The following is a 69846-nucleotide window of genomic DNA, read 5'->3' as shown; positions in this document are numbered from 1 at the left end:
CAAAAGTCTCGGGGGTGCTTCACTCCACACTCGATTGACACACCTCTGCCTTCTTGTCCCAGTCACCTCCTTCAGCTAGTGAAACGGTTTGGTGTTAGAATTCCAGACAGTGTTATAGGCTGAATCGTGTCCCCAGATTCATAGGTTGAAGCTCTAACCCCAGGACCTGAGAATGAGACTGTACTTGGAGACTTTACGGAGGGGATTAAGGGTAAATGAGGCTGTCAGCGTGGGTCCTGATCCAATCTGACTGGTGCCCTTACAAGAAGAGGAAATTTGGACACACAGAGAGACCAGAGGCCATGTGAGGACACAGCAAGAAGGCCATCTCCAAGCCAAGGAGGGAGGCCTCAGAAGGAACAAAACTGCGGACACGTTGATCTTGGACTTTGAGCCTCCAGAACTGGGAGAGAACACATTTCTGTTGTTTAAGCCCCTGTCTGTGGCATCCCTTATGGCAGTGCCAGCAAGCTCGTACAGAGCGAGAAGCTGAGATCCCAGGAGCAAGTGTCTCCTACCACAGATTCAGCGGCCCAGCTTCTGGAAATGCCCTGTGGGTGTCGTGTGCCCACCGGTGCAGTTCCCTGAGGGGCTGTAGTCCAGCTGTGTCTTGGGTTTACTCCTCATGCTCCCTGCAGACAAAAAAAGGGTGTGTGTCTCAATCAGAAGTCCCCCCAACCCCGTCCGGGCCTCCCACGCCCCTCCCACTCCATCATGCCCTGCCCCCAGATCACACTAAAGTGCCACCGAGTGTTACCTCACATCGTGCGGAGGTGCAGGCCCACTCTGCACTGTGGCTGAGGGGGCTCCTAGGAACGCCCTCCCAGCGGCCAGGTCTCCGGACAGGTGGGCGGCACCAGGCAGCCACCCACGCCGTCTAGCTAAGCTGTCACCACCCTCAGCCGGGCCAGCTGCTGGACACCAGCCAGGAAGCTGTGCCACGGAGACGGGAGTCTGAACAATTCCTGGGGAAGGACAGGGAGACACAACCAGGAGAGACCAAAAGGCAACTAACAGCAGAGGCCTGGGCCGCGGACCCTGGGTGCGCAGGCTCCCCGATTTAACCTCAGAGCGCTGTCCCGTGTGTCTGTGACTGTTCTTCGTTTTCCTCCTCCAGGCACCTGGGAAGGCCGTTTGCACACGCGAGTTCCTACTTCCCAGGGTCAGCTGTGAGTCACACTTGCCCAACTTTGCCCACCCCCATAGGATCTGGACGGAGCACAAAAGTCTGCCCCCATGCCCCGTCCTTCGCACCCAATCCCATGCCATCCTGTCGCTAATCACAGCCACCAGCTTCGCTGGCATGCTCTCAGGGGTGCTTTTTGTAAACGGTATATACTGTTTTTTCTTCTTCCTTTCTTATACTGGGGTGGCCCAGTACCTACCTCTGCACCCTGTTTTTTCTTTTAACTTGAATGAAGTTTACACAGAGAAAGGTCTTCCTGTCTCGGTAAAGCACAGCCTACCATTCACCTGTCTCTGTTGATGACCTGCTGGTCTTTTCCAATATTCGGCCGCGTGACCATGGCCATCAGTGACCAGCTTCACATGGTGTCACTTCCTGCCTGTGGCCACTGCGTCCTTTCCAGGTGTAACGTCCCTAAGGCTATTGACCAGCGGGCTCAGTGACAGTCTCTTCCAGGAACGGAGGCTTCAGCTGGAATTTGTGAAGCTGAGTCATGGCTGGACCGGGACACGGTCTCAACACCCCCGAAAGCGTTCTTGGCTTTTCTACAGGACCTCGACCTCCTGCCCAGCCCCTGGCCCGCCAGGCTGCGCACCCTGTGGTGGTGTGCGCTGCCGCCTGGTCCCCAGCCCCAGAAGGAAACCCCAGCTCAGCCGCAGTCCCAACTGTCCCCTGACCCGGGGATGTCCCTGCTCTCACCCTAAGGGTCACTTCCTCACACTGCTTCTGCCCAGTGCCCCCTCTTCTCGCGCTCCCCTCCGGGTTTTCTTCAGCTGTCCGGAGCGGGCGCACACGCGATTCCTCGGCACCTAAAGTGGCCCACTCAGCCCCCAGCAGGGAGCCCACATTGGCCTCTGGTCTAAGGCCCTTCCTGCTCACCCCACCCGGCCCTCGGGCATCGGCCTCACTACACAGAAAAGACCCAAGTCCCTTGCAGGCTCCAGGCTCTGCCCCTTCCTCCAGACCCTCTGGTGACACAACTCTACTGTTACCACTGGGGACGCCCAGGGTCGGGGGGCACCGCGCTTCATGCAGGTGTCCTCGGGGAGGCTGAGGGCTGCTCCCAGCCGGTGCGGGGCAGGGACGACGACAGGGCCGGGCCCCCGGGACGAGCAATCCCATCTCAGCTCCACGGACTGAGCGCCCGGGCAGGGCCACGTCCAGTCTCGGGCCAGGCTCCCTCTATTCCACCTCCATCCTTCCCTCCCTTCCTCACTCTCCGTCCAGGCCCTCCGCGCGCATCCCCACCTTGGTGGGTGCTTCTCCTCCCTCTGCCACGTCTGCCCACCCCCCCAGGTCTCATTTAAAATGTCACTTCCGGGGGCTTCCCTGCTGGCGCAGTGGTGGAGAGTCCGCCTGCCGATGCAGGGGACGCGGGTTCGTGCCCCGGTCCGGGAGGATCCCACGTGCCGCGGAGCGGCTGGGCCCGTGAGCCGTGGCCGCTGGGCCTGCGCGTCCAGAGCCTGTGCTCCGCAACGGGAGAGGCCACGACAGTGAGAGGCCCGCGTACCGCAAAAAAAAAAAAAAAAGTCACTTCCGGTAGACACTGCCTTGCTCCCCCGCCCTGGGTTGGGTCTCCCCCGGCCCCCCGACACTGTTCCATCCCTCCAGACCATAAATGCGTCCACACCTGTGTCTCCCTACAGATGGCAAACTTCCTGAGGGCAGGACCGCCCCCAGCACAGAGCTGGGCACCGAGCAGATCTTGGTAAGAGTTTGGTGAGTGAACGGATGGGCAGAAGGAAATCAGAGGCGAAGGATCGGTCGTCGCTTTGTCAGCGAGCGCTCAGGCGGCCGGACGCTGGGAACCTCAAAACAAATCCCACACATCGAGCACATCCGTGTACCGAGGAGGGGGTGTGGGCAGGAGTCTGTGGCGGGGAGGGCGCCTGCGGTGCCCCCACTTGATTTCAGTTCCTGTACTCGGTCGAGCTAGCAATTCTGGGCCCATTTCTGTCCCAGAAGACCCCGGCTTTTCTGGTGGAATAAATGTCCTCCTTGTCACCCTGAGTCACTGACCCCAGGAATCCGGACCTCGGTCAACACCCTGGCATCCCCCGGGAAATTTTTATCACCTCTCCTGGGCTCTTGCGTCCCCTTTCGGTCTTTTACTTGTTGTTGTTGTTGTTTTAATAAAACGCTGGCCCACCCAGTCAGTCCCTTCCCTCCAGCCCTCAGCTCATCACCGTGACAATAACTGCGCTTAAAGATTCATTATTTTCATTTGCATTTAAAAGCTAATCCTTGTGGCCCCAGGACAATCTGTTTCTGGTATTCCAACCTTAAAAATATTTAAGACCCCTGCATTTGCATTTTAACACAGACCTCGCCAGGTTCCGTGTTAGGGGGGTAGAGTCACCCCAAATCTCTCCATTTGCGTTGGGGGAAAAGAAGCGTTGCCCGGGCGCTGGGTCTGGCATACCTATGGAGCAATTCCAGGTGCTAATGCAGCTGCTCGGCCGGGCGGGGCACGCGGGGCCGCAGAAGCCCCACGCCCTGATCCCGAGCCCACCAAGTCCCCAGGCTGACCGAGGCTGGCCGACATTCCAGGCTCTTTGGTAGGTCTGGGAAGTAAGGCATCCTTGTGGATTTGTCCTAAGCCCTGTCTGCGTTTTGTTTTGAGGCAGAGACAGCCATGTTCCCCTTCTCTGCCCTCCTGCACTTGAACCGGCCTCGAGCAATCTCGTCTCAGCTGGGAACTTCCCCTGTGCCACTGCCCAACAGATGGTTTTCCTGCTGCGGACCTCAGGTTCTGTCTTTGAAGCTTTGGGGCGGAGTCAGGAGCAGGTGTGTGTGTCAGGACAGAGGCCCCACACACAGCGTGGGCCAGCCAGGCCTGGCCGATGCCTCCGCTTAGGGGGAGCTGCAGAGGAGCTCCTCTGGGAGCAAAGGAGCCGGCACTGCTCTCTGAGTGCAGGTCCCCTCGGCAGCACCGTGTCCCCAAGGCTGGGGGTGAAAGCGCCGGGTCTGGAGATGGGGGGGGAGGATGGAGCGATGGGGGCGGAGGAGGGGGACTCCCATCCTCTCCCCACTGCTGTCACTTCTTTCTGCTTCAACAACCACCAGGCGCCTTTTAAATAAGCCCTGAAGTCAACGTTTCTGCTGGATGGCCTGACTCCCCACTGACCTCCAGCCCGGGACCACCGCCTGGACATGAAGTCTGGGACCCAGGGCCCCAGGGCTGCGCAGGCCCCTCCTCTGACGCCCAATCTCACCTCCTTTACGAGGCAGCCGCCAGCTCCCCTCCCTGAGTCCCCAAGAATTTGAGCCTTTTTAATCTGTGCCCATAATGCCACGAGCTACTATTTAACTTTTCCGCGTGGACCCATCTTCCGAAATGCAGTGGTTCTCAGCCTTGGCTGTGCTAGAGAACCCCCAGTGAAGCTTAAAAAAAAATACCTGCACCCAAGTCCCAAGGCCGGGGGAGCAGATTTAAGTGGTCTGGGGTGGGGCTTAGAGGATCCCACGTGCTGTCAAGGCTCTGAACCGGAAGGCAGGGCTGGCCCCAGCAGGGCTGTCTGAGGTCTGTATGGACGGGAGGGCTGGACACGTCCAGGAAGGAGGAGGTGAGGCCCGTCCACTCCGTGGAATACTGAGGGAGCCTAAGAGGTGTGCGATGCGCTCGTGGCCTCCTGGTGAGTAGGTAGTCCTTGCCCAGAGCCTCAGCCCCGCTGGTCATCCTTCCGGTGCTTTGCTGTGTCCACACACCTGCGGGCTCCCCAAGGGGCTTCAGCGAAGGGCAGGAAGACGGTACCTCCAGGTTCAGCCGCTTGCTGAGTGACCTGTACAGAGTTTATGAATGTCTCTGAATTCCAGGTTTCTCATCTGTCGAACGGGGTGAAAGGCGGCTCGCCCACCTCCTAAAGCCACCGTGCGGATTACAGAGCGAGGGCTACAGGACACGGTTCGCCTCGCAAGCCAAGCTCACGGTAAAGGCCACCGCAGCTGTTTCCACCTGGTCTCGCCTCTTGGATGCTGCAGAACGGACCACCTGGGCTGGGTATGGAGCCCTGAGGCCTCTGTCACAGCATCTTAGACAATAGGGGCAACAACAGGTCTCACGCGTGTTGGCAGCCTTTGTGGGTAAAGGGCAGCGTGCAGAGGGCTCCCCTGCCCCCTCCTCCCGCTCTAGGTCTCCTCTCTCCGGGCTCAGACTCTCTCCTGACCCTCCTGAAGAGGCAGAGACTGGGAGGCTGTGGATGGAGCTTGGGCATCAAAGAGGAGGTAGAGACAGAGGACGGGGTGAGGAGAGGCACTTCGGGGATAGAAGACCTGGTGAAGTCAGCGAAACACAGCCCCGTCATCGCAGGGTCTGAGTCTCCCGGAAGAGCTGAGGAAACCCCACGCTTCCTTCACCCACTCACCGCTGGACAAGTGTCGATGGGGGTTCAGTGCGAGGGGCACAGGGCTCTGCAGACGGTCTCTGCCCACAAAGGAGATGCATCCTTCTTGCAGACAAAGCCCCGGGACGTTTCAATGTAGTGAGCGAGCCCTAAAACAGCACAGGAGGGGCCCCTGACCTGGTCTCTGTCCTGGGGCGGGAGTCATGACCTCTGAGAGTAAAAGGAGCCCTCGCTGAGATAAGAAAGTGGGAGTTGGCCTGAAGGGGAGGGAAACCTCTCAGGCCCAGGGAATGGGCGCCAAGGTCTGAGGTCGGGGCGAGCCTGGCTCGACGGGGGCACAGCCTGGAATTCAGGAAGTCACCATGGGTGACTGGTAAGGCTGGTGAGGCCCCACGAGGACTTCGGAGGGTTTTTAGAAGAAAAGTGACGGGATCTGCTTTGTTTCATGAAAGTCTCTCCCCCAGAGAGGAGAAAATGCTGGAAGAGCTTCACGGGCCAAAGTGGAATCCTCGGTGAGAGGTGCTCAGCCAGGGAGGCCTCGGCGTCCAGGGAGCAGCCCTTTCCCTCTCCCGCTGCTGGGGGACAGCCAGGGGAGCGGTGGATCCCCGACGCCCTGTGGGCAGACGGTGATGGGTCCTCCACCCCCGGGAGGCTCAGGTCCCCACGTCTGCAGAGACCACGCCACCCAAAATGTGCACAGTCTCACCAGAGGCCACTTCTTGTCTTTGGACTCGGAACCCACACTGAAGGTGGCATGATTGGTGATGAACCCCTGTACCAGCCAGAGCGAGGGACCACAGAGCAGCCTTGCAGGTAGGACAGGTGTAATAAGGGAAAAGCTCCCCCCAGCAAAAAAAAATAGGAAAAGAAAAATAAGACTGGAACAAAAACATTACAGAGAGTGTAAAGGTCAAACGTGGGGCTTGCCAAGAGTGAGCCGGCACCTGCAGGCAGGAGGACAGGCCGAGGGACACTCAGTGTTCACGGAAGGTGGACGGGAGCGGGATCCAGCCCCGGTCCTCAGGCTGGTGCCCACAGGGGCAGGTTGCTGTTCACACCCGCTTCTGTGCAGCTGTCTGGCAAACCGCTGTCGGGATCTTGGGGCTTTGATTTTCTAGGCTGAGGGCATGAGCTGGTTACTGATGTCTGGGAGACAAACAGGGGAAAAGCTCGGAAGACTCAGAGCTCAACATGCAAAATTCCAACAATGCCCTCACTTGTAGTGGGGAACCCCCATCCTCAACGGGGCCAGAATCCGCTGCCTTCTCCGAAAGCAAACCTGTAGTGCTCTGCGGAACGGAGAGCGAGCGGGAAGGATGTCCGTGGCTCTCGATTCTTTGGTTTGTTTCTGTTTTTAAACGGTCCAGCCTGCCCGGCTGCGTTTCTCTGAAAAGCTTGGGATCCTTCCCGCGTTCCTCCTGTCTGGGACCCTCCTGCACTCCCGCTCTCAGCAGCGAGGTCGTTAGCCCTCCTCACTGCTGGTTGAAGATTCCGCCTTTTTGAGACTTCCAAATTATTAGCACTTGTTCCAAAAATATTTTGCTCTTTTCTCCACTCCTGTTTTCTTCATCCTTGTGGATCTATGCTTTCAAAAACAAAACACCTCTTCCACTGTCATTTAGTGGGGTTTTGGAGGGGAGCTGAGGTTAATTCCTGGGCTCGGTCTGCCTTCGTTACTGGGAATCAGTCTGTGCAGTCAGGAAGGTGCCCAGCTTGGAGGACTCTCCAGGCTCTCGCTGGGGACCCACCTGCCTTGTAGTTTTGGTCATCTGGTCCCTCAGTCCACAGCCAACAAGAAGGGACACTTCAGAGGGGAGAGTTTAGAGAAAAGACCCTCCAGAAGGAGCAGGTGGGAGAGTTACCTGGTGGTGGTAAGATTCAGCGCTTTCACTGCCCTGGCCTGGGTTCAGTCCTTGGTCAAGGAACTAAGATTCTGCAAGCCGTGTGACACGGTCAAAAAGAAAAAGAGAAAAGGAGCAGGTTGACTGCATGGGGAGGGACAGAGAGTCATATTGATATAAAGCGTGTGTAGGGGCAGAGCCACTGAGAACAGAGCTAAGCGTGGACACACCGCGGTGTGATGGCCCAGCAGCCACACGAGGATAAAATAAAGGCTCCTGAGCGTGACCCTGACACGGCGTAAAAGGTCAAATTACGTTCGGTACATTCTACAAAGCCAGAAAAAAACATACTTTAGAAAGACTTGTGCAAGGAACATTACTTCCCCTGCATAACTGCATAGGTACTTGACAGTTTAAAAAATATTCCCACCTGTGTCGTTTCACAAACACGCAAACTGATTTGGTAAAAACCTTAGTGGGAGGCACCTGTTACTCCCCCCTCTTTGCAGATAAAGTCGTTAAGGCTGAGGAATGTTCAGATTTTCTTCAATGCCACACGGCAGTTCTGTGGAAGCACTGACTTTTCTGCTTCCTAAGAATACTTTAGTTGTTAAAAACACAAGCTCCTGTATCTGGAAAATTCGTCTTATGCCTGGTCTTTTCTGTCTGATGTCCCCCCTGTGCTGGGGAAGCTGCCCTGACGCCTGCAGACCTGCGGCCTTGCTGCCAGGGATGCGACAGGTGACCCTGCCTGGGCCATGTCCGTGTGACTGGGCAGGTTACCCAGTCTGCAGGTGCTCTGTGTGCTCACCCACCTGTCAAGGGGGCTGCAAGGATTCAGTGAGTGAATATATATAATTCTCAATAAGTTTTAACTATTATTATATCCATTTTCTTAACTCTGGTGGTCAGAGACCTTATTATCATCTATAAAAATGGTATATCCGGGCTTCCCTGGTGGCGCAGTGGTTGAGAGTCCGCCTGCCGATGCAGGGGACGTGGGTTCGTGCCCCAGTCCGGGAAGATCCCACATGACGCAGAGCGGCTGGGCCCCTGAGCCATGGCCGCTGAGCCTGCGCGTCCGGAGCCTGTGCTCCGCAACGGGAGAGGCCACAACAGTGAGAGGCCTGCGTACCACCAAAAAAAAAAAAAAAAAAAAAAAAATGGTATATCCATCACATTAAAACCTCAACCTATATACTGCTATGGGTTGAATATAGCAACAGCATATAACTCACTGTACAGGGAAAAAGAAGTTTTTTTTTTTAGAGGCATCTTTTTTTTTTTAATTAATTAATTTATTTTTGGCTGTGTTGGGTCTTCGTTTCTGTGTGAGGGCTTTCTCTAGTTGCAGCGAGCAGGGGCCACTCTTGATCACAGTGTGCGGTCCTCTCCCTGTCGCGGCCTCTCTTTTAGCGGAGCACAGGCTCCAGACGCGCAGGCTCAGTAGTTGTGGCGCACGGGCCAAGTTGCTCCACGGCATGTGGGATCCTCCCGGACCAGGGCTCGAACCCGTGCCCCCTGCATTGGCAGGCAGACTCACAACCACTGCGCCACCAGGGAAGCCCCCAGACGCCACCTCTTGCTCTCTTCCACCTCCTGCTGCCCCCTCTTCTCCAGTAAAGGAAAAAAAATCCAAAGTGACTATAGCTCCCTTTAAGGAGAAACCTATTACAGGGAGAAATGAACCATCCTTGGTGCTTACGTGCACACCCTGGACCCGAGCAGAACTCAGAGCCTTGGTTAAGGAATTTCCTGATCCGAGTCAGGATTCATTGGGATTTGCTAGGGAATCTGATTTAACCATCTGGACCTATGAGCCCGGGTTTTCAGATCTATATCAATAAATACAGCTGTTAGTTTCTGAAAGCAAAGCAAGGGAATGGATAAAGAAAGCAGAATGGAAACACCCCTTAATGGATTTTGAACCACAGGCTCTCACTGAGTGCAAGGAATTAGCTCAGAAATTACTCGAAATGATCCCATAGCTTTTCCCCCAAAACTGTAGACGTGACAGAGATTCGACAGTGCAAGCAAAGATCGGATGAATCCTTCTGGACTATCATGAAAGGGTTAGAAAAAATTGTAAGCCCTATTCCAGCTTGACACCGGGATCATTCTCTAACCAGGAAAATGATGCTTTGCTTAACTCTGCCTTTTTAGAAGGCTTAGATGAGGATTTGGCTACCCTAGTCAAAAGATGCAATCTAGGTTGGTCCACGTTATATACAAACACCCTTGTTATGTTGACTGGCCAACTTTTCAAGACCATAAAAAAGAAAGAGAAGAAAGAGAAGGGGATATTTACAAAAACTATGAACCTTCAGTTGCGCCAGTTAAGTACACGATGCTTGTCGAAGTTTAACCAACCTCCATTTCATTCTCTATCAGTAGAGAAAGCTAGCTTGAAGAAGAAAAAAATACCTCTCTTCAGAATTCTGACCCTAAGGGAGTAAGTCCTACGAGGTGAGCCTCATTTTCTTTCCCTGTGCCTCCCAGAGCTCTCGGGATCACTTATCTAGATCATCTCTAATTCCTGAGACTGAGGGGGAAAAAAGGACGGGGGAAAAATTCTTTTTAAATTTAACTTATTCCAACAGTTATTTACAACTAGTGAGTTTTATATTGTGGTATCTGATTCATGACTAAATTTAGAAAATGAAGCTATGAGATCTCTTGCTGTGTCTGTCTCTACGTTCATGTGTGCATTATCTTTGTTTTTACCTTTGGGTAAGTGAGCTCTACCTAACTGGATTAAAGGAAATTAAGCACTTATGTAAGTTCTCAAAAAATACAGAAGGTAACTGGCCAGAATTAATCTCAGGTTCCCATGAACAGGGAAGTATTCAGTACTAAATTAATACCCGGTATGAATGTTTGTTGATCTAATTAATATAGACATGTCTTTAGACTCATCAAGTATAATACTTTTACTGTGCCTAGGTTAAATATAAGTTAGGTAAAATTTTGTTATATCTGTTGCAAATTTGTCAGCAAGGAAAGTAACTTGATGTGAAGAAACTTTTAAGGAAAGAAAATGTAAATGAGATAAGAGCTTTTAGATAAACTCTATTAAGAATAATTGTGCTTTAGGAATGTTTATCTAAAATAGCGTCTCCAGATTCTGGTAACTTGAAATTCTAGAGTCGCTGCTAAATTAAGTGATGGAAGTTTATTGAATAGCTAGGTCATTCCCAAATAAAATAAGATCCTGAAACAGTAATTACTGAACATTGGCTTCCTCTTTCAGAGAAACTAAAGATACTTAGGACCGGTAATGCATATGTTCGGTGCCATCCTGAGATGTTCTCTATAAGAAAGCAAATGTTTTTTGAAATTATCACTGGTATTTATGCTCACCGGTCTACAGAATGCTAATGTAAAGGACGGTTCATAATTCATTACTTCTTAGTTTTCACAAGAAATTAAGGTTTTAAGAGCCGAGGGTTCTAATTTAAACATGTAATTAAAGCTACTGGAAATAATAAAGGAAACATTTCAGTCTACAGCAGGAAAGTAGGATGTGTGTTGTCAGTAAAGAAGGTATAAGGAATGGAATTGCATTTTATTAGGAAAAGGAAGGAGGTCTGCTTAAAGAGCTGGTTACTTCTGCACGGAAAAAAATACAGTGATGGATACAGAAAATGATGAAACTTTTGTGGAAAGTAGACCCCGAGAAAAGAATTTTGTGCAAGGCCAGGACCGACTAAGTTTAGAGTAAATTTAATTCAGTAAATGAATTTTAAAAGTAAGCTGGTGCAAAACCTGAATTTGGCTTTTCTCTGTTAAAAAGACAGGTTTTCTTAAAATGTTGAACTGCCTTTGATAACAGGTTTTAAGTTCTTTACCTTTTAAGTGATCTGTTCTTTATTTGTCTTTGAAATCTTTTATTGTCACTTTGGCGAAGTGAATACCTATTGTTTCACAGTGACCTATGATCCTATCTGACTGAGTGTTCTAAACCCTTTTGATATTTTTTTTGACAAAACTTCCTAAATCAAATTCTAATGAAGTCCTTTTGACTCTAGCTAACTTTGGGATGCTTCAAAGGGCCCCTGAAGCATCCCAAAGAGATACTAAACTAAGTAGGTTCACTTGGTATGTTAAATTGCATGGGAAGTATTGTCAAATGAGTAATAAATCTTCTTAGGTTATACTGTATGGTAAATGAATTAATATGGATATTCTAGAGATTATATGGAATTCCTCAAATTCTGATATGTCCTGGTAAAACATTATCAGTCATAATTCCTGTTAGTATCTTAAAGTGTTGTATGTCACAGCAGTAACCAAGTTACTTTGCTAATTGTTAATTGCATTGCATCGTAATCAGATTTTAAGCATGCTTTCTTTTTTTTTTTTTTTTTTTTTTTTTTGCGGTACGCGGGCCTCTCACTGTTGCGGCCTCTCCCACTGCAGAGCACAGGCTCCAGACGCGCAGGCTCAGCGGCCATGGCTCACGGGCCCAGCCGCTCCGCGGCACGTGGGATCTTCCCGGACTGGGGCATGAACCCGTGTCCCCTGCATCGGCAGGCGGACTCTCAACCACTGCACCACCAGGGCAGCCCCAAGCATGCTTTCTTTTTTAATTTTTTTGTTCTTGTAGTTGTGGCTCACAGGCTTAGTTGCTCTGCGGCAGGTGGGATCTTCCCGGACCAGGGCTCAAACCCTTGGCCCCTGCATTGGCAGGTGGATTCTTAACCACTGTGCCACCAGGGGAGTCCCTTAAACATGCCTTCTTAAGTCTTTTGTCATTATACACAGTTATGGTTTTATTCTGATGCCTTTGCAAAAATGCTTCCTCTTCAAGGAGATTTATAGAAAGGACTTTTGGATAAATACAAGTTTCTGACTTTCAGTTCCTAATGCTGAACTGGGTAAGAAATTAAAGAATTCTAATGAGAAACATGATGGCTTCACAAACTGTTAACAAAAAAGATTAGTTATACAGGACTGAGTGAAGTGGTGAACATGGTCATCATTTTTATGGTTTCCAACTGAAAAATTACTGGTTTAAATCTGTGTTTTCCAGGTATAAGGAAAACCTTCCCCTCAAACTCATTATGACTTACAGTAACTTGGTAAATTATACCTTTGTAAGCAGGATTGACACATTTATCTTTTCTCTCTATCTTATCCCTCCAGAGATTGGAAATTCGTAGGTTCCCAGCAGCTTTATCAGATAAATTAGGAATGCTACCTCACTAGCAGGTACAGAAATCTCAAGGTATTTCGGTGACCTTGAAAAGGGAGGAATTCACCCAGATCTGTTAGGCAAAATCTGTGATAAGCCCATGGTGTGATTTTCCTAGCCCTGAGAGGTCTTTTAAACGTTCAGTCTGAGACTCCTTACAAAAGTTTCAGCAAAGCAAAAAACGTCTATGTGATCAATTATAGTTATATAAATCATCAGGCCAAGTTTATTGAGACCAGACTTATTTTGCAACAAATTAGTCTTAATTTGGTTATATTTGGTAGAAGGTAATTTTAGAGGAAAAAATATTATGTTTCAATGAATATTAAATCCTAGTTTTGTTAGTGGAGGTCTGTATTTACTAAGACTCACTTCCGGATAGTTCCTTGCTGTTACGTTATATTAATGTAAAGTTTAACTGAATTATTAAAAAGACTCTCTAGGGCTTCCCTGGTGGCGCAGTGGTTGAGAGTCTGCCTACGGATGCAGGGGACACAGGTTCGTGCCCCGATGCAGGGGACACGGGTTCGTGCCCCGGTCCGGGAAGATCCCACATGCCGCCGAGTGAGTGGCTGGGCCCGTGAGCCATGGCCGCTGAGCCTGCGCATCCAGAGCCTGTGCTCCGCAGCGGGAGAGGCCACTGCAGTGAGCGGTATGCGTACCGCAAACAAACAAACAAACAAAACTCTCTAAGTTTGTTCCTGAAGCTTATCCCAGTAATCTATCTTTTGATGAAGATCAGATGCCCCACGACCTGCAACCAGGAGATTATGCATACCGGAAAAGACATAATTTAAAGGAATATCTCCAACCTAGATGGAAGGACCCTTATCAGGTACTCTTAACTAGCTCATGCACGCTGAAACTGAAAGGAATTGACTCGGATTAATTCCCGCTTACAAAGGGCGCCTACGCTGGACTGGCCTATAGAGAGGACGGCTAACCTCAAAATCAATGCTCAGAGGAGAAGCTGCACTCACACCAGGACGAGAAGAAGATGACTTCAGAAGTAGACAGTTTACCCAAGGCACTGGACCTGATCCGTATTGTGTTTTCCCGACTTCTTGGACCTTTGCATATGAATCAAATGTTTTCCTATACGATGCTAGTTTTAAAAATCAATCCAGCTGTTGGGTTTGTGGCCAGTTACCTGTGTCTAGAGCTTCTGGATTACCTTGGTGGATTTTTCCACTCCAAGGCTCTGATTGGATGGCCCTTAGGAAACTTATTCTAGAAGAAAGAAATTATAGTCCCGTTCAGGCCACTATTGGTATACTAGGTGGGATCCCCTCACCTAGCCAATTAATAATACCTGCTCCGACCCTGGCCATAGATAGGAATTTTCTTTTAGGGTCACTCAAGCTCAATCAGAACAATAAGCTAAGTCTCAACCAAAACCTTAACCTGCCGTCTACTAGAAGGAAACCTTCCGCAATTATGGGATGGATTTATGTGGTTAACAACAGGTTATACTCATTTAAGTTTAAAAGCTCCTTTATGCTGGGAACAATTAAATCATACTAAGCGTGACCAGCCTAGGAACATTAGGAAATTGGGCCGGGTGCCTTATGAACAATGCCTACATATTATTACCCTTAGAGACTGTGACTGGTATGGAACCGACTGGGTCAGACGACCAGAGATTCACTGGGTTGCACCTAATGGAACTCAGTGGATTTGTGGTACTAAGTTATGGCCTTGGCTTCCACCAGGACGGATAGGAAGATGCACCCTGGGATTCCCTTGGATTCAAGGTCATATACGTAACAATTTAGAGATGACCCCAGCTAATCTACCATTGGTACGAGCCCTACGGGTCAAGAGATCTGTATTCCACTGGTATGACCATTTTGCAGCTATTTTTTTTTTTTAGGATTGGAGAATGCAATCGGCCATATTGAAGCCTTAGCAAAATTCACTCAATGGGCTTTAAATGATTGTAACGAGGCTATTAGCCTACTGAATTCTGAGGTCTCTATGATGAGAAAAGCGGTGCTACAAAACCGCCTGGCCCTTGACATCCTTACAGCATCTCAGGGAGGCACCTGTGCCATAATTCAAACTGAGTGCTGTGTTCTCATACCTGAGGCATCCTCTAATATAACACGTTTAATGAACCATACGAAAAATCAGATTTCTGCCTTAAGTGACCCACTCCCTAGTCTCAACGACCTCTTCAAAAACTGGTTTGGCATGGAAGCTCTTGGCTTAAATATTTACTTATAACTCTATTAATGTTATTAGCTATATTATTTGTATTTTACCTGTTTTACAAGATTATTGTTTCTTGCTTTACCAAATGTGTGACTGAGCCTCCAACAAAAATAATGATGACTAGGCGATTTGAATCAGTTGATCAAATACATAGTTCTGTGTGCGATCAATGATTGTAACGGTGTAACTCTAGACATGGGAAGATGCAATCAGAGGGAATTTTCTTCCCTGGACCGTAACAGACTAGTAAGACAGGTGGTCCAGGGACCTTTGGTTACTGTTAATAAGGCCTACTCCAGTAATAGCACACTGAGTGGCTTATCCGCGAAAGCTTCGCCAGACCTGGGAATGAGCCCTCCTAGCACCATGGGACGAAATGGTCATGAAATGCCTCCCAAACCATGGTCGAATTTATGACCATGAGGGGGCCCTGTCAACTGCAAATCGGTACTTGCCATGGGCACTTGCCATCTACCTCTGCAGGGATTAAATCACGAGCCACTGCAGCTTCTGACCTTCAACACCCCCCGATAGGAGCTCAGGGTGGAGAGCTGAAGTGAGGCCCTCTGTGCTCTGGGAAAAACTGGCAGAGCAGGTCTTCAGAGAGTTAGATATTTTCAGGAGAAGATTTTATGAGCCCAATTCTTGCATCTCCTCATATCTAGAAGAGCACTAAGATCCTTCGTGGTGACGTCTGCTCCTCGAGACGAGCAGAAACCTTCTGCAAAAATATGTGCTGCATTGTACGTACTCCCCCTTCACCAAAATCACATCTATACTGACCTTCCCGCTGCCTCTTAGGAGCAGTTCCTCAGAGCTCTCCGAGATGCTGTCTCCCGGGCCACAGTCCTCATTTTGCCCCGAATAAAACTTCATTCACAGCTCTCACGTTGTGCTTTTTTTTTTTTGAAGTTGGCAGGGGTCATGACCGACCTGTCCCTTCCGGCTTCATTCCGTGCAGGTGTAATTTTGTGGTGCCAGAGGCTGCTTTGGTTCCCTTTCCTGGAGATCCTGATTTGAACAGAAGCCCAATTCGGCTTCTGACGGTGGTCTTCAGGAATGTGTGGGGCCAGCATTCTACTCTACGTTTTACGGTCCCTGCACTGGCACAGCTGTGGTTGGCATGGCCTCCCCGCGCTGCCCCGCTGGAGCTGTCATCACAGGCCACGGCTTCTCTGCTGGACCGGGCCGCACCTGGAGGCTGAGCGACCTCAGATGTGACCGTAGCTACAAAAGCCCGAGAGGTTGGCCTGGACAGCCGTCCTGGACCTGCTGCTCTGCACGCCTCTGCTCAGTCTCTGGGCTCTGACCCTGCTGGGCCTCCTTGTTTCTGACTCTGTGTCAGGTATGTGCGCCTGGCCGGCCCCTCTGTTTCTGCCTAGCCCACCTGGGTCCCCTGCTCCCCCCGCCCAGGTAGATTCCGCAGCACAGCACCTGGACCCCACCCCGGCCAGTGCAGGCCCCAGAGCAAGATTTTGAGATGTGAAAACTAGCTCCTACTTTTAACCACAGCTTTTGAAAAGACAAGGTTTCTCTTTAACTCTGATCTGGTATTTTTAAAATCTTCAGATGATTTCTGTTCAAGGTCGGTGGTCTGCCCTCTTACCTTCTGCTTTAATCAATGTTGTTATTGTTTATTTATTTATGTATTTATTTATTTTTGGCTGCATTTGTCTTTGTTGCTGCGCGCGGGCTTCTCACTGGTGGCTTCTCTTGTGGCAGAGCACGGGCTCCAGGCGTGGGGGCTTCAGTAGTTGTGGCTCGCAGGCTCTAGAGCACAGGCTCAGTAGTTGTGGCACACAAGCTTAGTTGCTCTGTGGCATGTGGGATCTTCCCGGACCAGGGATCAAACCCGTGTCCCCTGAATTGGCAGGTGGATTCTTAACCACTGCACCACCAGGGAAACCCAATGTTGTTTTTCTTTACTACTTGCTTTTTCCTTTTGATTCCTCTTACTTTTTTTTTTTTTGGCCATGCCATGCTGCATGTAGGATCTTAGTTCCCTGACCAGGGATCGAACCTGTGCCCCCTGCAGTGGAAGACTGGAGTCCTAACCACTGGACCGCCAGGGAAGTCCCTGATTCCTCTGATTTTTAAAAACTAATCTTGAGGACTTCCCTGCTGGCGCAGTGGTTAAGAATCTGCCTGCCAATGCAGGGGACACAGGTTCGAGCCCTGGTCCGGGAAGATTCCCACATGCTGTGGAGCAACTAAGCCCATGCGCCACAGCTACTGAGCCTGCGCTCTAGAGCCCACGAGCCACAACTACTGAAGACCGCACACCTAGAGCCTGTGCTCCGCAACAAGAGAAGCCACTGCAATGAGAAGCCCGCACACCGCAATGAAGAGTAGCCCCCCCTCGCTGCAACTAGAGAAAGCCCGCACGCAGCAACGAAGACCCAACACAGCCAAAAATAAATAAATAAAAATTTAAAAAATATATATTAATCTTGAACTCTTGAAGCGGGAGTTCTTAATTCTTATTTATTTTATCTTTAGAATTTCTTCCTGCTTAGTGAGCGATGGCCTTTTTACTTCCTGGAGTGATGACAAGGGGCCCGGAGGTTCCAGCAGGTTAAGAGCTGCTAAGTGGCTTGGTGGGTGATTTGGGGCAGAAGGCATTGTAGGAGTGGGGCACGGCTGGGATGGGAGGGGTGCAGGGCAAGCATGTGGACCGTGTGTGTGACACAGGTCACTGGGGCAGCCTACCATGGTGTCGCCACTAGGTTGGCCTGGGGCTGAGTCACAAGAGTTACTCCAATGGCAGTGATGTTCGTATTGCTGGGAACTGCCGGGCACTGGGCCCTTTGCGGGCCTTCCCCACTGACCCGTGCAGCACCGCGCGCAGCCCCGCTTCTGCGAGCTCCACTTTCAGCCCAGGAGACTGAAGTACAGAGCGTTTAAATGACACGGCTGAGGTCCCACCGCTGTGCACGGCCAGGCTGGTATGAAAGCGCGGCCTGATCAAAGCCTCTGGGCATCAGTGCTGTGTCCACCCTGCCTTCCCTCCCGGAGGGGCTACCCTTCCCACCTCCCTCGGCCTCCCACCCCCGCATCCTCCACTGTCCTTCCCCGACATCCCTGATTCTCCATAAAACATCTACCTTTTTGTTTCTTTTTAGCCACGCCGTGTGGCTTGCAGGATCTTTGCTCCCTGACCAGGGATTGAACCCAGGCCCTCGGCAGTGCAAGGGCTGAGTCCTAGCCACTGGCCCTCCGCGGAAGTCCCAAACATCTACCTTTTATTATACCTGCCTACTTGTTTACCTGCTGCCCAGTGGGCTGGCCCACACTTCACCCTGCGCTTTGAGGAGGGGAGCACATCCCAAAGTTCATGAGCGGGTCTGAGTACCTCACAGTGGTCCGTGTGGTCCAGAACTACGTTCCGGGTCACACAGGCACGGCGCACCGCGACTCACACCCTAGACAAATGAGCATAACCCACCTGCACACAGACTCACGCACACACACAGACACACGTGTGCGTATAACCCCCAGAAACGCACAAGCACACACGTGGATACTCACACACACGTAGAAACATGCGCACGCGGGCGGCCCTCCCTCCCTGGGCTGCAGGGAAGTGAAACCCCTTGGGGAAGTGAAACGGTCGGGAGCCTGGGCTTCCAACGGGCCACTGCGGGGACAGAGTCCACGGTCACGGTCGCTGAAGCTGCCCCGAGGTAACTGGGGTCTCCTGGGTGGGGTCTGGGGACCAAGGCGTGTAGGTGGCTGGTGGCACTGTTGACTCACCTGGGCGGGGGCCCTGCCCGCGGGGTGAGTCCCGGGGGTGGGGTGGGGGCAGGGCAGCCTGGCTGCACCGCCTGCAGCAGCCCAGGGACGTGACTCAGGCTCACGGACGCACCTATCCTTTCTTCCGAGCCTGCAAACAAGCTATTTTTGTAGAGCTTTTATGCGCCTCCTTTTTTTGTTTTTAGAAATTTATTTAGTTTTTATTTTATTTATTTTTGGCTGTGTTGGGTCTTCGTTTTTGCACACGGGCTTTTCTCTGGTTGCGGCGAGCGGGGGCTACTCTGTTGTGGTGCACGGGCTTCTCATTGCGGTGGCTTCTCTTGTTGCGGAGCACAGGCTCTAGGCACACGGGTTTCAGTAGTTGTGGTGCGCGGGCTCAGTAGTTGTGGCTCACGGGCTCTAGAGCGCGGGCTCAGTAGTTGTGGTGCACGGGCTTAGTTGCTCCGCGGCATGTGGGATCTTCAGGGACCAGGGCTCGAACCCATGTCCCCTGTGCTGGCAGGCGGACCCTTAACTCCTGTGCCACCAGGGAAGCCCCTACGCGCCTTCTTCTAAAAGGGAGGGAGGACATGAAGTGGCCGTGTGGACGGGATGACCCCTTCTCCTGCGCGGCCAGCTGCTCCTGACCTGCGCTGGACACACTTCGGTCTGGCCGGCGGGGAGGAGCTCCCAGGTGCTGGGCACACAGATGCTCTGGGGTCCTTGGAGAGGACCGAGTGGGAGGTTTGGGGGTGGTGGCCCTTGGTAAATGTCATGGGGAGAGGGGACAAGGGGCGGGGCCCTTGGTGGAGGATGTTAGGGGGGCTGGATGGCTCCGTGATGGGGATGGCACACACGTCACTGTCCTTTTGCCTGGAGATTTCAGCTTTGGCAAACACTGTCAACCGAGGAGAGATTTTAGGACCTGATGAAGTGGCAGGGATTCTCCGAAAGCCCAGCTCTCGGATTCGGGGTCCAGCCCTGCCACGCTGCCATCCCAGTGGATGACCATCTGGTTCCTTCTGAAAATCTCCCCCTGCGTTTCCCCCTGCGTCTCCCCCTGTGGTCTGGTATAATCATTGAATAAATACCTAGAATAATTGAGAGCCATCCCTGGAAAGAACTTTGGACGATGTGTCCTGATGACGGCCAGTCTCTCCATTTTTGTTGTATTGCTGTACCTCTATTTACTTAACATTTTTCTTTAAATTAACTGCTTTAAGTTTTTTATTCCACCTGAACAGGGATGACACATGTATCACGCTTTGAGAACCACTGATGTCATCCAATTCACCCTTTTTTGCAGGTGAGGAAACAGACCCACAGTCATGAAGTGATTTGCCCAAAGTCTCACCAAGACGTGCTAATTTGGGGCTGGGCCTGGGGTCTCCCCATTTACAGTTTTGATTCTTTCTGGTAGAAAGCATCAGACTCTCATGTGTGCAGAAACAATTCCTAAATGTGGTTCCAGTCGTCAGCCCAGGTCAGGGTCTGCCCACAGACCCAACCGGGGCAGTTCCTTCCTTCTTCCCTCAAATCCCCGCTCACTGGAGACCTGGGTCAGCTGCTCTCTGGAAGCTCCTGGAATCTCTGATGCTAATATTCTGAAATGTCAGGAATACACGTCGCTGTTGAGTGACTGTGCTGGGTGCCTGCTGGGTGTCTTGCCAACCCAGTCGGGGGGCAGGTCTTCAGTTCTGGGACAATTTCTTATAGTATTTATTTCCTTTTTTTCTCCCATCTATTTTTTCTTTTTCCTTCTGAAATGTCTGTTATTTGGGTGTTGGATTTCCCGAACCAATATTCTTCTCTCCTATTTTTGTCCTACTTTCTAAAAGCTTCCCTTCAGTTCCATCTTTTAATATTGCTCGTCAATGTTTTAAATTTCAGCATTCATGTTTTTAATTTCTGAAAGCTCGTTTTGTTTTTTACACCGCCCTGTTCCTGTTTTGGGGACACATAACTTTTCTCATCTCTGTAAAGATATTAACTATGGTTCTTCTGGGCTTTCTTTCGTTTCCTGTGCTAGTTCCTTCTCTGTGTTATTTTTTAAGTTCCTTTGTTATGCTGGAGCCGTTCTTCATAAGCCTCGTGATCCTCTGCTCTCCGGTTGTATTTAAAAATGAAACACTAAAAATCCGATTTCAGTGTTTTCCTGTGCATGTCAGCAGGGCTCGCGGGGGACAAGCCCTGGCCTGGGAGGCCTCGTGATGAACTTTTATGTGGGGAACCCCCCCTTGTCTGTACCCAGAGGTCTCTTCTCTGGGATCTCAGAGAAGGAGAAGTGTCATGTACACGCTGCCTCCTGGTCATCTGAGTGTAGGATGGGAGGAGGGCAATCCAGCTTCAACACTAAAATCTTCAGCCTCCCCCCTTCCCAAGGCTCCAGCAGAGCGATTTCCTCCTCCAGGCTTCCCAATGTCCGTGTCAGGGCGGCCAGCCCTGCCCACCCTGCTGCTGGCCGTGGCCACGTCTTCTTTCTGCTCGGCCACATCCGGAGACGAAGCGCGAAACCGGCTGTTGATGAGAGAAAAGATGATGCGTATCGGGGGGCAGCTGGTGCTGGAGCAGGAGGAGGAGCTGGCCAACCAGAGGCTCGGGGCCCTCAAGGAGGCTGAGATGCAGGAGGCCCTGAGGGCGGGGAGCATCCCAGCCAGCATGCACTTCTTCCAAGCCAAGAGCCTCATTGAGAAAAGTGCAGTGTTCAACATTCTGAAGAAGATGCCAAAAGGTAGGGGTCTAGAGGGGACGGTTCTGGGGTCCTGGGGACATCGGAGGGACTAAATTAGAGCCGGTGGTTCTTGTTTTGAGTGGAGCCCAGACTCCACTGGGGCCCTGAGTCCTAGTCCTTGCTGGTGGACTCGGGGCGGGGGTTCCACGTGGCTGCCGTCCACCCTGAAACCAAAACCCTGGCTCCGAGGGGACTCGGCCTCAGACAGATGGCAGGGAGGGGGCTTGGACATCACCGGGCATCCCTGGCAGGGCTGGACGTTGTCTCCTGTAAGAACCCTATCCCTCCCTGCATACGTTCTTCTAGCCTTTCCGGGGGCTAAGTTACGAAGAGGATGCGTCCCGGATAAACAACACATTTCTAGTACTTCATGGCTACTGTCCACTGGAAAAAAAATGCACAACGTGAGAGCTGGGAGTTCAGTTTTATTTGGGGCAAAATGAGGACTATAGCCCGGGAGACAGCATTTCGGATAGCTCTGAGAAACTGCTCCAGAGAGGTAGGGGGGAGGTCGGTACCTACACGATTCTGGTGAAGGGGGAGGACGTGCAATGAAGCACATGTTGTTTTTGTTTTTTGTTTTTTTTTTGCGGTGCGCGGGCCTCTCACTGTTGTGTCCTCTCCCGTTGCGGAGCACAGGCTCAGCGGCCATGGCTCATGGGCCCAGCCGCTCCGCGGCATGTGGGATCTTCCCAGACCGGGGCACGAACCCGCGTCCCCCGCGTCAGCAGGCAGACTCTCAACCACTGCGCCACCAGGGGAGCCCGAAGCACATGTTTTTTGCAGGCGGTTTCTGCTAGTCACCAAGAGCAGACGTCCCCGTGAAGGATCTTAGTGTTTTTGTAAATAAGAGGAGTTAGTTTTTCCCAGAGCACAGAGGGCCTCGTTCCTGATCTCCACCCTGAGCTCCTTTCAGGGGTGTCGAAGGTCAGCAGCTGCAGCGGCTCGTGATTTAATCCTCGTAGAGGTAGATGGCAAGTGCCCATCTGCAGGTGACGCTGCTGTATAGATGCGTCGCCGTGAACAGTGGAACAATCGTGGTCCTGAGCACGTAGCTTGCAGCTGCAAGCTTTCTATACTTTTTTTTTAGTATCACAGAGATTAAAAAATGTAAAAACTGTGAGGTTGGTAAAGCAGCCTCCCTGTTTAGAGAGGGGACACGCCAGAGCTCGCACAGCGGGACACCGGCCAAGGGGCCAGTGTCCAGGCCAGGTGCTCAGACGCAGCCGGAGGGCAGAGGGGGTGAACCCTGAGCCTCGAGTCGGTGTAAGGTCTGAAGGAGGCCAGAAGCTGCAGGGCTCGGCGGGAAGCAGGAGGTGGGCAGGCCGCGTGTGGGGTGACGCGGAACAGGATGGGGGACTCAGGGACCCTGGGCGAACAGGCTGGCGTGGGCCCGGAGGACTCATCTGGGGGTCAGGCTCCCCATGGGAGCTGGAAGCCAATAGATGGAGGCCAGTCTTCTGATTGCAAACCCGCCTGCGGCCTCTTGGATGAGACCACCCAGGGCTCCTGCTGGTGAGGGACGGGGTCAAGGAGCCAGGAGGCCGGGCCACCCCGGGACAAGGCCGCCACAGACGGAAAGGGCCCCGTGTCCCCAGGAACGTGGCCCCATAGAAAGCTGCGCCCCTCTCATCCACCTCTGCTGGGCTCTCGGCCCCGAGCCCCGGGGTCCGGCCCCCCCCTGCCCTCGCCTCACCCCACCCGCCCCTCTCCCTGCAGGGGCTGCCTTACACGTCCACGACTTCAGCATCGTCAGCGTGGACTGGCTGGTGAGAAACGTCACCTACAGGCCCCACTGCTATTTCTGCCTCACCCCGAGGGGGACCCCGCAGTTCAGATTTGCTCGCTCGACTCCCCCCACCCTGAACACAACAGAATGTCCCGCGTGGGTTTTGCTGGAGAAGTTTCGAAAGGGGCTGCCGAACATCACCGAGTTTGACCACAGGTGGGTGGTGGTTCAGGAAGAACCCGTCTCGCACCTGCGCAGGTGGGCTTGGCGTGTGCGCTGTCCCCGTGGGACAGACCCTTCTAGAAACACCTGGCGTTAAAGAAGTCAGGAGGCTTTTTCTCTTAACTTTATGGGATCCTTTGCTTCACCAAGGCATTCAACACCTTCCGCTCCCGCAGCGAGTTCCTGGTACGTTTAAAACCCGATTTGACCAGTGACACTGCTGCCGCGCTGAACGGGATTTGTCTGGACCCTCAGGAAGGCCGGAGACAAGGGGATTCCCAGCTCCTGGAGCCAAGAGGGCCCAGGATGGATGAAACAGCCTGAAAACACGATGGCCAGCTTCCTAACAGACTTGTATACAAATATTATAATAACTATTCTAATCGTAGAACGATCTACAGAGGGCTTTCTTGAGGTATTTCCTTGATAAGTAAGAAAATGCAGCCCAGCCTGCATTTTAAGGAGGCTGCCCAAGGCCACACAGCTGGTAAACGGCTAATCAGGGAAGTAACCTGGGTCCTGTACTGCCAAGTCCACAACTATTTCCATCGGACCTTGGGCTTGAGTTTGCTGGGGCTGCCACAATGGAATACCGCAGACGGGGTGGCTTAAAGAATACCAATGTATTTTCTCACAGTTCTGGAAGCTGGAAGTCCAAGATCAAGATGTGGGCAGGTTTCTCCAAGGCCTCTCTCCTGGGCTGCCAGATGGCCGCCTTCTCACTGTGCGTGCACCCCTGGGGTCTCGGACACCAGCCCTACTGGGTCAGGGCTCCACCCTTACGACCTCATTCAACCTTAATGACCTTCTGAAAGTCCTCATCTCACATTAAGAATTAGGGTTTCAGCGTCTGAATTTTGGGGACACGATTCAGTGCATAGCACCCTCCAAGGACAGCTTGGTCTGAGATGTCCGTTCAGTGGGGTCAGCCTGGCTAAGAGGCCAAGGGGGACAGCAGAGCCTGGCTGGTGGGAGCACCCTGCCAGGTGTCTCCTGGGGAGCACTTGGAGGTCCCGGGGGGGGGCCTCCATCAGGGAGCCCGGGCAGGAGTCCTACAGGCCGGGGTTGACGGCCTGCCGCAAGCCCCTGCCTACCCTTTGTATCCTGACAGCCTGCTGAGGAATTTCACTCTGGTGACCGAGAGCCCCCAGGCGACTTATGCAAACCAAGACGCGGTCTGGGCCAAGTTCGAGACCATCTTCTTCGCGATCTCGGGCCTCGTGAGCTACGCCCCGGTATTCCGAGACTACATCTCCCAGGGCCTGGAGGAGTTCTACCAGGACAATGTGCTGTACCTGGAGCTCAGAGCCATGCTGTACCCGGTGAGTCCGTCTCTGCTCAGGCTGGACTCTCTGCTCTCACCCTGTAGGGCTTCACGGGCTCCCCCCCCCGGTGCTGCATAGGACCGAGGGCCGGCTTCACCCCCAAGGGGCCTGGTGCCTTTCCGGGGGCCATGTGAGCAAGAAGCCCTGGGAGGGCCCTGCAAAACTGGGCATGTGCCCCTCACTGCCCGTCACCTCCCTTCCCTCGTGATCCCCCTGGCCCAGCTCCCCCGAGATGCACGGGGCGTGCTGATGCCTGGGCACCTGCCCTGGACTCTGGGCAGTGCCTCGTGCCCAGACCATCCTTGACCGTCTCCTTTCCTATCCAAATGCGCTACTGTGAGTCCCACAGGATGGTGCCCTTGGTGCAAGGCCCGCTGAGCCTTTCGTCTGGTAAATGGGTCTAGTTGCAGGTAGAGTGAGGTCTGGTGAGTTCCTGGGGGCCCTCTCTGTGGAGCACGGGGTCTTCTATGGGCAACGGAGACATTTGATTTGACTTTGAGGAAGAAAGGTCAAAGAGAAAAAAAAGGAAAAGCTTGAGAAGAGTCCAAAAGTATCCCAAAGTGTCAAAATATTAACAGATCGCTCATAGGACCTTGCATGTTGGCCAGAAGCAAAGGGTGATGGGGTCTCAGGTACCTGAGACGGACCGACCTCAGCTTTGCAGACCTGAGCTGGGGGAGGCAGCGGGGTGGCTGGGGCTCCAGGCTGGGGAGGCGTCCCACAAGGAGCCCGGACGGGTCAAGCTGCGAGGGAGGACCCTTCTGGTGGGTATGGAAGAGGACTTTCCTGAGGACTTTTGCGGGGAGGTGGGGATTGGGGGTTGAGGGAGTAGCTGAGGTACTGGAAGGTTCTTCCAGTACCTTTAGGGGGCTCACAAGAGTGTGTGCATTGAGTTGTAAGGGAACACACTCGCCCCCAAAAGTGTCACTTTGGCATGTGGATTATTTCGAGCTGAAACAATCAAGGCCCAAAAGACTCAAGAAGAGCCTTTGACCTTCCCCCTAAGTGACTAAAAGCACCTAAATGGCCTGTTCTCAGCATACAGCCGCACCAGAGTCTCTGCAGAGAATACGACCGGGTGTGGTCGGGGGACCCCCCAGGGCCTGGACACCAGAGTCCACTCTTGTCCCACTGTCCCTGCTGGCCCAGCAAACATGTGTTTACCAAACACTTGCTTTTTATCACCCTGTGAATTGCCTTCCTCCCCTTTGAAGTCCCAAACCCCTACCCCCAACATCCTCTTTTGTCTTGAGCTGAAGATGGTATTTAAGGTGAGGGCTTCAGCCATTTGGGTGAGCGGCTCAGTCTTCCTGGGTCTCTCCCACGTAGAGCTGTTATTAAACTTTTGCTAGATTTTCTCCTGTTAATCTGTCTCATGTCAGTTTAATTCTCAGACCAGCCAGAACCTCGAAGGGTAGATGGAAATGTCTCCCCCTACACCCCGACAGTTGGCCAGCTGGCCTAGGCAGCTGGATTCAACTTTACTGGCTGGACACCCCTGGCCCCAGGCTCCTGCATCTCAGAGATCCTGGCAGAAGGTGAGAATCTTTATCCTGTCAGTTTGCTGGATCTCCGCCTGCAGGGGCTTTTGGAAACAGGAGTGGAAAGAGTCCTTTTTCTCTTTTCTAAAATCAGATTAGCAGGAGAAAAGATTTGTGGAGCTAGTTCTCGTTAGGGCCTCTGGGTCAGTGAATTTGGAAGACAGCTCTGGGCTTGTGAATCCTTTTCCTCCCAGAGATGGTCGCTGTTTTTCTGTTTCTGTCTTTTGTGTCACAAGGAGGAAAACCATTGGTCTGATTGGTTTTACTTTTTTCTTGTTCTATGTCTTGAGAGTTTGGCCTCAGCACCAGTGAGAAAACTTGGCTGGTCCTGCTGTCTGGAAGGCGCAGGCACCAGGGCATTTGGTGGCCAGTCGGATAGACTGGGATTCCTAGCTGTCACCTCTGGTCGGAAGCACAGGCCACACCTGGGCTTGCAACCAGCGTCCTTGTCCAACTGTGCCGGCTCCCGGGGGTTTGTCACAAGGGGTCTCTGTCCACAAGGGGCCTCTGTCATCTCAACCTTCACGGCCGCCTTTGCTTCCTTAGACCATCCTTGGGGGCGACCATCTGGAGCTTGTGAGGCTGTGTCCTTTGCACTCTCCTGGGACACCTCTTTTGTTCATGGTTAAGCCACGGAAAGCCTTATGGTGTGAGTTGGTATTACGATCTTACTGTCAATGGCCAGAGGATGGATACTTTGAACTGGAAAAACTTCTAAATTGGTAAATTTTTTAGAGACCTCTCCTTGTAAACACCTGTTTTATTGGTACCAATGTTAAGACCAAAAGGTTACCTTAACTCAAACAAAATGGTTTGGGAAGCCGTATGGAATTCAGTGTCCTAGCTTCGCCTCATGGGTCTTACAGATGCTAATAAAAACGGTCCATTAATTAACAAGGGAGTGAGAAGAAGGGTGAAGTCGGGACTCTTTCCAACAAGGTAGACATTTGTAAAGGGTTATTAAGGGGAGAGTCACAGGACTGGTCCCAGCAGTGTGGGAATCTGTAGATGGTTATTAAGAAATGGGATGAAGGGCTTCCCTGGTGGCGCAGTGGTTGAGAGTCCGCCTGCCGATGCAGGGGACATGGGTTCATGCCCCGGTCCGGGAGGATCCCACATGCCGCGGAGCGGCTGGGCCCGTGAGCCATGGCCGCTGGGCCTGCGTGTCTGGAGCCTGTGCTCCACAAAAAAAAAAACAAATGGGATGAATACAATGGACATTGATGGGATTAAAACAAAGGTTTTGATAACAGCACTACCTAAGGCTGGGTGGGCCAAAGGGACCCCCTGCCAGCACCCCCCAACATGAAAGGGCCCCAAACAAGTCCTCTCTCTTTCCCCCAGTTTGGAGAAGTTTAAAGGCCAGGACGCAAAGCTGACACCTAATAAGCCGACCTGCAATCCCGAGGGCAACAGTCAGGCTGATTAACCAAGTTAAAGATTGACAGGAGGGCCTGGGTCCCTTGGGTGGACTCCGCACTGGGGACCCAAGGCCTTTGACAAAGGAGGGTGGAGGGAACTTCCCCTGACCCCTCGAAGCGGGAGCCCCAGGAGCTGTGGCAACAAAACCGCTCGTGGAGCCGAGTTGTGGTGTGAGGGTAGACGAGGTTTATAAAGCTTGGAATGTTTGAGGAGTGTTTGATGGGAAGAGATGTGATGTCCAGCTGAGAGCGCTTCCCCGACAGTATCCAAACTGGTCTGTCCATTCATCCAAATTATTGAGTGTGCCAAGGCCTTGCCACACTCAGTAATTTGAACTGACTTCAAGGGTGGCACTATTTTGGTTTTGTTACCGTATTCCATGGTCTTTATTGGCTCAGAAATTTTACTGTTTGTACACCCAGAAGCAAAAGGGCTCCAGGACTGACACACATTGACCAAAGTCATGAGACAGATGTATACACAAGAAAGTCAGAATGCAGTTTTCAGAGAAAATTATCAATCAGACCAGTCACGTATGCTTTCCCATCAGTAAATTCTCTCTTGGAGACAAATTTTTTAAATTGAAATATAATTGATTTACAATGCTGTGCCAATCTCTGCTGTACAGCAAAGTGACTCTTTTACATATACAGACATTCTTTTTTTTTTTTTTTGAGTATAACTGCTTTGCAATGTTGTGTTAGTTTCTGCCGCACAGTGAAGTACATCAGCCATACACATACACGCATCCCCTCCCTCTTGGACCTCCCCACTACCACCCCACCCGACTAGGCCATCACAGAGCACCAAGCTGAGCTCCCTATGCTAAGCAAGTCCCCTTTAGCTATCTATTTTACACATGGTAGTATACTTATGTACATTCTTTTTTTAATACTCTTTTCCATTATGGTTTATCCCAGGAGACTGGATATAGTTCCCTGTGCTATACAGTAGGACCTTGTTGTCTATCCATTCTAAATGTAATAGTTTGCATCTCCCAGCCCAACCCCAAACTCCTCGTCCATCCCTCTGCCCCACCCCACCATGGCAACCACAAGTCTGTTCTCTACGTCTGTGAGTCTGTTTCTGTTTCATAGATAAGTTCATTTGTGCCATATTTTAGATTCCACATATAAGTGATATCATATGGTATTTGTCTTCCTCTTTCTGACTTCCTCACTAAGTATGATAATCTCTAGTTGCATCCATGTTGCTGCAAATGGCGTGATTTCGTTCTTTTTATGACTCATATTCCCCTGTACATATGCATCACGTCTTTATCCAGTCGTCTGCTGATGGACATTCAGGTGATTTCCATGTCTTGGCTATTGTGAATAGTGCTGCTATGACCGTAGGGGTGCATGCATCTTTTTGAATTATAGTTTTGTCCGGGTATATGCCCAGGAGTGGGATTGCTGGATCATATGGTAGCTCTATTTTTAGTTTTCTGAGGAACCTCCATAGTGGCTGCACCAACATACATTCCCACCAACAGTGGAGGAGGTCCCCTTTTCTCCACACCCTCTCCAGCATTTGTTATTTGTAGACTTTTTTTTTTTTTTTTGTGGTACGCGGGCCTCTCACCGCTGTGGCCTCTCCCGTTGTGGAGCACAGGCTCCGGATGCACAGGCTCAGCGGCCATGGCTCACGGGCCCAGCCGCTCAGCGGCATGTGGGATCTTCCCGGACCGGGACACAAACCCGTGTCCCCTGCATTGACAGGCGGACTCTCAACCACTGCGCCACCAGGGAAGCCCTGTAGACTTTTTAATATTACCATTCTGACTGGTGTGAGGTGGTACCTCACGGTAGTTTTGATTTGCATTTCTCTAATAATTAGTGACGTTGAGCATCTCTTCATGTGCCTACTGGCCATCTGTATGTCTTCTTTGGAGAAATGTCTATTAAAATCTTCTGCCCATTTCTCGATTGGGTTGTTTGTTTTTTTGTTGTTGAACTGTATGAGCTGTTTGTATACTTTGGAGATGAAGCCTTTGTCAGTTGCATCGTTTGCAAATATTTTCTCCTATTCCGTAGGTTGTCTTTTTGGTTTTTTTATGGTTTCCTTGGTTGTGCAAAAGCTTATTAAGTTTGATTAGGTCCCATTTGTTTATTTTTGTTTTTATTTCTATTGCCTTGGGGTGAAGGCAAACCTTAACTTCTCCTGAGGCCAAACTATCTGATATTTTTGCATTCGGAGGCTAATTTTTAAATCCTGGGTGGGATCCCTAAACTGACTCTATTGCCCTAGTTTGACTTGAAGGGTTCGGGGACCCTGTCGTGGAGGCTGCTCTAGCCCTGAGAACCCGTCCTTCCCGTCCTGAGTCAGCGCCCCCTTTCCCCCACTTCCAGGTCTCTACTCTCCTGTGTATCCTGGATGACCCCCTTTTCCTGGGATATGTTCACACCTCCTTGAGGTCGGCCCAGGTGAGGGTGTGCATCTCCACCAGGATCTGGTGATTGTTTGCCGGTTTCACGCTGAGCACAGACCTGCAGACCTATTTCTGATTCTTGGGAAGTGGGAGTGGGCCTGACCTCGGCCCCCAGGAGAGTCTTCCTCAGCCTTGTGAGCAGAGTCAGTAAGTCCTGGGTACAAACGATCCTTTCAAAAGAAAAGAGAGGGTCCAGTCCCCCTTCTACTAAGAGAAGAATTTTGGAAAGAGATGAGCCGGCCCTGGACGCGCCCGTGCAGGGCGGAGGCCAGTGCATCCCCCAGAGCCATTAGTCCCCTGTTTGGCCTGAAATCCCTTCCTTCGCCCAGCCTGGGCCCCGCCCCCAAGCCCTCCTCCTCTGGAGTCTGGTTTAAGCCCTGCCTCCACCTCACCCCCCCACCTTCTCGGGACCGGCTTCCTCTCCTTGAATCCCCGTGTGTATGTCAGCCCTGGTTTCCCAGAGAGGGAAATGACTGTGAGTCATTTCAGACCCGGCAGAGTCCTCCAGAGGCTCCAGGGGTGATAAGCACGCTTAGGGGTGGTAGGTGTACATGGGACTAAGTTGGAGGTGCTCTTTGGACCCTGACCTCCCAGGGTCCCAAACCTTGGGTCTTGGGTTGGGCTAGGAAGCTGCCGAGTTAACTAGCCAAACGCCCCAGTCCCCCGCGCCCCTTGGTTCCCACGCAGATGACCTGACCCAGGCCACACTTCAAGACCTTTTGAAAGCACTTTATCTGCATGGTCTCCTTTGAGCCTCACCACTTGCACTTTGCAGATGTGGAAACTGAGGCTCAGAAGGGTCAAAGAGCCTGACCCAGGCATGTGGGCAGTAAGTAGGGACGGGCCAGGGGCCGGGGTGCTGGGCTTTGAGAAACCCTGTGGGGCTACACGCATCTCAAAAGGAGCTCCCCGATGGGCTTCCGGCCTGGGGGTGTCGCTGCCTGTGGGCACATCCTGGCAGCTTTCACAGAGTGGGGAGTGGGAGGGAGGCCTCCCCTTGGGGAGGGGCCTTGGGCTCCTTAGGGGGAAGGGGAGAGGAGGGAGAGAGGTGCCAAGCGAGGGTCTGAGCCCCTGGGGAGGTATTTGGGGAAGCTGCAAGGAATTGGGCCTTGCTTCCAACCCCCCTCCCCCCTCCCCCCCTCCCCACGCCCCTTGGGGACACTTGGCTCTGCCCTGGGGACCTGCCCAGCTAGCCTCTCTCCCCACCTCCTCCAGCACCCAGCCAGGGCTCCCTGAAGGTGGAGGGCGGCTGGGATGTGGGCTGGGGTGAAGACTGAGGGGGATGGGATTTGCTGTTTGCTCTGGTCTGACCCTGGAACAAAGGGCCCTTGCAGTCCGGAGTCTTTGCCTAACGCCCCCTTAGCCAGAGTAGGGGAGCCATCAACACATTAACTGGAATTCTTTTCTGGGCCCCCTGCCTCCCCCTCCTTGCCTGTGGGGCTAATTCAGGGCCTGGGATGCTGTTGATGGACTAGGCCACTGCCCAGCCTCCTATTGTGTCACTAATGCTCCATCACAAAGGCCACTCACCCGTAGCAACAGTTGCTAGGCGGGTCTGAGCTCCTGGGCCCCATCCCCGCCCCCTCGGCCGGAATCGGAGACTCAGACTGGGTCGGGCCAGCCTTCCGAGAGGAGCTCCCAGGGGATTATGCACAGGAGCTAGCCCAGCGGGCATTTACCCGTGGGCGGTCTCGGGGGGCGGGGGGGACACGTCGGGGGCGAGGGAGCTCAGGATGGTCGTTCGCGGACGGCTTCCTGGATGCTGTCACTGTGTAACCAGCGGTCCCACTGCTCCCCCTACCCACTCCCAGGGTTTTGTCCTGGGTTCTTAGCAGAATCCTTCATTAGAAACTCCACCTGGCTTTTTGCTCTAGTGACCCGTGTTTCACGTCATTGGTGTTGCTCTGCGGAACCCCGATGGCCGCGCTTTCCTACTACGTTGCGCTGTGATCGCGCTCTAAACAAGGCTGTGAAATCGACGAAAACGGTAGATCTCCAGCCTAGAGGTACATTATTACATGAGAATCACCTGGGCGAGTTTAAAAAACCAGGTTCTACCCCCAGAATTTAATTAATCCGGGGTGGGATCCAGGCATTTTCTCCTCACTAGGTGGTTGGAGACTTTGAGACAGCGCCCCTCCACCGCGATGCCGCCGACCCCCCAGCCCCCCACTCCAGCCAGGGAGCCTCAATATCCTCATCTGTAAAATAAGACCTACCTAACAGTGCAATTTTTAGGATTAAATGAGATTGATGGAAAGCTCTCGGCATATGCCTGGCACGTAGCAGAAGCTCAGTTCATGCTTTTTAAGTGAACCCAGCTCTAGAAGTGGAAGCTGGTTGCATTCGGAACTAGAGCTTCTGAGTCCTAGTTTCTGGTCTGACACAAGCTAATTGTGTGACCTTAAGCAACGCTGCCCCCACATTTCCTTTCTGTTCCTTCAGCTTCAAATTCTTTAATTCCATAATATCATGGACAACGGGAATTTGTAATTTTGTACTAGTTGAGGAAAGTAGTATGTAGTTTGAATAACTTCCCCACGAATATACACTGCCTCAAGTAAACTGCAGGATTTGAGATCATCTAAATTGAGTCCAGTGTGTTTTAATCCAAGGGGGCTTATTACAGAGACATAGCCACTTCTGTACCCCTGAGCCGTAGACGAATGACAGACGGCTTCTTGTACTTACAGGTTGTCAGATTCTCAGATGGTAACTCATCTTCCTACAGGACAACTGCAAATCTGAGTTGTTTTTCTGCATCTGGCCATAGGTTGCTGATAACAACACGGTATTACTAGTTATCATTTCTTTTTTAAAAATTTTATTAGGGTAGAGTGGCTTTACAACGTTGTGTTACTTTCTGCTGTATAATGGAGTGAATCAGCTATAGGTATACACATATCCCCTCCCCCTTGGACCTCCCTCCCGCACCCCCCATCCCACCCATCTAGGTCCCCACAGAGCAATAAACTGAGCTCCCTGTGCTATACAGCAGGTTCCCACTAGCTATCTTTTTTACAGGTGGTGGTGTATTTATGTCAAACCTAATCTCCCAGTTCATCCCACACCCCTTCCCCCACTTTGTTCACATGTCCATTCTCTACGTCTCCGTTTCTATTCCCGCCCTGCAGATAGGTTCATCTGTACCATTTTTCTAGATTCCACATATATGTGTTAATATACGATATTAGTTTTTCTCCTTCTGACTTAACTTCGCTCTGTATGACAGACTCTAGGTCCATCCATGTCTCTACAAATGACCCAATCTTGTTCCTTTTCATGGCTGAGTAATATTCCATTGTATATATGTACCACATCTTCTTTATCCATTCATCTGTCGATGGGCATTTAGGTTGCTTCCATGACCTGGCTATTGTAAATAGAGCTGCAGTGAACACTGGTGTGCATGTATCTTTTCGAATTGTGGTTTTCTCAGGGTATATGCCCAGTTGTGGGAGTGCTGTGTTGTTATGGAGAACAATATGGGGGTTCTTTTAAAAACTAAAAATAGGGACTTCCCTGGTGGCGCAGTGGTTAAGAATCCGCCTGCCTGTGCAGGGGACACAGGTTCGAGCCCTGGTCTGGGAAGATCCCATATGCTGTGGAGCAGCTAAGCCTGTGAGCCACAACTACTGAGCCCGAGTGCCACAACTACTGAAGCCCACGCACCTAGAGACTGTGCTCTGCAACAAGAGAAGCCACTGCAATGAGAAGCCCGCACACCACAACTAAGAGTAGCCTCTGCTCACAGGGTATATATTACAGGGTATATTGAGTATAGCTCCCTGTGCCGTACAGTAAGCCCTGTCTTAGTATTTTTAAAGCTGGAAGTAGGGATTTCCCTGGTGGTCCAGTCGCATTTCCACTACAGGGGGTGCATTTTCGATCCTGGGTCAGGGAACTAAAAAAAAAAAGAAAGAAAAAGGTGCAAGTAGACAGCACTCTTCTTAGGTTAAAGCTCGTTTCTGGAGCTCCTCCTCTGGTCCTAGGAGAGGAGGTGGGAAGGTCAAGTGACATGGACCCCGTTTTTAGGGATCTCCGACCCAGCTGGGGTGTCTGGACAGGTGACTTGTAATGACGGAGCAGTCAAGGCACGGGGCAGAATTCCGTCCTTCCCTTCTGCATATCAGGTGGGTAATGCCAAGATGACATCAGCTAGTAATTTTGGGTTGAGTTAATACAATGGTTCTCAAACTTTTACTCACAAAATCTTTGAGGATCCTAAAGGGCTTTTGTTTATGTGGATTACATCTACTATATCCTGTATAATATAAACAGTATTAGAAACTAAAACTGAGAAATTTTCAAAGCACAAGCCTACACAATTACACCATTTATTTTGTGTCAGAGCAATATTGCCATATGTGATGCAGCTTCTGGAAAATTCTGTACACTTAGAGAATTAGAGTGAAAAAGAAAACATCTCAACATTTTTATGAAGACAGTTTTGAATTTGTAGACTTCGCAAAAGTCTAGGGGACCCTCAGCGGCTCCTTGACTATCCTTTGAGAACTGCTGGAGTACAGCATCAAAGATTTGAAGATTCTAGCAGAATGCCTTGATCAGTAACAGGAAAAGCATTCTTTTAAAAAATCCTTTGGGGACTTCCCTGGTGGTGCAGTGGTTAAGAATCCACCTGCCAATGCAGGGGACATGGGTTCAAGCCCTGGTCCGGGAAGATCCCACATGCCATGGCGCAACTAAGCCCCTGCACCACAACTACTGAGCCTGCCCTCTAGAGCCTGCGAACCACAGCTACTGAGCCTGCGTGCCACAACTACTGAAGCCCACGCACCTAGAGCCCGTGCTTGGCAACAAGAGAAGCCACCGCAATGAGAAGCCCACGCACCACAACGAAGAGTAGCCCTCGCTCGCCACAACTAGAGAAAGCTCGCGCGCAGCAACGAAGACCCAACGCAGCCAAAAAAAACCCCACAAAACTTTGTAAGTAGGAAAGGAAGAAAGTAAGTTTCCTTTACCTTCTTACGTTCTGTTCTTGGGATGTGCAAATTAAACTGACAAAAGCAGGGCTTCCCTCGTGACGCAGTGGTTAAGAATCCGCCTGCCAATGCAGAGGACATGGGTTCGAGCCCTGGTCCAGGAAGATCACACATACCACAGAGCAACTAAGCCTGTGCACCACAACTACCGAGCCTGTGCTCTAGAGCCCGTGAGCCACAACTACTGGGCCCGTGTGCCACAACTAGTGAAGCCCGCGTGCCTAGAGCCCGTGCTCCACAACAAGAGAAACCACCACAATGAGAAGCCCGCGCACCACAACGAAGAGTAGCCCCCGCTCGCTGCAACTAAAGAAAGCCGGTGCGCAGCAACGAAGACCCAACGCGGCCAAAAATAAATAAATAAATTTATTTAAAAAATAAAATAAACTGACAAAAGCCACATTAACAGGAGAAAAGGCATAGAAATTTTATTTGATGTCAACGTTTAATTTTTACGTGCATGGAGACCTTCACAGAACAGAAGTGAAGACCCAAAGAAGTGGGTAGACCAGGTTCTTATATGCTACAGTACTTCAACAAATGGTGAGAAATTGTGGAAAAGCAATAAGACAAAGGAAAAGAGGTTTGGGCTTCCAGGTGCAGTAAATTGTGGGGAGGTAAGTGTATGGGGGAACTAACAGAAGACGGGTTATTTTAGTCAGATTTGTCTGTTCAGATCCAGCTTGGAGCCCAGTTGAACTGGGCTGAAGGAGCCCAGTTTCTGTCTGCAGTGATAAGGGCTGTTTTCCCAGAATGGGAGCTGGAAGGGCTCACAGACAGAAATGTATGTCCTGCTCTGAGGCAGAAAGGAGGGCACAGAGCTCTGTCTGCTTCTGTGCTTCTTAATTGCCTTTAGCTCAAAATAATCCTTATGTAAAAGTGGGATCTTTGGGGGCAGCACATCTGATACCCCTCAGGACCCCCAGAGATGGACAAGCAAAAAGCCTGCTCTTCCCCACTGCATGTTTTCTCTTGTCTCACCTACTGTGCACCCCTGGCTCTTCCCACTCTGCCCGTGACCATTTCGCTCTTGGTGTCCCTAGTGGCTTGGCCACCTCAGGGGTCCCCTGCCTTGGGGTGGGAGAGTGGGGAGATGAAGTGGGTCCTTGGAACACCCTTTATGGCTTGTGTCCTGTCGTCAGCTGGCCTGTTCCTCATTCGTTGCACAAACGCTTACTGAGCACCGACCGCGTGCCAGGCACTGTTCTAGGTGCCAGGACCCAGCCCTGAACAAGAGGCAGACATCCCAGCCTCGTGGCACCAAAGAGTATTATCCCATTCGGGGCTGGGACTTCTGATCAACCCCAGAGGCTGTCACAGGCACTGAACAAGGACATCACAGAGTCCAACCTAGTTTTGACTGTTGGCAGTTGGGACTGGAGACCTGCTCTGCTCACCTCTGACATCTGGTCGGGACCATGCTTCCCTCGCAGGTGTATGAACTGAACGGGACGGTCTACAGCCCAGAGTGGTCGGTGAGGTTGTACGAAGAAGTGGCTCGTAATTTTGCAAAAGAGCATCCTGGGTTTATTGGACTCAAACTCATTTATTCGGATCACAGGTGAGAGCGAGCACGGCTGAAGCTGAAGGAGGAGACGGGGGTGCGGCGGGGGGGAGGGGCTTGGAGGCTGGGGCCACAGACCCCAGGGGACTCCATGTGCCGTAGCGGGCGTGCAGAATCCACTCTGAAATCCCAACCAGGCTGGAATGAAGAACTGTGGCAACTTTCCAGATCATTCCAGGCTGTGACCCACACTGGCCTGGGTCATCAGTTACGGGTTTAGTGTTTTTGCCTGAATGTTTTTTGCTTCAATCTGCGGCCGGGTTCTGCCTCACGGCAGCCACGTCTGTGTGGAGACCTCTGGGAGCTGCAAGGAAAGACTCACCCTTGCCCCAAGCAAGAGAAGGAAGCCTCCAGCGGAATTCGGATTTTCCCGAGGAAGGGTCTCCCTTCTGTCAGAAAGCAGCCAGTCTGGACAGTTGGAGCCGTGTCCAGCCGGAGGGTTTGGGGAGGGCAGACCCCGCCTGCTCAGCCCTCCGCCGGGGGAGGTGGAAGGGCAGTCAGACCTCCCTGGAGCCCCCTCCCGTCCTGGTGAGACTTGGGGCCGCCAGAACTGGTGGGCCAGGGTGGAGCTGGCAGTGATGGACGGTGGAGGCTCCCGGGGGCCGGTGTCAGGAGTGCGGCCGCACGGTGTCCCCTTGGCGCTTGGGACGGAGGCAGCTGCTCCCGATGCAGAGGAGGGACGGGCAGGTGTGGGGCTCACAGAGCCGGGGATGGAACAAGTGGGCCGATGCCTCGGCCCCATCATGGACGTGCGCCTTTTCTCTTTGTGCTTCTGTGGTGTCGCTCCCGCCTTTTCCCTGCCCTGGGCTGGAAGGGAGAGACGTGCAGGGGAGAAGAGACACTTTGGTCGTGTGGTTTCTGCAGTGCCCGGGCCTTGCTGACGGAACCAGGGCCCAGGCCCAGCTGCCCTGGCAGGGACTGGGTGGCCTGTGGTGTTTCACAGGTGCCCAGGGAGCAGTGGGCTGGGCACATCCAGGACCATCCTCTCAGGGATGCGGGGCAAGTTTCGGGCATGGCCGCTTTGCTTCAGTCAAATGCAGACCAAGAAAACTGCACTACTTGTTTTGACCCCGTGGGTCCCCGTCCCCACTGGCTTTCCAGAGCCTGCGCTCTCTGTGGGCCCTGCCGGAGTCCTTGAAAGGATGGATTTGGGCAGAATTTCTCCGTGATGTGGCACCTGGGGGGCACAACAGCCTGGATGGGGCGGGGTCGTGTGGGCAGGGCAGCTGGGTGCCCTGGACGAGGCCAGACTGGCCGTGAGGGGCGCTCACTACACCCACTGGCCCCGAGGAGCCTGCGCCCGTGCTTCTCTCCATCTCTCCCACAGGTCCAAAGATGCGTCCACCATCACGAAATCCATCCAGACAGCCATGGAACTTCGAGCCAAGTTCCCCGGGATGGTGGCGGGGTTTGACCTGGTAATGGGCCCAGCCCAAAGCCCTCTGGGAAGAGCTGGGTGGCCGGCACCCTCCCTCGGGGCCTGGGGGGGTGGGGAAGGGAGAGCAGAAAAGTTCAGAAAAAGGCTAGAAAGGGAAGCTCCAGAGCAAGGAAGGGCCAGGATGAGGGGCTGCCCCCCGCTCCCCGGCCTCTGCCCTGCTCTGGCCTCAATGTCCACGACACATCGCTCTTCAAGCTGCAGCCCAGGGCTGGGGTGTCTGGAAGGAGACATGGGGCTGGGCCTGAGCGTACCGTCCAGGATCCAAAAGCGGCCCTGCCCCCTTCACCCCAGCTGTTTCCAAAGCCCCCTCACCCCCCTGCCCCAAATAACAGCCAGGCCACACTTCCAGGTGACAACTCCTTAATCTCACTAAGAAGCTAGATTAATCTAACTGGCTAAAGGCACCCGACCCCCTCTCCCAGAATCTGCGCATTTCACTCGAGACTGTGCTGAAGCCCTTACTTTCAGACCCGCCAGGGCCCCGGGAGCGGATCTCAAGGAGTTGTTTTCTTTGGACCAGGGTGTCCTCCTGGGGTCCTTGGGGGCTGCTCAAGGGATCCGGCCTCTCCAACCCCTTTTCCCCTCTGCAGCGCCTCCCGACCGGTCCCTACAGGACTCAGGTGCACCAGTCCTCGAGGGAAGCCGGGCTGGTGTTGTTCAAAGGGTCGGCTGGGGTCTGCGCTCCGTCCTGCTGCGCTCAGCACCCAGCTTGTGTTATCACGAGAGTGTCAGCGCCCCTCCCCGCTTTCTCTCCCAAGGCTCTCTCACTCCTGCCCCTGGGGGTGGGGCTCCCTTTGAAGAGCCGACTTTGGTGCAATTGCTGTGGGGTTAATTACAGCTGAGGGACTCTGCTGGGAGCTGCCAGGCCCGGGGAGCCCAGGGGTCAAAGGCCAGAATCCTCCCGACCCTGGTCTGGGGCTCAGGCTCTCCCGCCCTCTCTGTCTCTGTCTCTGTGTCTCTCTGAGTCTCTTTCTCCCCCAACAAGGAGCTCAGGCTGGAGCGCAGGGCTGGGAAGGCCGTGTGCAGGACACCACGCAAAGGCTGGGAGGGTCGAGGTACAGCCTCTGACTAAGGGGGGGAGTTCTTTCGGGGCAACGCGCTCTCTTTTTCTTTCCCAGTCCTGCTACTGGTCCCTCTCAAAAGGCTGTGTGCCTGAGGCCCGAGCAGTGCTGGCAGGTACAGGGCTGCAGGGCACACCAGCAAGGCCCCCCACTCTGTCCTGCAGGTGGGGCGAGAGGACACGGGCCACTCCCTGTATGACTACAAGGAGGTTTTGATGATTCCAGCCTCGCGGGGCATTAAGCTGCCTTACTTCTTCCACGCCGGAGAGACAGGTGAGCCTATGACCCCGTCGGGGACAGAGGGGGTGATGGGCAGGGGCCCTGGCCATCTCCAAGGGCACGGACGGGACACCGGGAAGTGGACTGACAGCCCCAAGGCGTCTCGCGGCACCTGTCCCTTTCACGTACATTATCACATCTGTCCTGACAGCAACACCCGGAGAAGGAGGGACAGTGATACCAGGGCAGCTGCCCTTCACATACGTTATTCATAGCTCTCAGCCCGTCCTGCCAGGAGGGCGCCAGGAGGGCGCCTCGGGGTGGCTGGTTCCTGCCGGCCGCTGCCATCCTGCCACGGGCTGTCCCAAGAGCTCTGTTACAGATAGAAATTAAAGTTCGTACAAATCATTAGAGTGACCGAGTCTGCAGCACATTGCTGTAGAGACCCTACACATAAAATTCCCAGGAAACAGCTCTGGAAACAAACGTAAAATGGAAAGAAAGAATCTGGACGGTGGGTCAGGTGGACCAAGGCTTGAACCCCAGTTTTGCTGCTTCCTACCTGAGGACCTTGCTTCAGTTTATAAAGCCTGCGTGGGTTTCAGCTTCCTCAACTGTTACATACGTACGTACATACATACGTACCTATAGGCAGGCCGTACCTCTCTTCAGCATCGTCATAAGGAAAAGGTGTACGCATGTGCGCTTTTGTGTTAATGTTCATTTCTCTTCCTTTTCCTGCCTGGGGAGTCTGGGCCTTTCACCTGCAGATGGTCTGTGGGTCCCATCCATCCTACTGAAGACCCACCCCCTTTACTCCTAGACTGGCAGGGTACTTCTGCAGACAGAAACGTTCTGGATGCCCTGATACTGAACTCGACCAGGATTGGCCATGGGTTTGCTTTGAGCAAACACCCTGCCGTCTGGGCTGAGGCTTGGAAGAAGGACATCCCCATCGAAGTCTGTCCCATCTCCAACCAGGTACGCAGGCTCCCTGGGGCCAGTGGAGGGCACTCTCCTCCCCCAGCCACGGCCAACCTTTCTCCTGCGTAATCTCTCCGTTAACTCCCTTGTTTTCTCTGTCCCTCCACTTCTCACTCCCGTTTGTGAAGTTATGTAGGAATGGACTTTGCCTAAACCATTCATAGTAATGAGGGTCCCCAGTGGGGCGGGATTACGGGTGAAGCTATGGACAAAGCTAAAGGGGCCCAGGACGGACACGCAGCGGGTAGTGTGGGGTCCCACTGCCGGGCAGCTGCTTGGGCCTTTGTGCTTAGGACAGCTGCTGCCAGCAGGACCAAGAGAGACCAGATGTTTGTGGAGAAAACGAGGAATCGTGGGAGGACCGGCTCTTCCTGCGTCAGGATCACCCAGAGTCCCAATGCTCGGAACAGTGACGGGGATGGCAAGGCCCGATTATACTCACGGCCTCACCTTCCTCGAGACGGTTCTTGTTTCTGACTGGGCAGGTTCTGAAGCTGGTGTCTGACCTAAGAAACCACCCTGCAGCTGTGCTGATGGCCACCGGGTACCCCATGGTCATCAGCTCTGATGACCCCGCTACTTTTGGAGCCAAAGGCTTGTCCTATGATTTCTACGAGGCCTTCATGGGCATCGGGGGGATGACGGCCGACCTGAGGACACTCAAACAGCTGGCCATGAACTCCATCAGGTGAGTGTACGTGTTCTCTTCGGTCACCGCCTGTGTTGACCGCTCCGAGGTTTGGGCTGAGGCCCGAAGGTTTCCGTGCGCTTCTCCGCATCGTCTCTTATCCTGTGACTGCCCTCGGGCTGGGGACATGGTGCCCTGCCAGCATCCGAGGTCCCCTCCCGCCCCTCCCCGGGCTGACCCGGGCGCCCCTCCCCCACAGGTACAGCGCCCTGTCGGAGCCGGAGAAGCAGTTTGCCATGGCAACCTGGGAGGAGAGGTGGTGGAAGTTTGTGGCCCAGCTGGCAAGGGGCCCCAAGTGAGGAGACGGCGGCCGTCTGTCACCCGCTGCCTCTGCTTCCCTCCGCCGCGGCCTCACCTTCTCTCCGCCGGTCCGGAACCCAGGGAAGTCACCTCCGTCTCTTTACCAGAACCGACCTGCGAAGGCCACCCTCAGCCTCCACCTCGCCCAACCTCTCAGAGCCCTCATCAGTGGACCCCACACACCTCGTGGAATGTCCTCCCTCGGCCTCGGTGACACAACGCCTCCGGGTTCCTGCTTCCCTCCAGCCGCAGCTCCCGGCGGCCCCCGTCCCCGAGCTCCTCTTGGCTGATCTCGGGCGGGCGTCCCTCAGCTCAACCCTGCGCTTTTGTCTCGGCTGCCTCCCTCCCCTTTCCTCTCTTCACTCCACACTCTTCTCCTGGGTGGTCTCGTCCACTCCTTCCCTTTAGAAACCGCGTACTTGTTGATGATTCCCAAACCTGTGGGTGATTCCCAATCAGTACACTCGATGGCCCACAGGAACCTCGGAGACCGGCTCCGAGCAACGCTTCCCTCCCAGGCGTCTCAGTGACTGGCATGTCCGTCAACGCGGCGCAGAGGTCGTCAGAGGAGTTCCCGCTGCCCCTGTTCACCCACCCTCCCCACACCGCTGCTGCCTGCCCTGCAGCCGCTGTATGCACTCTGGCCTGACTCGCAACAGTCCCTAGCTGCTCTCTCTCTTCTCTTTGCCCTTTCCAGCTCGTTCTCCCGGAGCAATGACTGTTTAAAGTTAAATTAGGGGCTTCCCTGGTGGCGCAGTGGCTAAGAATCCGCCTGCCAATGCAGGGGACACGGGTTCGAGCCCTGGTCCGGGGAGATTCCACATGCCGCGGAGCAACTAAGCCCGTGAGCCACAACCACTGAAGCCTGTGTGCCTCGAGACGGTGCTCCACAGCAAGAGAAGCCACCGCAATGGGAAGCCCGCGCACCGCAACGAAGAGTAACCTCTGCTCGCCGCAACTAGAGAAAGCCCGTGCACAGCAACGAAGACCCAACACAGCCAAAAATAAATAAATTTATTTTTAAAAAAAGTCAAATTAAACCAGGGTCCTCCACTGTGACAAGTCTGTGCACTTAGGAAACTCCTGTCCCCACTGGGCACGTAGCACCCTGTGAGCCGGGGTCCCTCCCACTCCATCCCACACCGCACGGGAGGCTGAGCTCTGCCCGCCCCAGGGCCCCCCTGGGTCTCTCTGCCGGGAATGCTGCTTCTCCCGCTTGTGTCTGACTCTTGTCACCCTCGGGCTTCATGTCCTCGTTTCAGAAAGGCTTCTCCCTCGGGGCACCTTGCTCTTCCCTCCCACCCCACCGTGATGGGTAATGACCATGTATTTAGTTCTGCGGGGCCGCCCTCCCCCACTCCGTCATCTCCCCGTGGACAGGCACGGATGACCGGTTCACGTCCACCGCGAGCCCGGAGCCCAGCCCGTGCCCAGTCAGCCCCCAATAAACATTGTGTTGCAAGAACGGACGTGCCCTGTTCGTGCTGAGCTGAGGTCGGGTCCCGGCTCCCAGCCTGGTCTCAGGGAGAGGGTAGGTGAGGAGCTGGCCCTGGCCTCACGTGGCCCCAGGCTGCGAAGGAGAACCGAAGAAGTCATTACAAGTGCCCTGTGGATGCGGTGAAGCCCACCCTCCCCCTGGCTCCTGGCTCCTGGTGCTGGGACAGCCTTGCTGACTAGGGTGCTCAACCACAGGCTGGTATCCAGAGGGAACCAGATGCCCTTGAAGACCTTTTGATTCATGGCCTTAACCAATCCCAGCAGGGGGCACACGGGTCCCAACTGAGCTGACGTCGATTCAATGAACGGTGACAACAGAACTTAGCAGAACGGGCTTCGGTAGCAAGCTGCCAGTCATGGGGGTCTCCCAGGAGTGTAGGGTCTCTGATTTGGGAAAACTAACCAGCTGTGTTGCCTTCGTGCCGGTTCAACAGGCAGAGTCCCAGCAGAGAAACAAACACCAGCAGAGCCAGATCGGGACTCGCCAGGAGGGAGGAGCCGTGGCCCCCGGGCTCTGCGGCGGGCAGAGAAGGTAGAACTTGTTTCACTCACTCCTCCTGTGACTTCCCAGAGGGGCCCTGACATACAGGTCTTCGGGGAAAACTTGTGTTAGTTGAATTCTTGTAAGCAAAACCTTGCTGCACCCGGGGGCTCGCTATTTCTTTAAAGGAAATCTGTAGCAGAACCTCCTGTTCACAAAACACCTTTTGTGATTTGAACTCCTGGAGTCTGTATCTATTTGTTTTTAGAGTGAGGTCAAATCCTTTGTCCTCCTTTGTCAGATGAATGGTCTGGGCTGGAAAACCAGAGTCCCCATCATCTGGCCCGCGATGGGTGCCCTGGCCTGGCCTCCCGGTCCTGGAGTTTTACTTCTGTCCAGGACAGCTTGGGGTGGGGGGCGGTTCTGGAAGATCCATCTGAGGGAATGCCGTTGGAGATGTGAATCATCCCCTTTCCCAGCAGTTTAGAAGTTGGGATCCAACCTCAGGGAAAACCATGGAACATTCAATCTTATAATCTTGAAATAATGTGAAACTTCAGAAAAGTAGCAAGAATAGTATAAAGAACTCTAAACATAAATAAATAAACCATGTTTATTAGTTTCTTTGTACAAAATAAACAAATGCACATGTAAACTCTGTTTCCTCTTTCTGTGATGAAAGGCACACGTTGCCCACTTCCTGAGCAACTGAAAAGATAAATGAAAAAGGTGATAATCAGAAGATTCTAGAATGAAAGGAAGGAGAAATGATGCTGAACTCTGATGAGAAATTAGCTTTAGGCAAGGGAGAATGTGCAGCCGCTGAGGATTAGTGTCTGAATCGGGACTATTACTCCCCTCGTGGCTGTTTTAGTTACCTAGTGCTGTATAGTAAATTATCCCAAAATTTAGTGGCTTAAGAAAGCAATAAGACGTATCATCTCTCACGGTTTCTGTGGGTCCGGGATTTGGGGTGGGCCCAGCTGGGCAGTTCTGTTTGCGGCAGTTCCGTCTCTCCATGAGTTGGAGGGGTGGGAGCGGCGGGGGGCTGGCCGGGACCTCCTTGTCTCCATACAGCCTCCCGCCTCAGCCAGGGGTCTCTGCACAGGCCCGGGTGGGCTTCCGCACAGCATGGCGGCCGAAGGCTTCAAGAGTACGTGTTCAGGGAACAAAGCAGAAGTTCTATTGCCTTTTCTGATATAACCTTGGAAGTCCCCTGGCATCACATCTGCCATACTCTTGGGTCATATCTCTCTAGGCTAAACCCTCCCGGTTTCAAGAGGAGGGGGAGAGACCTTGCCTTCTGATGGAAGATGGTCAAGGTCACATAATAGGAAGGACATGTAAGATGCCGTAGAAAATATCTGGAGGAGACAACCACCAAATGGTGGTTTTTCTGGTTCTACCATTTCTTCCATATGTACGAGCTGCCATTCTGCTGTAAGAAGAACTTTCTCTGATCGATCGACTGGTTAGCAGGTGCTGCCCGGAACTTCCTCAGGAAGACCTGACTGTTTAATTTTTAAAGTTCACCAGAACAGGATTCTGCAACCCATCTCAGCCACCTTGTCCAGATCCCCAAATGTCCCTTTCCCCAGGTCAGGAGTTTGAAGCACTGACGTGAGCCATGCCTCTTGCAAGACTGGACTCCTTGAGGTCTGGCTACGTGTAGATGCATCTATCGGCCGAAATTAAGTCAGCTTGCTAGATTATAAATATTACTTTCACATACATAATATATGCTACTTTAATTAGCCGTCATCCTAAAATAACGTAACCTTCTTTGTTCCTTCTTCTGCGTCCCGAAGCGCGGACGTCAGACGTGTGGGGTCTGGGATCACGGTGGGGACAGGCAGCCATTTCAGATGGGCTTTGCCCTGAGAAGCATCTGTAGCTCCCGATTCTCCCTGCCGATGGTGTGGCTGGGGCAGAGACGCTGGGTTCCACGGGGTCCAGGCTTTTCAGCCAATAGCCTCTTCCTCTTCCTCCTTCAGGGTGGCCAGGATCCAACCTCCCAAAGGGCCTTTCCTTGGGGACTGTCCGGAGACCGTATGTTAGGAGATGAGGTCTGCCCAGTCCAGCCAGACCTCCCAGAGGGGAAGAGGTGGGAGGACTGGAAGTTTTAGATTCACAGAATATCAGAGCGGGGAGAGGCCTAAAGATCATTTTATCTACCCTCTCTGAGGGACAGAGGGCTCAACTGGGGCCCAGAGAGGGTCAGTAACTCTCCCAGGTCACACAGCAGGTGATAGCAGGTTCCTGAGTCTTGCCTCAGTGGTCACCCTACAATACGGGGCTGTTTTCTCTCCCGTCAGGGGCCCATCACCCTGGTGGGCCTGGGTCAGTTCTCTGAGGGTGGGGTTTGCACTGCTCAACCCCTAACCCACACACGACAGCCGTTTCACCCCTGTTCTGGCTCCATGAGGCCGGGATGCATCAGCCCTCGGGGGACAGGCTGACCCCTCCCGTGACCCCTGGCTTCCCTTGGCCTCGGCTTCCTGTGGCCCCGGAGGAACGGATTCTTGCCCAGAGCCTTTGTCCAGGGTCCTCCGCCCCCGCCCCCGGGGACCGTCGTTTGGTGGGAAGTGCCCGGAGGAAGGAGTCGGAAAGCAAAGGCGATGCTTGCGCCCCGCACCTCCGGCACCTGCGGCACCTGTGGCGGCGGCACTGCGGCGGGCGGCGCGCTGCTGACACCTGGTGGCCACACACGGTAGCGCAGGTGCCGCCGCTCGCTCCCGGCGCCCTTTCCGCCTCAGACCCACAGGGGAGGTGCGCTCGCTTTGAAAACACATAGGCCGGAATTCCACTTCCTCCTTCCCACGGTGACCAGACCTGCGGTCCGTTCCCCCGGCTCCGGCCGTCTCACTTGCACTACCTGCCTCCCCTGCCTTGCTTTTGCTCCCCATCTCCTCCGGGAGAAAGGCCCGCTCCTGCCATGGGCGTCCTGCCCTCTGGCCACATTTAGAGCTCGTAGCGGGACGGGAGGGCAGGGCCATCGACGTGTTTAAATTTTGTTATAGTAAAATAAGAAGTTCGAATAGGTATGGAATCACATTTCAAAAATCAAAAAAACTTGAAAAGGGATATGTTGAAAGATTTATACCCACCTCTACTCCCCACACCTCTTTCCCACCCCACCTATGTCTCCCACCATGTTTATTAGTTTCTTTGTGCAAAATAAACAAATGCACATGTAAACTCTCTGTTTCCTCTTTCTGTGATGAAAGGCACACGTTGCCCACTTCCTGAGCTTTGCTTTTAGTTGAGGGTCTTTCCCCACCCTCTGTCTCACTGTTTCTCAGTGGGGACACACCAGAGCTTAATAAACAAGGCCCAGATAGCTGACACCTGGATTGTTTTCAAATATCTGTTATTATAAACTGTTGGGAATTCCCTGGTGCTCCGAGGGGTTAGGACTCCACGCTTCCACTGCAGGGGGCACAGATTCGATCCCTGGTTGGGGAACTAAGATCCCGCATACCTCATGGTGTGGCCAAAAAAACCCCTAAAGCCAAAAACCAAACAAAGAAACCATACACAAAAAAACCCACAAAAACTCTTGCAACGTAATAAGTACCTAATATATGCAATGACTGAATAAATGACCAGGTGACAGAAGCCCTGAGGGCACTTCCCTGGGTTTATACACATGCCCCTTCCTCCAAGGCACCAGCTCCAGGGAAGGCTCTAGGACGTTTGAAACAGTCATCTATGCAGCAGGGGGAAGCAGGGTCTTGCTTTATAGGTCAAACACCCGGTGCAGGCAGATTAGAAGTAGAAATGAAAAAAGGAAAATATATGAACAACATTTTGAAGGAAAAAATAAGAAACTGGACATAATTTTCTGTAGATGAGGGACACCTGCAATTCTGTCTGCTCAGAAGGGGGTTGGAAGCCGAGGGGTCAGCGCCTCGTTCTGCGAGCTCCGGGAATGCCCTCTCTTTGACCCCCTCAGTCCTCCTTGCCCCAAACATCCTCTGATGCTGGGAGCCGTATCTGGGGCCCCAGACCTCTTCCAGAAAAACCCACACTTCAACCCCAGTAACTCACCCAAGGCCAAATGCAACAAAGCCGCCAGGAGGAGAGGTGAATGTGTCAGAGCCTGGGAGGAGTGTGGCAGGGCCGTGAGCTCTGGTTCCACGTGGATTCCTGCCCCACAGACTGGGAGGCCCGTGGGAGGTGAGGGGTCGGATGGGGGTGCATCTGGGGAGGTCAGTGCGGGAAAGAGAGAAGAATGCTGGTCCCTGAGGTCTGAGCGCCAGCCAGAGGTCTCTGCCACCATGTCCAGTGCTCCAACCCTCATCCCGGCTCACAGGGCTTCTGGGCTGATGGCCTCATTTTATCACAGGAGGTGCTGGGCCCGGTGTGCTCTTAGAGCCCTTTCTGGCTCTGACAGTCAGTTCTGTGCTCTGAAGGAGGTGTTAACACTGCAGGGAGAAAACTCGGTCCATGGGGAGGCGGTAGCACCAATGGCTAGAGCGGAAGGAGGTGCCAGCCTCTGAGTGAAAACCAACCCTGAGTTCATCTTGGCAGGAAAGCCTCTGGTGAGGACCGGGGTGCAGCCGGGGCCTGAGATGAGAGGCCGGCCAGCTTCCCCAGGAGGAGAGCAGGGGTTACCGCGCACCATTTCAACAGCACCTCTACAGGCTCCGTCACTGCTCTTTTTTTCTTTTCTTCTGTTTCTTCCAGTTTGTTTGGTGATGGAACAAGCCGTTTGTCCTGTAGAGCGCCCCCGTCCGGAACTGAGGGCATCCCCTCGATGCTCCTGACCTGTCCCTCTGCCTTTTATTTCCTGTCAATCGGTGGTTGGACCTAAAGTCTTGGTGAGATGTCATTGATCCTCTTGCAGGCAGGACTAGGTCATGAGACATAAAAACGCACACCAGCGGGCAGCAGCCAGGCTCAGGCTCAGGCTGTGCCCCGCCCAGGGCTGGAGATGCGGGGCAGCCCCTCCATTTGCTCCCCCCAGCCATCTGTGGGAGGACAGTCAGACTCCCCAGGAGCCTCCTCTCCCCCCCGTCCCCCGAATGCCCTCCCCTCCGTGTGAGGCCCAGGGCCGCAGCCCTGCGTTCATCTGTTCACGGAAGACGTTCTATAGGACTTCTAAGGAGGGGCCAAGGTGTCAGAAGTCACCCTTCCGCCCTCTCTGCAGTCAGGGCGGCAGGGCAGAGGCGGGGGGCGGGGCTCGATGACACAGTGCTTTACCTCAGCAGGTTTTAAGGATTTTCTGTAAATGTTACCTGGCTGCAAATCAAGGCCAGGTAATCCATCTGACACCGTCCCACCTGGTGGACCAGGGCTCCCACCCGGACCCACCGCAGCACGAGGCCATCCAGGAACCAAACCTTGTCACCCAGGATTAACACAGCCATGTCCCCTGCCTGCCTTTCCCGAGCAGGGGGTTACAGGTGGGCCTGGAAACACGGAGCAGCACAGTGACCTTGTGCTGGGGGATCTGGTGGGAATTGAGCTCCGAGCCCTCGGGCCCCTGTGAGCCTTTGCTCTGCCCACTGCCACCCTGTGGTGCCTCGACGTCCCCCTCCTGCCCACTTACAAAGCCCGCATTCAGGATGGGCGCGTCAGCCATTTATACCATGGAGTGAACTATCTCAACTTTCTGTGTCCCAGTTTGCCCCGTCTTCAGTCAACGTTCTATGCAAGGTGTAGAAGGTGATTCCTTGGGGGTTTGGGGGGAGGGGTCCGGGAGCTGGCCTGGGCACTGGGGGACCTCCCAGCCACACTGGAGGCCACTTATTCCACTAATCGGCAGGGCATGTGAAGGCAGTGGGAGGAGGCTGTTGGGGCTTGGGGGATAAATCATAACCGACGACCTTGCTTTCCTGCTTACATCTAACTCGGTTGGAAAACAGATGTGGGGCAGATGGAAATAAAGGTCAGATGTATTCCTGCTGAAAGCTTGTTGGAGAGCATGGCTTATTTGGGAGACGAATGGACTTGCTGACACTCCACCCTTGAATTACACTTATCCAGCCATCCCTGGCACAGCTGAAACCCCAGCCCCTCATTACTGGACCGAACACTGGGGCCCCTGATGGGGCAGCTCCCAGAGGGAAGAGAGGCCGTGCCGCGGCCGCCCATTCTTCCTTCCAAGCTCACCCATCAGGAGAGTCCCGTGTCCTCGGCCTGGGTGGAGAGAGGCCCAAGTGCTATGGACCGATGTTCCTCTTCAGGGAAACGCGGGGAGGGGATCAGCATTCCTCCCAACAGAGGCGAACACACCCTCCTCTTGGGATTCTCCTGCAGCACCACCCAGGGGGCCTGGGGAAGTAGCTGTGAGATAAGCCCCCCTCTGTCCCCTCACTGACCACCCACCATGCCCACCTGCCTCCCTGCTGCCCATCCTCCGCTCTCCTTCAAGCCACAGCATCCCTGCCTTCCCTCTACTGGAAACCCACAAGCTCTCTGACTTGTTTCTTTTGTCTGCTTCCTCCTGGTGTGAGGCATAAAATGCCAATCTCCCCCCCACCCATATCCTTTATTCCCTTCTTATGTGGAAAAGGAACCCCTGATTTTTAGCCAGGCATAAAGCTACATTTCCCAGCTTCTTTGCTGCTAGATGTGACCATGTGCTTAAGTTTTGGCCAGTGAGGTATAAGCAGAATGGGTGTATGAGACTTCTTGGAATTGTACCTGTAGGGAGATGGCATTCCCTTTTTTGTCTCTTCTTTCCTGATGGCTGGAATGTGAACGTGATGGCTGGATCTTGAGCAGCTATCTTGGACCATGGAGTGGAAGCTGTGCAGTGAAGATGGCAAAGGAGAAAAATAGGAGCCTGGGTGCCTAATAAGTTTGTGGAGCCACAATACCAAGCTTGCACTCCTCTCCCAACCTTGTTCACATGAGAGAAACAAATCTCTTTCTTATTTAAGCCACTGGTCTTTGGAGGTTTCTGTTAACGGCAGCCAAACCTAATCCTAACTAATACAAAGTATGTGCATGGGTGTGAGCAGGCTTATACTCGCGTGTGTGTGTGCAAACACGTATAAGCAAGTTGATGGGAAAGTAGCAGTGTGGATAGTCATCCACTTGCCTGTTATTATTATTTTTTGGGGGGGGGTAGGAGTTTATTTATTTTTGCTGTGTTGGGTCTTTGTTTCTGTGCGAGGGCTTTCTCTAGTTGTGGCAAGCGGGGGCCACTCTTCATTGCGGTGCGAGGGCCTCTCACTGTCGTGGCCTCTCTTGTTGTGGAGCACAGGCTCCAGACGCGCAGGCTCAGTAATTGTGGCTCACGGGCTAGTTGCTCCGCGGCTTGTGGGATCCTCCCAGACCAGGGCTCGAACCCGTGTCCCCTGCATTGGCAGGCAGATTCTCAACCACTGCGCCACCAGGGAAGCCCGCCTGTTAACATTAATTGTACATCTGTCATGTGCACCTCACCCTGACAGGCCTTATGAGAGAGGCAAAGATGAACAGAGAGGGACCCTGCCCCCGAGGATTTTTGTTGTTGTTGTTGTTAGAGGATGGTTCTTAACCTCTTCTTCCTTAAGAACCCTAGAGGATCTAAGGAAAGCTTATCGATATTTGAACACACATGCACACAGAGTTTGGATTACAATGATCAGGTTGGAACCTCCCAGAATGCACCTTCTGTTCTGTCATCATTTCTATAAAACACCAGCCCGTTTCTGATCCCTGCCAGAGACGGAGCTGAGTTCGCAGCCAAGGAAGACTGAAAGCAGGGCAGACCCAGACAGGGACAAAACTGACCCAAACTGAGAACCCTGGAGATGAAAGAGCAGTGATTACAATACAATTTTGATCACCACGTTGCATAACAAATTTCCCCAAAACTTGATGACTTAAAGCAACACACATTTATTATCTCCTAGTTTCTGAGGGTTAGGACTTCAGGAGTGACATAGCTGAATAGCTCCATCTTGGGGTCGTTCATGAGGTTTTGGCCAATATGTCTGCCACGGCTGAAGGGTCTGCCTCCAAGATGGTTCTCTCACTCAACTGTGGGCAGGAGACTTCGGGTCCTCATCTGTGGGCCTCTCCAGAGTTGCTAGAGTGTCTTTATGACATGGCATTTGACTTCCTTAGAATGAGTGATGCAAACAAAGGCAGTGTGGAAGCCAAAATATCTTTTATGACCTATTAGCCTTGGAAATCACATACCATCACGTCTGCCCCATTTTACTTATTCAAAGTGAGTCGTTAAGTGCAGCCTACACTCAATGGGAGGGGAATTAGATTCCACCTCTTGAGAAAAGTATTGTCAAATAAACCGTGGACATATTTAAAAACCACTACACCAAGAAATGCTCTAATTACTGAAGTAGTTTGATAGCAGGAAGAAATTGAGAACATTCTAATCCTGGAAAGCTATGTCCCCTGGCAGGGTTTATGTGTTGGGCTATTGTAGGTTTGAGTAATGTGAGTCAGTCTTCCAGATCCTGCTTAACTGTGGGTAAGCTGACATTATTAAGATCTTGGTATGATTTCAATCTTTTGAAATTTGTTAAGATTTGTTTTACGGCCTAACATATGATCTATCCTGGAGAATGTTCCATTTGCACATGAGAAGAATGTGTATTCTGCTTCTGTTGGATGGAATATTCTGCAAATATCAGACCATCTGGTCTATCGTGTCACTTAAGTCCAATGTTTCCTTACTGATTTTCTGTCTTGGTAGGCTATCAATTGATGTAACAGGGGTATTCAAGCCCCTTTCTATAATTGTATTGATCTCTATTTCTTAACAAATATCTTTTGTAACAAGTGTTAACAAATTTAAGAAGACTGAAATCATATCAAGCATATTTTATGACCACAATGGTATGAAACTAGAAATCAATTACATGAAGAAAACTGGGAAATTCACAGATATGTGGAGAATAAAAACCATGTTACTGAATAACCAATGGGTTATTAATTAACCCATTAATATTAAAAGAAAAAATTTTAAATGCCTGGAGACAAATGAAAATACAACATACCAAAACTTATAGGATGCAGCAAAAGCAGTTCTAAGAGGGAAGTTCATAGCAATAAATGTCTAGCTTAAAAAACAAGAAAAATTTCAAATAAACAACCAAACTTTATACCTCAAGGAGCTAGAAAAAGAAGAACAAACAAAGACCAAAGTTAGCAGAAGGAAGGATATAACAAAGGTCAGAGCAGAAATAAATGAAATAGAGACTAAAAAGACAATAGAAAATATCAATAAAACCAAAAGCTGATTCTTTGAAAAGATAAACAGAACTGACAAACCTTTAGCTAGACTCACCAAGGAAAAAAAGAGAGAGGACTCAAATAAATGTCAGAAATGAAAGAGGAGATGTTGCAGTGGATACTACACAAATACAAAGGATTATAACAGACTACTATGAACAGTTATATGCCATGAAATTGGGCAACCTAGAAGAAATGGATAAATACCTTGAAACATACAACCTTTAAAGGCTGAATCATGACAAAATAGAAAGTATGAACAGACTGATAACTAGTAAGGAGACTGAATGAGTAATAAAAAAAAAAAAACCACCTTCCAACAGGGACTTCCCTGGTGGTCCAGTGGTTAAGACTCCATGCTTCCATTGCAGGGGGCACAGGTTCAATTCCTGGTCAGGGAACTAAGATCCCACATGCCACATGATGTGGCCAAAACAAACAAACAAACCCTCCAACAAACAAAAGTCCAGGACCAGATAGTGAATTCTACCAAATATTCAAATAATTAATACCAATCCTTCTCAAACTTCCAAAAAAATAGAAGAAGAGGGAACACTTCCAAACTCATTTTTCAAGACCAGCATTCCCTTGATACCCAAACCAGACATGGACACCACAAGAAAAGAAAATTACAGGCCAATATCCCTAAAGAATATAGAGGCAAAAATACTGAACAACAACATATTAGCAAACCAAATTCAACAGTACATTAAAAGGATCATACACCATGATCAAGTGGGATTTATTCCAGGGATGCAAGGACAGCTTGTCATCCACCAATCAATCAATGTGATACACCACATTAACAAAATGAAGAATAAAAATCATATGGTCATCTGAATAGATGCAGAAAAAGCTTTTGAAAAAATTCAATATTCATTTATGATAAAAACGCTCAAAAAAAAAAACTCTCAACAAAGTGGGCATAATAAAGTCCATATATGACAAACCTACAGCTAACATCATACTCAATGGTGAAAAGCTGAAAGCATTTCCTCCAAGATCAGGAACAAGACAAGGATGCCCACCCGTGCCACTTTTATTCAACATAGTATTGGAGGTCCTAGTCAGAGCAATCAGACAAGAAAAAGAAATAAAAGGCATTCAAATCAGAAAGGAAGAAGTAAAAGTTTCATTATCTGTAGATGACATGATACTATACATAGAACCCTGAAGACTTCATACACACACACACACACACAAACCCTGTTAGAACTACTAAATTAATTCAGTAAAGTTGCAAGATACAAAATCAATATACAGAAATCTATTGCATTTCTATATACTAATAACAGAATATCAGAAAGAGAAATTAAGAAAACAATCCTATTTACCACTGCATTGAAAGGAATAAAATAGGGACTTCCCTGTTGGTGCAGTGGTTAAGAATCCTCCTGCCAATGCAGGGGACATGGGTTTGAGCCCTGGTCCAGAAAGATCCCACATGCCTCAGAGCAACTAAGCCCGTGCGTCACAACTACTGAGCCTGTGCGCCACAACTACTGAAGTCTGTGTGCCCTAGAGCCCACGCACTGCAACTACTGAAGCCCGTGCACTCTAGGGCCCACGTGCCACAACCACTGAGTGCATGCTGCAACTACTGAAGCCCGCGTGCCTAGAGCCTGTGCTCTGCAACAAGAGAAGCCACTGCAATGAGAAGCCCGTGCACCGCAACGAAGAGTAGGCCCTGCTCGCTGCAACTAGAGAAAGCCCACACAGAGCAACAAAGACCCAATGCAGCCAAAAATAAATAATTTTTTTTAAAAAAGAATAAAATACCTAGGAATAAATTATACCAAGGAAGTGAAAAACCCGTACACTAAAAAACTGTGAGACATTGATAAAAGAAATTGAATACACAAATAAATGGAAAGATATTCCATGCTCATGGATTGGAAGAATTAATATTGTTAAAATGTCCATATTACCTAAAGCAATCTACAGGGGCTTCCATGGTGGCACAGTGGTTAAGAATCTGCCTGCCAATGCATGGGGCATGGGTTTGAGCCCTGGTCCGGGAAGATCCCACATGCCGTGGAGCAACTAAGCCCATGCGCCACAGCTACTGAGCCTGTGCTCTAGAGCCCATGAGCCACAACTACTGATCCCGCGTGCTGCAACTACTGAAGCTCACGCGCCTAGGGCTTGTGCTCCACAACAAGAGAAGCCACTACAATGAGAAGCCCGTGCACTGCAATGAAGAGTAACCTCTGCTCGCTGCAACTAAGGAAAGCCCACGTGCAGCAACAAAGACCCAATGCAGCCAAAAATAAATTAATTAAAAAAATAATAAAGCAATCTACAGATTCAATGCAATCCCTATCAAAATTCCAATAGCATTTTTCACAGAAACAGAACAAACGATCCTAAAATTTGTATGGAACCTGAAAAGACCCGAGTAGCCAAAGCAACCTTGAGAAAGAAGAACAAGCTGGAAGCATCATGCTCCCTGCTTTCAAACTGTATTACAGAGCTGTAGTAATCAAAACAGTATAGTATTGATATAAAAACACATAGATAAATGAAACAGAATAGACAGCCCAGAAATAAACCCACATATATATGGTCATTTTATTTTTGACAAAGGATCGAAGAACATACAAACAGGAAAGGACAGGGTCTTCAATAAATGGTGTTGGGAAAATTGGACAGTCACATGCAAGAGATGGAAACTGGACTACAGTCTTACACCATACACAAAAATTAACTCAACATAAAGACGTGAATGTAAGACTTGAAACCATAAAACTAGAAAACATAGGCCGTAATGTCCTTGACATAGGTCTTGGTGATGATTTTTTTGAATCGATACCAAAAGCAAAGGCAACAAAAGCAAAAACAAACAAGTGGGACTACATCAAACTAAAAAGCTTCTGCACAGCAAAGGAAACCATTAACGAAGTGAGAAGGCAACCTATGGAATGGGAGAAGATATCTGTAATTCATATGCCTTATAAGGGGCTAGTATCCAAAATATATAAAGAAGTCATTCTACTCAATAGCAAAAAAGCAAACAATCCAGTTTAAAAATGGGCAGGAGATCTGAACAGACGTTTTTCCAAAGAAGACACACAGATGGCCAAACACAAATGAAAAAATGCTCAACATCAGTAATCATCAGGGAAATGCACATCTAAACCACGAGATAACACCTCACCCCTGTTATAATGGCCATCATCAAAGACAAGAGGTGACAAGAGGTGACAAGTGTTGGTGAGGATGTGGAGAAAAGGGAACCTTCATGCACTGTTGTTTGGGATGTAAACTGGTGCAGCCACTGTGGAAACCGGTATGGCGGTTCCTCAAAAAATTAAAAATAGAACTACCATATGATTCAGCAATTCTACTTTTGGGTATTTACCCAAAGAAAACGAAAACGCTAACTTGAAAAGATATATGCACCTCTATGTTCATTGCTGCATTATCCACAATAGCCAAGATATGGAAGCCACTTAAGTGCCCCTCACTGGTTGAATGGACAAAGAAGATGTGATATATATACATATAATATATAATACATAGTATTCAGGCACAATATAATATTATAAAATATTATATATTATTATAAATATATTATATATATAAAAAACAATATTATTCAGCCACAAAAAGAAGGAAATGCTGCCCTTTGCAGCAATGAGGATGGACCTTGAGCGTATTACACTTAGAGAAATAAGCCAGAGAAAAACAAAATACTGTGTAAGTTCACTTGCATTTGGAATCTAAGAAACAAACTAGCCAAGCTCATAGATCCAGAGAACAAAATTGGTGGTTGCCAGAGGTGGGGGGTGAGGTTGGCGAAGTGCGTGAAGGGGTCAAGAAGTACAAACTGGGCTTCCCTGGTGGCGCAGTGGTTGAGAATCCACCTGCCAACGCAGGGCACACGGGTTCGATCCCTGGTCCAGGAAGATCCCACATGCCACGGAGCAATTAAGCCCGTGCGCCACAACTACTGAGCCTGAGCTCTAGAGCCCGTAGGCCACAACTACTGAGCCTGCGTGCCGCAACTACTGAAGCCCACGTGCCTAGAGCCCGTGCTCCGCACCAAGAGAAGCCACGGCAATGAGAAGCCCGCGCACCGCAACAAAGAGTATTCCCTGCTCACAGCAACTATAGAAAGCCCACGTGCAGCAACGAAGAACCAACGCAGCCAAAAATAAATAAATTAAAAATAAATAAATTAAAAAAAAAAGAAGTACAAACTTTCAGTTATCGGATAAAACCCGAGGCGGAACTACTGCTCCCGAGATGCCCCACGCCCCACCCCGCCCCAGACACGGAGGCGGGACTACAGCTCCCGAGGTGCCCCGGGCGCCACCGGTCCGTGATTGGCTGAGCGGCGGTCAGGCGTGCGCGGTTCGCGCAGGAGGCGGCCCATGGCTGCCCTCGGCGAGGCGGCGGCGCGGTGGGCACCCGGACTGTGGCGGCGGGCGGCGCGCGCGGCCGCGGGGTTCGGGGGCCGCCGTTTTGCGAGCGGCTCGCAGGTGAGGGCGGAGGGTGCGGGGCGGCGGCGGGAGGCCGTGAGGCCTCGCGGGCCGGGCTCGGAGCAGGGTGTCCGGCCTCCGGACGTCACTCCCCCCGCTCTGCCCGCGTGTGGTGACATCACGTCCCCTGGGGCCCCGCCGCGCGGGTCCCTGGCTCCCCGGGCCTCCGTCCACAGAGCCCGGGGGCGAGGCGTGACCCCGTCGCTCGCGGGGGCGACCGGGGGGCGGGGACGCGGGCCCCCGTGACTCGCCCGCCGGGATGTGATCCAGGAGGACTCTGCGGCCCCCGCCCCGCGGGTCCTGACTTTCCGGACTTGCCCGGTGGAGAGAGTAGGAGGAGGGAAGAAAGGATGCGGCACCGGCTAAGGGATCAGTCTTGCCCGGGCCGCTTACTGCCTGTTTGACTTAAGGCAAAGTGCCGCTGCCCCTCGGTGTCCGCAGGGGACCCCTAAACCCGCGGGTGCTCGAGTCCCACAGCCGACCCTGCGTCCGCGGACTCGGCATCCGCGGACCCGGCAACCCCCATGGTGTGTGAGGTTTGCGATCAGCAGTTGGTTGAATCCACACGTGAGGAGCCCGGGGTTACCGAGGGCCGACTGTATCTTTATTGAAAAATACTCGCCTGTGAGTGGATCGGCACAGTTTAAACCTGTGTTGTTCTAGGGTCAACAGTACTTAGCTTTCTAAGCCTGGCTTTCCCCGTGTGTGTACCAGGGTTAGTCCTTACCTCGCAGTGTTTTCGCTAGAGGGTACTTGGGGTACTCTGTGTGATGTAGGCGCAGTGCTTTGCACGGTCACCGCATGTAGTAAATTCTTACAAACATGGAGCTGGTTGCAGTGGACAGTGTGCTGGACGGTAATTGTGATGCTGTTGTTGGAAGCACACCAGCCAGTTCCAGATAAGAAGCAAAAACACAAAGGAACATCTTAGTGGTCCCTTCATTTAAAACTAATCTGAAGACCACACTTCTTTTTTTTTTTTTTTTTTTTTTTGCGGTACGCGAGCCTCTCACCGTTGTGGCCTCTCCCGTTGCAGAGCACAGGCTCCGGACGCGCAGGTTCAGCGGCCATAGCTCACGGGCCCAGCCGCTCCGCGGCATGTGGGATCTTCCCGGACCGGGGCACGAACCCGTGTCTCCTGCATCGGCAGGCGGACTGTCAACCACTGCACCACCAGGGAAGCCCCCACACTTCTTTTTTTTTAACTTTTTAATTTTAATTTTTTTTGGCCACGCCATGCGTCTTGTGGGATCTTAGTTCCCCAATCAGCGATTGAACCCAGGCCCTCGGCAGTGAAAGCACGGAGTTCTAATTCACTGGACCACCAGGGAATTCCTAAGACTGCACTTTTAAAAATTCATGTATAGTTGATTTACAATGTTGGGTTAGTTTCAGGTAGACAACACAGTGATTCAGTTATACATATATATTCTTTTTCAGGTTCTTTTCCATTATAGGTTATTATAAGACATTGAGTATCGTTCCCTGTGCTATACAGTAGGTCCTTTTTGTTTATTTTATATTTAGTAAAAATCCACACATTTTATCACTGCCACAAATATGAACTTTAATTAGAAGATCTGCATAATACCCAGGACTAGTTTAAAAAAACATGAAGTGAGAAAGAAGAAAAATCAAAATACAGATACAGAAGAGAATGAAAAGAAAAAAAAAGAATGAAAAGAAAAAAATCTAACCCTATGTCCTTTTCTCGAGGTGCCTTCACTCAAAAAAAAATTTAATAGATGTTATTCTTTTAGAGCAGTTTTAGGTTTTCAGGAAAGCTCAGCAGAAAGTGTAGAGAAGCCCCACATACCACCCCTCCCCGTTTCCCCTCTTGCTAACATCTCACAGGAATGTGGCATGTTTGTTAACAATTGCTGGGGGCCTTTCATTTCTAGGTGGCTGGGTGCCTGGTTCTCTGTGTGCGCTCACCTGAGGGGTTGGGGGTCGTGGTTACACACTGCACAGAACAGATGAGGGAGCGTCGGGGATATTGCTAAATTGTCCAACAGATGAGGGAGCGTCGGGGGTATTGCTAAATTGTCCAACAGATGAGGGAGCGTCGGGGGTATTGCTAAATTGTCCTGAGACTTCCTTGTTCTAAGTAGCAGGGTCTGTGGGTTCTTATGTCTAAGAGAGTAAATCTTGTGACTATTTAGGATATGGTCACTAAGACCAGTAAAACTGTATGGTTAACCTTGGCAGCCATCAGCACAAACAAGCTGTTTTATTTTTTTAACTATGTAATTGTCAAAAATCTAAGAACAATATTATGAACTCTAAACCCCATCTTCCATATTCAGCAGTTATTAACATTTGGCCGCACTTGCTTTGCTTATCTCCCCCCCACACTTTTTTTTTGTGTGGCGCTAAGATTTTAAAACAAATCCCTGATTTCTTGTTTGAATTCTTCTGTGTGTACCTTTAGGAAAATAAGGGTATTTTGAACGTAAGCACAGTGTGTGTGCGATGAAAGTGGCTTGACTTAGCTGGCGCCAAAAAAAGGAAAATGACAAACAGGTTAGGTTGGATTTTTCTGACAACTGAAAAACATCGTGTTAACAGTTCATAAAATAAGAAATGGTATGAATTTTTAAAAAGGATAGCGTTCAACTTTGTAAATCCAAGAAATGCAGATTGAGAGGAGATAGCCACTTTTTTAAACTTTGAAATTAACAAGATGTTTGATACTTAAACTCTTTGATACTGTGAAAATCATCCTTGGCAAGGGTACCAGGGTCCATGTGAGTTGATACTGTTTTGGAAAACAACTTGTCAGTAGGTGTTATGTCATTGTAATGTTTGCACTTTTTTGGTTTATTACTCTTGCTTTTAAGAATCTAGCTTAAAAGGGCTTCCCTGGTGGCGCAGTGGTTAACAATCCACCTGCTAGTGCAGGGGACACGGGTTCGAGCCCTGGTCCTGGAAGGTCCCACATGCCACGGAGCAGCTAAGCCCGTGCGGCACAGCTACTGAGCCTGTGCTCTAGAGCCCGCGAACCACAACTACTGAGCCCACGTGCCTAGAGCCCATGCTCCGCAACAAGAGAAGCCACTGCAATGAGAAGTCCGCGCACCACAACGAAGAGTAGCCCCCGCTCGCCACAACTAGAGAGAGCCCACGTGCAGCAACAAAGACCCAATGCAGCCAAAAATAAATAAATTAAAAAAAAAAGAATCTAGCTTAAGGAAAAGTCCATAATATGGAAAAATCAGTAAGCATGAAGACTTCCTTATAGCATAATTTGTAGTAGCAGAAATGTGGAAAAACCTAAATGTCTGAAATAGGGGAAACCTAATGGTAGCGGAGTATTCACTCAGGATATTATGTAGCCAGAAATATGTGTAGGTGGTGGGTCTGTGTGTATCGATATGGAAAGATAACCAAGGGATACCAACGAGCAAAAGCAAGATGGGAAAGAAAGCACAACGTAGTACCCTTTGTGTGTTAGCTAAAAGGTAAGAAAGTAGAACCATCCATGAAAAGTTTCTGGAAAATACACAAGAGGGGATGGTACTGGGCAGAAGTGGAAGCAAGAAACTTAAAAATTCTTTTATGTATCGTCTGTAGCAATTGAGTGTTTTTTTTTAAAAAACTCTGTGTGTGTTGTTACGATAAAACAAAATTCTAAAAGATGGTTATGAAGGCTGTTGTAACAGATAAAAATGCTTCACGTCAAGCAAAAAAAAAAAGATGCAAAATTGTACATATAAGGTGCGGTTATAGCCGCGTGACAAACGTAAGAATAGAGAAAGGAGATGAAAGGAAATACTGATCGGTTGTTTTAGAGTGCTGGGCTTGTTTCTGAATTTCTCTATTTGCCAATTTAAAAGATTCCTTTATATTAATTATGCAAAAATAACTTTAACAAAATAGTTATATGCTTAAAAATACCTGAAAAGGCTTAATTCTTTGTTGCAGATGGATTTGCCCTGTCGGCAACCCCGAGTCCTCACCTTGTGTTCGAGGCCCGGGCCGGCCCGGGGGTGGGGATGAGGCTCCCCCGTCCCCTCTGCCTCGACTCAGGGGCCGTTCTCATCTCCCCTCCGTGCAGAGCCCTCCCACCTTCGGGTTCCTGTTGGACATCGATGGGGTGCTGGTTCGGGGCCACCAGGTCATCCCCGCTGCGAGGGAGGCCTTCCGCAGGCTCGTGGACCCCCAGGGGCAGCTGCGGGTGCCCGTGGTCTTTGTCACGAACGCTGGGAATATGTTGCAGCGCAGCAAAGCCCAGGAGCTGTCAGCCCTGCTGGGCTTCCAGGTGAGGAGCGGCCGGAGACAGGAGGCGGAGGACCTGGTTCCCGTGGAGCCCCCTCTCCAGCCCTGTGTCCCCTGCCCTGTGGGGGAACAATGTGGATGAGCCCAGTACACATCTTCCTGCCGGAAAAATAACTTGAAGTTCAAGGCCAAACTCAGAGGGCAGAGCCTCGTCATCAGGGTCATTTTTTATGAAAATGTACACATCGAGAACAGAAATCCCACCTGTGGACTTGGCCGTTTCCGTCTTTCCTCCTGGCCTCAGGGACGTGTGTTTCTAAATCTCCATGCACTGGGTGGGACTCTGAAGTGACAGCCCTTGTTTCTCATAAGTAAGATGTCACAGCTCAACGAGCTCTGTCCCTCGTCACCCACCTGCAGCTCCCACCGTCCCCGCATTGACGCGTTCTTTGTTGGCAGTGGATTTGGTTCTTGGAAGGAGTCCTTTGGAACCGAGAGAGTAAATCCCATGCCGATCAGCTGGGAGACACTGCTCGGGGAGGAGACCGGTTCCTACCCTGGTGTCTGGACAGTGGGGCTGCGCGGTTGCCATTAGCATAAATGCTGAAAAGCCAGGTCTTCACGTAGAACTGAAAATAGTCAGGTGGAGGCGGGTCTGAGCTCATGCACGAACCCCGTGGTTCCCAAGTCGGGCTGAGAAATCGGGGTGTTGGGAGCTGGGCCGGTGGGGCCCATGGTGGCCACATCTCCTGCGGGCTCTGGTGTCCGGGTCCCCTCACACCTGTTGGAGTAGTTCTGGAAGGGTTGGGCCCCCCTTCTGGGCAGGTTTCTCCTTCCTGGGCCAGGGAGCCAGCTCCCTGCTGCTGCCCTCACCTGCCCTCACATGCGTGTCCTCTGCTCTCCATCTCTCGGCGGCCCTGCAGGTGGAGCCCGACCAGGTGATACTGTCCCACAGCCCCATGAAGCTCTTCTCGCAGCATCACGACAAGCGGATGCTGGTGTCTGGGCAGGGGCCCCTGGTGGAAAATGCCCGAGCGTATCCTTTTGCTGCTTCCTGCTCTGCTGTCCTTGCCCGGCTGAAAGGACCGGGGTCAGGAGCTCAGGGCGCCCGTGGGAGGGAGGGAGGGAGGGCACCTCCCAGGGTGGCCAGCCCTGGTTCCCCGGGGGTTCCCGGAAGCCAGCCCACCGCCTCGGGGCCTGCTGGGCAGCTCGAAGAGCAGATTCCTGCCCGTTCCTGCAGAGTCTGACTCACTGGGTCTGAGAACCCAGGCGGTTCTGTGGTTCGGTTTGGGACCCACGGCTCCCTGAGCGTGTCCGCAGGGAGCTCAGCCCCGGGCGTGTGCTCAGTAGGGAAGTGTCCTGCTCTGAAGCAGCTCGTTCCTCTGCTGCTTCCGCAAACCCAAGGGAGCTGAGCGCCGCCTGTGCGTGGCTGCGTGCTCGGGGCCAGAGCAGCACATGGCTGGTGCTTCATCAGGGCTCCTGCTTGAGGTGGCGGAGGGACACGCCAGGAGCAGTGCAGGAGCGCTCAGGACGGCGTGTGGCCAGAGGCTGGGAAGAGCAGAGTGGGTCTGAGTGTCACAGATGCAGGGGGGGACCACCCTGGGGCGGGGGTCACCTGTGGCTTCATGGGGGCTGGCTGTGCCACAGGAGGGGACGTAGCTGGGGAGCCTGCCGAGAGGAGGCTGGGAGGATGCCCGGAGCAGGAGGCCGGGATGGGGTCGGGTGGGGAAGGGGGCCGGGAAGGACAGCGCTGGGCTCGGGAGCCTCAGCCGTGAACGCTGACGAGTACGGGTCTGTGCGGTTGTATTGCTGACGGAAGCATCGTTCTGGGGAGATGTGTTTTGAGGTGATCTGAACCTGCGTCCAGTTAAGACTGCCGGTGGGGTCTGAGGACAGGAACACGGCAGCCGGTGTTGGAGGGTAAGGCTGCAGCGGGCGTGCTCCCCACGGCCTCCCTTCTGGCTGAATCGGGTCCATCGTCCAGATTTAGCTCCGGTCTGGCTTCTCCGGACCCTGCTCGGCTTCCTCCCCGCCGAGGAGTCTCCTCTGAACCATCCTCAGAGCCCTGCTTGTTGCGGCCCTGGGCCAGCGTGAGCTTGAGGACGGGGCTTCCTGTGAGCCTTTGTGCGGGTGGTGCCCAGAGTAGGCCAAGCCCCCGGGTGTCCCCACCGCCTGCGCCCACGCCTGCCTGCAGCGCTCCTGGTCGGCGCTGGCCTCACGGGGCTCTGTCTGGGGTTGGGGAGGGTGGGGTTGATGTGGGCTGCGGTGGGTCCCTCACCTTAAAGGCGTCTCCCCGGCACTGGGCAGCTTTGCTTCCTGACCTCCTTCCAGACTGGGCTTCAAGCACGTGGTCACAGTGGACGAGCTGCGGGCGGCCTTCCCTGTGCTGGACATGGTGGATCTGCAGCGGCGGCCCAAGACCACGGTAATGGGACACGCTCGGGCCTCCCCGCTGACCCTGCAGCCCTTCCCTTCTCGGAGGGCAGGGCACGTCTGGCCGAGGCCTTTGTTCCCGGACACATATTGTTGGGGGTGGTGAGCAGGGCTGTCCCCTCTCTCCAGAGCCCTCGTGTCCCCTCCAGGTGGTAGTTTTGTGATTTACCAGCTTCCCGAGTTGCTTGGAGAACCGCTAGTGTGAAGTTAATCGCTGCTCCGCTGTCCTGGAGCTCCTTACAGAGGGCTGGCCTGGTGGCAAGTGGCTTCCTGTGAGAGCACTGGCGGCTCTGAGCGTCTGCTCGGGTTCCTTTGGGTTTGGCTCGTATTTGAACCTTATCTTTTCCGACCAGCGGTCACGGGGCCTCTCGTTGACCCTCTAGGGTGACCGCCCGTCTCCTGATGCCCCTTCGCCCCCTTCTTCCCTGCGTGAACTCTGTGTCTATCACAGAGTGTCTGTCACCGCCTGTTCGAAGTCAGTGCATGTCAAAGTTTGATGAACTGCAGTTATAAACAGACAGGCCTGCTTTTGTTTGTCTGTGTAGCTCTAGTCCCCCCCCACCCCCAGCTTTCCGAGGGCTCCCCCACCTTTGAGCTGTGTGTGTTATGTGCAGAACCAGGTGCCAGAGTTGGCATGGCTCTCAGAGCAGCGCAGAGACAGTGCCGCCCCCTGCCCAGGAGCCCCCTGCCCAGGAGCGCCCTGCCCAGGGCCGCGGCTCGCCCCAGCTCTCCGCTGGTTACTGGCAGAGCCGAGGGCAGGGGAGCTGTTCCTAGAAGGAATGGGCCCCCAGGCCGTGGTCCAGTGATGGCCCCGCCTCCTGAGTGATATCAAGCTCCCGTCCCTTCCTGGGCTCACCTCGTCCTCTGCCACCTGATTCCAGACTCACCTCCTGTCCTTGCTGGAGGAGGACAGCTGAGCAGCCGTCCCCTGGCTGACCTACACGCTTGGTGCCTGCCGGCCTGGGGTGTGGCCGGCCTGAGTGCGCTCTCCTCCTGTCCCCGAGGACCTCTGCCCTCAGTCCTGTCCGTTTCTCCTTGGCCTGGGCTAGATCGAAGGGTCTTCCGTCTGTCAGGCACGTGTCTCCCCTCCCACCCCTTGGAAACCAGGCGTGGAAGGTGACTGTGGCATTGACGGGCTTGTTCTTTGTCTCTCGCAGCCCCTCCCAAGGAACGACTTCCCTGCGATCGAAGGTAACGAGGTCCCTGCGTCATGTGGGCGGGCTGTCCCCGCAGGCCCTGCAGCCGGGCAGTGTGGCTGGAACGTTGGGCGCTGGGTCTCCTGGGCTCTGGTCTCGGGTCTGCCGGTCACTGCCTCTGAGACATTAGCTGCTAAGCTTTCCTTCCCCGCGTCACTTGCCCTGTTGTTCCAGGAAAACCTAAGTGCGGAAAACCTAAGTGTGGAAAAAAGCCACCTAAGGAAGCCTGGTGCGGTGTTTCTCAGCCCTATTAAGCCCAGTTCTCCCTGGGTAACAAAAGTATTGTAATGTCCCCTTTACTACCCTAAATGAATGCTTTCCTATACGCAAATATTAAAAATTAATTAATTCATGGTAAAGCCCTAATTGTAATAGGGAGAAATAAAAGGAAACGTTTTTTAGTAAGGTCATCTGCATTTCAATACGTAGTAATTATCCAAGAAGGCATAATTAAGTAGCGAAGTGATTATACCAAAGGTAGAATCCCCATGAACGCTACAGCTACCAATGCAGTGTGTTTACAGGCGTGTTTCATTGGTGACTCAGAAATTAGGAGCGGTGTTGGCACTGGTGATGCGGTTTTCCAAAATGGGGAATAACTCTTGGCAAAGCTGTGAAAAAATAAAGTACGTCTTCTCTTGACTAACATGATAGTTGTATTTTTGGAAAAATCAGTGCTTATGAAAAGTCTAGCAAAAAATACTTTGTGTGGAATAGAATTAGGGTTTCGGCTCAGTTAATTACAAGCAAGTTGTTCTCCTGTGTGAGTGTCAGCTATTAATAGACGTGGGGAAGGTTTTGACTCTGCAGAATGTCCTGCAGTCTTCTCCCGGGCCTCCCCAGGAGTGTCAGTCCTTGCGACAGCTGAAGCATGTCCCGGGGGTGGCCTGCGCACTGGGGCCACGGTCTGGCCCAGCTCCCCAGTCTTGCAGCTGGCCTTGGTGACGCGTGTGCAGCATGGCTTCCGTGCTCTGTCAGGTCTCATTTTATCCTCCTCCCAGCATGGGTGTTGTCCTCACGTAGCTGAGGAAGCTTAGACATGGTGAGAACTGGCCCACAGTCCCAGAGGGACGTGGACAGCGTCAGGCCTGTGACCCCGTCTCCCCGCCGTGTGGCCGAGTGACCCCTGGGGCTTGGGGGACGTGGCCGGGCAGGTGGGGTGCTGGGCAGGGCGTCGGTCAGCAGGGGCTGCTGCTTCTCTGCCTCTAACCCTCGGGACGTCCTGGTGGACACACTGAGGAGCCCTTGGGAGCTCCTCCTGGGCTCGGCTTCGTCCACCTCCTGGGACCCACGCCCCCAGCGGGGCCATGCACCCCAGGCCTCCCGAGGCCCTTCCACGCCCGGCTCACCCCACCCCCACTCTGCAGGGGTGCTCCTCCTTGGGGAGCCCGTGCGCTGGGAGACGAGCCTGCAGCTGATCATGGACATCCTCCTCAGCGATGGGAACCCCGGCACCGGTCTGGCGACGGCCCCCTATCCCCACCTCCCTGTCCTGGCCAGCAACACGGACCTCCTCTGGATGGCCGAAGCCAAGATGCCCAGGTGAGGACTCGGGGTCCCTGCCTTGGCCCTGGGGGCCACCTCCAGCTGCCTCCTGGGCAGTCCTGCTGACGGCGCCTCGAGCCGCCCCAGTGCTCTGGGCTCAGACCCCTCCTCTAGGCCCTGGAGTTGCCATGGTAACCTGGCCTCTGGGAGCCAGGTAACCTGGTCTCCAGGGTCACTTCACATACTGATTGATAAACGAAAACTACCACACACTGAGCAGGGAAGGTGGATCGAGATGGTCTTTAACCCCCGGCCCCGACAGAGTCTAACAGGACGTGCTTCTTCTGGCTAGAGGAACCCAAGTGATGCTCAGTTCCTGTTATCCAGCTGCCCTTCCCTCGCTGCCTTCACCCTGTGGTGCTGGCTCTTTCACTTCTTTGTTTCCTTCTGCCCATAAGACGTTGGGGAGGGGAGAGTAGGTGTGATTCCGAGGCCCCTGGACCAGTCACTTCCTCAGAGGCCCTCAGGCTCCAGGCAGGCCCCCACCCCGTCCGCCCGGCACTGAGCACAGCACAGGCTGCCGTTTTGCTGGCCCTCAGGTTGCCTTCCTGGAGGGGCAGCTGCCGGTGCTATGTGGCTGCTCTTGTCTGCGAGGCCAAAGCCTGGAGTTTCTCCCCCTGCCCTGCCTCCCAGTGAGCTGTGTGGTGGATCCGTCACTGAGGGCCCGAGGGCCAACACTGAGCCCAAGGAGATGGGGATCACCGTGTTCTCTCTCAAGTGCATTTCTGCAGCTCGAGGTCAGGTATTTTTTCTGGAACATTCTTCCTAGAGTTTGGGTTTGCTGACACTAGGTGAAGGGGGTTGGTTATGTAGGCTGTGGACTGAATGGCAGGAGGCAAATTACTATTTATAAAGCAGATTTGAGATCACTTTTTCATTCAATAATTTCAAAATTGAAAGTAGAATTCAGTATATGCATAAGTGACACTGAAATGTAACTTCAAGATACTGAACAGTATCCAATAGGATTTGATTTAGCAGCAAGGGATGAAAACCCAAAAGAAAAGAACCTTAAACGAGATGGTAGTTTGTTATTGTGAAAAAGTCCACCCATCAGGGACACAGGCACCTTAGCCCTTTACTGTGTAATCCAAAGGGCTGCCTGATCTCCAGCCATCGTGTCAGCATTCCAGTCAGCAGGAGGGAGTACGGGGAGGGTAGAGAAGAGCACCCCCCCCAGTTTCCAGGCTCCTTTCCAGGAGGGTAGTCCAGCACTTGTGATTCACTGACTCTTAGGCTGTAGCTTTAGTCACTGGCCATACGCTTAGCTGCAGTGGGGGCAGGAGGGTGCTTTCTGACACTCGGTGGCAGTGTGCTCAGTGACATTGGCACCGAGGAGTGAGGTGGGATGCCAACCGGTATTCTGCCCAAGTCTAAGGCAGAATTGAAGCTGGGTCTCTGGTTCCAGCTCCACACCTTGGGCAAGCTACTCCATCTCTGGGCCTCAGTTTTCTCACCTGTGCAATGAGGAGAATAACGCCATCTCATCGGGTTTTTCTAAGGGTTGAACGTGATGTGCCATCTCCAGCGCTGGGACAGCGCTCAGTAGACGTTGTCAGATAGTCGCAGGCCATCAACACACATCCTAAGCGTGACGGCCTCTCACCAGAAGTGATTCGCTTTGCCCTGTCACCGTGCTCTGTGCCACCGCGAGAGGGTGGCACACAGGGCATGCCTGAGCCTTGGGGCCCGGGGAGGGGACCGAGCGCCGCTTTTCCTCTGGCAGGTTCGGCCACGGCACCTTCCTGCTGTGTCTGGAGGCCGTTTACCGGAAGGTGACGGGCAGAGAGCTCTGCTACGCGGGCCTGATGGGCAAGCCCAGCCTCCTCACCTACCAGTACGCGGAGGGCCTGCTCGCCAGGCAGGCGGCGCGGCGGGGCTGGGCGGCCCCGATCCGGAGTCTCTACGCCGTGGGGTGAGCCCCGCACCCCTCCTCCGCCCCCTGCGACGCGGCCCCCTCCCCCAGTGGTCACCCCTAGCCCCCGTGTCCCCGCCCTTCCATCCTCGAGACATGCCCCCCCGCAGTGGTCACCCGTGGGCCCCTGTGTCCCCACCCCTCCATTCCCAAGATGCGCCCCCCTCCCCCAGTGCTCACCCCCCGCCCCCGTGTCCCCGCCCTTCCGTCCCCAGAGACGCGCCCCCCTCCCCCAGTGGTCACCTGTGGGCCACCCCTCTCCCCACCCCCCCGCCGTCCCCGCACCTCCACCAGCGCACTGAACTGTGCCTTCTCTCCCCAGTGACAACCCCATGTCCGACATCTATGGGGCCAACCTGTTCCACCAGCACCTGCAGACGAGGCGGGAGGGGGCGGCCCGGAGCTGCACTGCCATCCTGGTGTGCACCGGCGTGTACAGCCCCCAGGCCCCAGGGCCCGCCGCTCCCGCCCTGGGTGGCGAGGGGCCTCCGTTCCATGGGCACCGGGACCTTGGCTTCAACCCGGGGCTCCTGCAGGCGGCCCACGTGGTGAGCGACGTGCACGAGGCCGTGCGGCTGGTCCTCGGCAAGGAGGGCTGGGCTCTGTAGCAGGGAGGGAGGTGGGCCCGCTGGCTGCCCCCTGCCCACTGCCTCCCCGCCTCCCGGCCAGCATGGTGACGCTCTCGCTCCTCCTGGGCGGGGCCGCACAATTGTTCCCGGGGTAGCATTTGGGTATCAGCCTCAGATTTTTCTAGGCTGGTTCCTGTCTGCCTGTGCTGGCAGCCTGACCCCAGGCTCGTCCTCACTCTGGGGGGTCTTCTGCAGAAGAGGAGGCGGTGCCCGCCTCTGCCCGCTGCCAGCACGGGCTGTAACTCACTCTTAGACACTACTTTTTATGGTAGTTTAGCTTATTGCCCAGAGACTTTGGACTTATTTTTTTAAGTTAAAATAATTGTAATAAATATTCATTTTGCTGTCTCTTGTGAAGCTCTGTCTGGAATGTACTGAAAAGTCCTGTGGGGGAAGGCTCGTGGGCCGGCGGGGTGGGTGACCTTGAGGCCCAGGCGCTGGTGGCATTTCAGTCCCGTGAGCGCTGACCCCAGCGCACCGCAGTCTGGGCCGCGAGCCCCGAGGCCTGCCGTCGACGTAGCCGCTTCCCTGACGTGGAAAGAAAGGAGCTTTTCCTCTGGCGGCTCTGAACCCGTGTGTCTCGTACTTCTCCCTGTCACGGTGGCCTGGTGAGACCCTTCAGCACAGCCCCGTCTGACCCCAGCAGCACCGGCCAGCTGCTCCCTCCCCTCTCCAAACCCTTGTCCCTGGGCAGCGCCTGGGCTCCAGGGAGAGGCGAGCGGTGCCCTGCCCTTGAGCGCCAGGGCTGGGCCAGCCCACCTGCGCCCCCAGCGCCCCCAGACAACAGCAGCTCCTCCCCGTGTGCAGCCTGGCCTCACCTGCAGAGCACCCGGGCCAGGGCCCCTCCAGGCCCCGACGCCCCCGGCAGGTCTACCCTGCCGGGGTACACGCTCCCCACTGGTCTACCCCACAGGCCCGGTCAGGTGGGAGGTCTGGTCTTTCAGAGGGTCAGGCCCCCGTGACTTCTCACCACAGCACAGGTGCCCCCCCTCCATCCTGTTCCACCACTTCCCCTCCACGTTTCGTGGGTCCTCCACGTGCCCTCCTGCCTCAGGGCCTCTTGCACTCGCGGTTCCCTTCCTTCC

General features: G+C 52.6%; 2 protein-coding genes across 2 annotated transcripts; both read left to right on the top strand.

The window, feature by feature from the left end:
* The first annotated feature begins 20940 nt into the window (after positions 1-20940).
* On the top strand, positions 20941-41167 carry ADA2 (adenosine deaminase 2). Its single transcript, XM_065887840.1, has 9 exons — positions 20941-21241; positions 22961-23186; positions 24304-24514; positions 36348-36475; positions 37806-37896; positions 39142-39250; positions 40020-40177; positions 40666-40868; positions 41068-41167. Exons 1-9 carry the CDS (start codon positions 21034-21036, stop codon positions 41165-41167), a joined length of 1434 nt encoding a protein of 477 aa, XP_065743912.1. The 5' UTR covers positions 20941-21033.
* Positions 41168-56717: 15550 nt separating this feature from the next.
* Positions 56718-68740, top strand: HDHD5 (haloacid dehalogenase like hydrolase domain containing 5). Its single transcript, XM_065887985.1, has 8 exons — positions 56718-56825; positions 60883-61086; positions 61967-62079; positions 63375-63468; positions 64634-64667; positions 66040-66214; positions 67944-68132; positions 68455-68740. The coding sequence occupies exons 1-8, from the start codon at positions 56718-56720 to the stop codon at positions 68738-68740; spliced, it is 1203 nt and encodes a 400-aa protein (XP_065744057.1).
* Positions 68741-69846: the final 1106 nt, after the last annotated feature.

The sequence above is a fragment of the Phocoena phocoena genome, chromosome 11, assembly GCF_963924675.1.
Source record: "Phocoena phocoena chromosome 11, mPhoPho1.1, whole genome shotgun sequence".
Classification (NCBI taxonomy): Eukaryota; Metazoa; Chordata; class Mammalia; order Artiodactyla; family Phocoenidae; genus Phocoena; species Phocoena phocoena.
This window is presented reverse-complemented; position numbering and strand designations above follow the sequence as displayed.

Excerpts from the sequence above, each read along its gene's own strand:
- ADA2 (XM_065887840.1), top strand. The coding sequence starts at position 21,034 with ATGAGAGAAAAGATGATGCGTATCGGGGGGCAGCTGGTGCTGGAGCAG. Across the intron at positions 36,476-37,805 it reads CTCATTTATTCGGATCACAG|GTCCAAAGATGCGTCCACCA; the intron begins GTGAGAGCGAGC and ends TCTCTCCCACAG. Across the intron at positions 39,251-40,019 it reads CTTCCACGCCGGAGAGACAG|ACTGGCAGGGTACTTCTGCA; the intron begins GTGAGCCTATGA and ends CTTTACTCCTAG.
- HDHD5 (XM_065887985.1), top strand. The coding sequence starts at position 56,718 with ATGGCTGCCCTCGGCGAGGCGGCGGCGCGGTGGGCACCCGGACTGTGG. Across the intron at positions 64,668-66,039 it reads CGACTTCCCTGCGATCGAAG|GGGTGCTCCTCCTTGGGGAG; the intron begins GTAACGAGGTCC and ends CCCACTCTGCAG. Across the intron at positions 66,215-67,943 it reads GCCGAAGCCAAGATGCCCAG|GTTCGGCCACGGCACCTTCC; the intron begins GTGAGGACTCGG and ends TTCCTCTGGCAG.